The following is a 72089-nucleotide window of genomic DNA, read 5'->3' on the forward strand; positions in this document are numbered from 1 at the left end:
TAATTGTAATGTTCTTTGGCTAATGTACAATAGTTGATGAAATAGTAGTGGATTTGCATAACACCCAAGATACTAGCCAGAACAGCATGTGTGGATTTGGAGGAGTCTCTATCTAAACACTGTGAAAACACTATGTAGAATTGATTTACCTTGCGTTTAATGTTTTCAAACCCAATTCAATACTTAAATGATCCAGCGATAAACACAAAAATAAATGACTTGTACGAATAGAATAGCGACTTACATTTAAGTATTATCCTTGAATAAATAAAACACAATGATGATAATAATCCACCATAGCTGGGCCTGTCTTAGATAAGTAGAGTCCCTAGGCGATGTGATTTGGTGGCCCCAAATAAAATAGAGGCTAGTCTCAAACTAAACTTTCCAAAGACAGAGAGATATTACTTTCTTTAGTCTAGTCTTGTAATCGTTCTCATCTCTTAAATGATTTCCACTACCGGTAGCCTACTTCCACCACACCTTGGCCTTTGATGATAAGTTATCAGCGGCATGGTCATAATTATTCTAATCGTTCTCCTCTCTCAAAAGATTTCCACTACTTCCACCACACTTTTGCCTTTGATCATTACGTCATGTATATCCCTTACAACCACAAGAAGCCCTGTAGCTAAGTACACACCCAGATGTACAACTCATCAAGAATGTGAAGTGGAAGAGGAAACACTATAAACGCATTTATAACATGTCAAAAAAATATTTAAAAGCATTTAAAATAATCATATTTATATATTAGATGAAATGAGGGCTTAAAGCCAAAGCCTTAACTGCACAATTAAACATTGAATAACAAAAAAATATTTAATTAGGGATGAAATTATCGGTCACCATTTTTTGTACCGGTATGTTATTCATTATTTATTATTTCTTTATGTTGCAGATTCCTTAAATAAGCCAACATGTGAGATAAATGGTTGAAGCAATGAAAAGAGGGAAAGGATGGACCCCTGATGGGTATGACTTTGTGGACAGCACACATATTATTGATGCAAACTTTGATGATATAATGAAAAATCTGAAACCCTCAGCTATTCCTACAATATTTCAGGTGATACTTAATGTAGAAAATGTTAATTTTAGACTTCTATGTGAGTTTGAATTGGTTTTACATTTAACTATTTAAAAAAAATGACTGCTCATGTATCCCAGTATAGTATTTGAAGCAAAGTAGAAATAACAGCGAGTATTTTCAGTATTGTCTAAATAAATGTTTGACTAGTATAATGAAATAACAACTGATATGAACTGATCTAGACTGACTTTAACTTACAACTGAGTTACTTTTACCTATCCCTTAGTTTGTAAGACCGTTGTGGCACCATGCAAGATTTGTCAATCATCTTTCTCCATTCCTCTCTGTCTTTTGCCTTAGTTAGAACCTCTTTCAATGGAAGTACCGTCCATTCTTTTATGTTGTCCTCCCATCGCTTTCTCTGTCTGCCTCTTCTTCTTTTTCCTGGTACTGTTCCCTGGTCTTTGCAAACCCCTAAGAGGCATTCAATATGGTAAATCAAAATGCACTGTTAGATTTAATATATTATTGTACTTATGTATATTTTATACATTTAGTGATATTGATATTCATATCTTGGACTTCAACTAAACAACAAAATGAATTCCAATTGTATATGTGATATTTTATTTTTTGTCATATTTTCATTATTAATTAAATCACTATCTGTATTTTTTATGTCAATGCTATAGAATTAGAGATATACTTATGGTATCTGAATGAAAGCTTATCTAATTTTAATATATACTCCAGAATTTACTGTTATGCCTGAAAGGATTTTGTATTGCTAACAATTATTATTTTTCAGTGTCATAACGATGCAGCTTCCTGGCCAGTTAAAAAGAAGGAAAAATAAAGTCTTAAGGTGAAAGAAGAAATTGTACAATTCAAAGAGACTACTGATATATTATAAAAAGAAAGTTCAATGTTTATGAGAGGAGTTATAGAAAAGCCAACCTCACCTGAAACAGTTATGATGGTAAATGTATTTACTCTATAGTTTAGTGATAAGAATATATAATAATTCGCATAACAATCATTGATAAATTATTCATGTCCATGTGGCACTCTTTTTATTTGTTTGGCAATAGTTATAGATAACATTTAGATCAACTGGTCTAAGATGGATTCCAATTTAACATTTAATATATGATTTTTAAAAATATATTTATGCTTTTCAGATTTATCTTTACATCTGTTTGAGGAGCCTACAGGAAATGCAAATTATACAGATGAAAAAATATCCTTCACAATAACATTGCACTTTTACTGTCCTAATGCGTATGAGTTCCTTTCTACTGCGTTTAACCTGCCTTCAACCAGAACACTAAGAAGATGTATGTGTTGCTCATTAGTATTTTTCTTTTATAATTCTATGATATAATTGGATGATCACCAGGGATGAACAAATGCATGCTGTGATGAATCACCAGGGATGAACAAATGCATGCTGTGATGGATCACCAGGGATGAATGAACAAATGCATGCTGTGATGAATCACCAGGGATGAACAAATGCATGCTGTAATGGATCACCATTAATGGATGCTGACAGCTGCCATGGTATGATTATGAGCTCATTTTTTATAATAATATTTTTTTTATTATCCTGAAGGAAATTTGTTATAAAAAATAGTGCCTTACATATAAATTATTACAATGCCAAAAATGAAATATAAATTCATACAATGGTGTTCCTCTATTTTATAGTACATCTAAAAATGTCCGAGAAAAGTTGAGGACATCCTCATACTTGTCTAGAATCTCTTGAAACTTAAGGCTCTAGGAAATTATAATAATTATAAGAAGAATTACAATATTAGAGCAAAGGTTTATTTTAGCTCATATTATTAAATAAGTAAGTTCCCCTTTCAGACCATGATGTCTATAGTGCAAATGATGTAAAGGTCATCTGTTTCTGTGGCCTATGGTTAGCTAAAGTAATGTGACCAGCACAATAGCCGTCATTACTTTTCTCCAACTAATGTCAGGTACCCATTAGATCTGGGTTGACTAAGAGGGGCCTTAAAGATCCTGAAAATAAAAATTTCAGTCTTCTAGGATTCGAACCTGGGACCTGTGCTCATAAGCCAAGTGCTTTACCACTCCCCACTGTGCCTCTCATATTATTAGTTAGGCTTTAGACATTTCTTCATTGGAACTGAAAACTTGGTGATTCAAAGATATAACTATACTTGTTTACTTGTTTAATTAGTTAATTAAAGTGTTTCAATTTCACTTTGTTTATTATCTTCTGTAGATTATTCATTATTGAGTAGGTCTATTTAGGAAAAAAATCCACTAGATTCAACCAATTCAGTGAAGCATTTCATGACACTTTTAGCTATTATACAAATCAACTTACTTGCACCTGGTTAGAAACAGAAGTAGGCCACCAATTTCCTTCATATTGCATGAAGGGCTAAGGATTCTTGGCCAAGGCATAATATTTTAATCATGATGATATGAAGGATTTGAACACAGGTTATTATAATAACAACATTAGTGTAAGTCAAGTTCAGCCAACTTAATGAAATTATGCGAAAAGTATCTTAATCTAGTTATTATTCCATAGGATGTTGGCAAGTTTACCTTCATCTATTTCAGTCATGATTGCCTTTATATGTGGACAAATAAGCCTATACAGTATTTCCAAGAATGAGAACTTTGCAGGGTAGAGTCATTTGACTTACAAGGTGAAGGTTTTTTATATTTAATTTATGGATGTTTTTTTTGCAAAGCAAAATAACTTCAGGTTGTATAGACATACTCAAAAGAAAGAAATTTTTTCTGAAAGTGACCTTCAAACTTAAAATAAATAAATTATGGCTTTTATTAGTAGTGTTTAAAGTTAAATACTTTGAAAGCTGATCACTAGTTAAGATGTTTAAGTTTACAAGATAATATATTATATTAGCTAGATGATATTAAATTTACTAGATTTTACAGGAATTAATTTATTCCCAAATGTACTTAAAAATATTTTATTTACTGACCAAAGACTTTTTTTTCAGCCTCTTAGAGACCACTGGGACATTGTTCTGGGCTGCATTTGGTATGGGGAACTCTCAGGCACCAGCTATTAAAGAAGAAACAAATAGCAGTCAGGTTAATGGTGACTCAGAGATAAGAGACAGTGTGCTGCTGAAAGTCATTGAGGTGGTTGGCTACGTTTTGTATGGAGTTTACATTCTTGATGCTGTCGTGGTCCTGATCAACTTGTTCATTGCTATGATGAATTTGAAGACATTTAGGTTTGTTTCATGTTATGTTAATCATTAAGTTAAAACTATTTATATATCACATTTCATTCAAATACTCTTTACCTATCAATTCATCGGAGAGGACCTTTTTGTAGTTTGTTTTACATGTTAATTCAGGTTTGATGATTATTACATCCTAGTCCAAACCTCCTGCATGAGGCAGGGTTTGAACATATCAGTAGGACAGTATAGAGTGTATGCTTCATTAATAGAAAATCATCCAAAGTTGTGGGGTGAAAGTCTCTGATGATTAAATATAACATCATCTATCTATTTCCTTTAGAAGTGTTCAGTGCATTTATGAAAAAAAAAAAGATTCCTCTGAACCTTTGCACTGTTATCAGCAGTAGAAATCTTGGCTAGCTTGGACATGTTCATGGAATGCCACAAGGTTGACTTCCTCAAGACATTTTGTATGGTGATCTATTAGAAGCCAGGAGAGCCTTGGGTCACCCACTACTTCTAACTATCTCAACATTTCAGCACTACTTCTAACTATCTCAACATCTCAGCACTATTTCTAACTATCTCAACATGCCAACTTTGGCTGATTTGTTACAAAGCAATATATAAAAATCCAAACCAATCAAAGTGGTAATGAAAACTATGGCTTATGAAGCAAATAATAATAATGGCAATGTCATTGCTATATCAGCATAGAAATTCAACACAGGCTAAACAAAGAATGTGATTCCAGAATTGATATGTCGTTCTTAGCTTTGTTCTAAGGCTGTTAGCCACTTGATAAACAAAAATAATATTGTATACATGGACAGATTTTATAACAGTCCCACTGTTTGACACTTTAGCCAATGATTATGGAATATTTGCTGATGGAACTGCAATGGCTTTAAAAAACTGACAAAGTTGAAGAAAAAGCAGAGAAGTCAATATGAATTGATCTATCATGGCAATAGAGTAAGTCTTATTCTGGATGGAGAAATGACCCATTCATCTGTTCACACCACAATCCAGGCAATATTCTTATTCCATATGCTAGGCCAAATTCCTACAAGTGCTCTTTCTTCCCTAGTTTGAATATAGAATGGGCTGCCTGAATCAGCCAGGAAAACCAGTGACTTAGCAGAGTTTAATTCACTAATTAACATGCATGACTAGATTGACACATGAAATGCATAGAACATAATTATATTCTTTTTTGAAGCAACATCAGTAATCTATAAGATATGAGGCCTTGTTAGGATGGACCAAAGAGCCATTCATTTTAGTTTTTCATCCAACACAAATGGGGACCCTAAAAAAGAAGAACTAAAGATGGAATATCTGTGGATGTGCTAAAACCATTGCTCTGTATTGACTTCACCAAATACATGGTTTTGATGTCAACAACCAGGTTTGCAAAAATGGCTCTTTCATCCTTTTCAAAAGAAAAGATAAACTGGGTACTTTATATTTATAAACAACTCTTGACAAAAAATTGAAACATATTTGGAAAATTGGTAGGCCAATGATTCCACTTTCACATGGATAAGCAATTGTGAAAAAATGATTTTCTATTAAGAACTAGAGAATTGCAACTTGGCAGAGAAAACACTGGACTCGGAGAATCGTCATAGACAGCTTTTGAGGATTCTCAAAACATAGTGACTTTGTTATTAGACCAAAAAGTTTTATTCTGCTGGAAATGTTCATGGAAGATGTACTCTGATGAGCCGAGAAAGAAATGTGAACAAGACCAAAGGGGAGTAAAGAGAACCAACAGTAGAGATGATGCAGTGATGCAACTGAACAATAGATAATGAGTCCTCTATTTGGGAACCCTCAACTCAAAAAAACATTAAGAAACTAGAATACACAAGATAGAGCAGTGAGATTCCGAACTAACAAATATTCACATTTGATTATAGTTAGACCTCTAGTAAAATTATTAAATTTAGAGATCCTTCAGGACAGAAGACTTCAAAAGTAAAGTAGCAATTATATAAAAAACATTAAACAATAAACTTCAAATACAAAAACAAAACTTAAAAAAATACTTAGAAAGACACAAAGATAAAGGAACATTCCTCATCCCATATGCTAGAAGAAATTTATACTCCTTCTTCTCTAGTGCTATTAGAGCATGGAATGGGTTGCCTGAGTCAGCTAGAAAAAACGTGTGAATTGGCAGAGTTTAAGTCATTGATTAACTTGCATGACTAGATTGACCCTTGAGACACCTGTAGGATGTAATAATCTTGGATAAGAAGATGAGATACTGCAAAAAGATGGCAATAGACTGGGGGCTGTGAAAGCTCTTAGTTTATTTCATTTGCCAATGAACAGTCTAAGAAAGAGTGAAGAAAAGAGAGTCCAAATCAGTGGAAACACAGTCTGAATTAAAAAACATGGGTTTAATTGTTTAGATTGGTTTATATTTGTATCAAACTGGTTGTTATTATTTTGATTTTGTTGAAATTTCTGTTTTAACTTGATGATTTCTCACTTTGATTTTGTCTGTAATATTCTTCATCTATCTCTTAGTATGTTGGGGCATCTTACAAGATTTGTAGATCTTCTTTTGGGGTGTTATTCAGGAAGTCTAACTTGCATCTGGTCACAGCTAGGTCCAAGGTTTGAGTCCTCCTTAAGACTTATCTATGTATTACTACAGTTTCTTCCCCTTCTTCTCACTGGGTGCTGCTATTATATTTGATGTCATGTTTATTTCATCAATAGTCAAAGTAAGAAGTATTTGGGCCTGATATTGATTAGTTCTATACCTACTATTACTTAGTCATAGTAAAAAGTATTAGGACTTAATAGTGTTTAGTTTTGTTTCACTTTCAAATAGAATAGTTACTTATTCAAATTCATTTGTTAAGGTATGAAAGAGTTGAAAAAAACATGTAAATCTTTTTTTTAATGCTTTTGATATAGTGCATAGTTCATGCTTAGAGCATACTTATTTTGCTATGGCCCAATCTCCTTTTGTTGACTATTGGGGGAAGGGAACACATGGGAGGTTTACATGCTGTCTTTGGGCTTTCAGAAAACAACTCTGCTCGAGTCAGGATTCAAAATCGAGCCCCCATGGTAAGTGGCTAAGCTGTAGCCAAGCAGTGTAGGCCCGCCTCTCAGCCACACATGCCACAAATTTTGTGAATGAAAATGGGAAAATGGAACCTGCATCTGACAATGTTATTATAGAAACTCTTTTAGAAAATACTTTTTACTATGACTATGGGTGGCTGCCTGGATGTGCAGAATGCACGCTGGACTGTTGTTTGGACTTGTTGACGGTCCTGGATTCATACCTTGCCCTTCCCTATCGTCCTCTGAGATGTTTGGATGAGGAAATAAATTATCTTCAACTTTGAAGGAACATTTGAAACATGTAAAACATTTTACAAACTATCATCTCTATTTTAAAAATGGCCTCGTTCTTAAATAGGGCACTTGCTAACATTGGATACTGAAGAAGTTACAGCGCTACTACTGCAGCCTTGAGTTCAAATCACAGTATAGAATGCAATTTTTATTTAGGGCTTCAGGATGTTTCCAACCTTGAGTTATGGATGGCTGCCTGGTCGTGCGGTTTGCGCGCTGAACTGTTGTTCGGATTTGTTGAGGGTTCAAACCCTGCCCACTCCCATCCCCCGTCGTCCTGCGGGAGGTTTGGAATAGGAAGTAAACTATCTTCAACTCTGGAGGAACATCCGAAACAATGTAAAACATTTTACAAAAACATTAACATCATTTTGGGATATTATCTTTCCTGAACAAAAAATCCTTATTCTATTAATTTTTTACTGTTTGGCTTAAAAGTTTTTAGGATAAGAAGAGCTGAGTCTGAATCTGGGACTATCAAGTTGACCACCATTTCTGAAAGTTAATTTAATTTTTTATTTAACTTACATTGTGATACCATGCAGTGTTAACTTGATGTGAATAGAACTGATGTAGGTCAGTGAGTTCAGCAATACAAACTTAACCAGCAGAAATAACTGGAATATAATGGCAAAGTTCCCCTTTCAGACCTTGCGATCTACAGTGTCAAGGCTCTTTTTCTTCTCTAATATATGTATGTGTACTTCAATGCTGATTACTAAATGTACCCAATTCCTGGCAATACCTTAACGACACATATAATGACAGAATAAAGTGTTGAGGAGATGGAGTGTTGAGGAGATGGATCATTGAGGAGATGGAGTGTTGAGGAGATGGAGTGTTGAGATGGAGCGTTGAGGAGATGGAGCATTGAGGAGATGGAGTGTTGAGGAGATGGAGTATAGAGATGGAGCATTGAGGAGATGGAGTGTTGAGGAGATGGAGTGTTGAGGAGATGGAGTATTGAGATGGAGTATTGTGGAGATGGAGTATTGAGATGGAGTGTTGAAGAGATGGAGTATTGAAATGAAGTGTTGAGATGGGGTGTTTAGGAGATGGAGTGTTGAGGAGATGGAGTATTGAGATGGAGTGTTGAGGAGATGGAGTGTTGAGGAGATGGAGTGTTGAGTTGGAGTGTTGAGGAGATGGAATGTTGAGATGGAGTATTGAGATGGAATGTTGAGGAGATGGAGTGTTGAGATGGAGTGTTGAGGAGATGGAGTGTTGAGATTGAGTGTTGAGGAGATGGAGTATTGAGATGGAGCATTGAAGAGATGGAGTATTGAGGAGATGGAGTGTTGAGGAGATGGAGTGTTGAGGAGATGGAGTATTGAGGAGATAGAGTGTTGAGATGGAGTATTGAGATGGAGTGTTGAGGAGATGGAGTATTGAGATGGAGTGTTGAGGAGATGGAGTGTTGAGGAGATGGAGTGTTGAGATGGAGTATTGAGATGGAATGTTGAGGAGATGGAATGTTGAGGAGATGGAGTGTTGAGATGGAGTGTTGAGGAGATGGAGTATTGAGATGGAGTATTGAGATGGAATGTTGAGGAGATGGAGTGTTGAGGAGATGGAGTATTGAGATGGAGTGTTGAGGAGATGGAGTATTGAGATGGAGCATTGAAGAGATGGAGTATTGAGATGGAGTGTTGAGGAGATGGAGTGTTGAGGAGATGGAGTATTGAGGAGATAGAGTGTTGAGATGGAGTATTGAGATGGAGTGTTGAGGAGATGGAATATTGAGATGGAGTGTTGAGATGGAGTGTTGAGGAGATGGAGTGTTGAGTTGGAGTGTTGAGGAGATGGAGTGTTGAGATGGAGTGTTTAGGAGATGGAGTATTGAGATGGAGTGTTGAGGAGATGGAGTATTGAGATGGAGCATTGAGGAGATGGAGTGTTGAGATGGAGTGTTGAGGAGATGGAGCATTGAGGAGATGGAGTGTTGAGATGGAGTGTTGAGATCGAGTGTTGAGATGAAGTGTTTAGGAGATGGAGTGTTGAGATGGAGTGTTTAGGAGATGGAGCATTGAGGAGATGGAGTATTTAAGGAAACAGGAAACTTGTTCTATTCTAAAGTCACTAAAAGAAAGCCTTTACATTTATTTTGTTTAGTTTTGTATTTTTATTTTTTCTCTTTTGTTAAAAAAATTTGAACAGAATTTTTTAAATACTCATTTGGGAATCAACTGTGAAATTTGGTGAAATTTATTAACCGGGATATAGGCTAATTGATTCATACTATTTGATATCTATCTTTTAATTTTTGCTTTCCTCTGCTATGCTGTTTTTTTTATTTACACACATTTTATCTTATATTGTTTGAGATCTATCTGTGATCTATATTATCCTGTTTAAGATCTATCTGATCTAATTTGTGATCTATCTTGTTGGAGATATAAATGATCTAATTTGTGATCTATATTATCTTTTTATGAGATCATTATTTTCATATTTGAGATCTCTCTTAGCTTTTGCAAATAGAATTTCAAGAAATGATGATATTTATATTAAGCCCTTCTTGCATTTATTTCTTTCAGAATGTCCAAAAGATTAGTCAGCTAAGGAGCCTAAAATGTTAGCCTGTTTACAAATATGAGATCTTCCTTGACTACACAAGTACCTTACAAAAGAAGGCTACTCACTTGTGTTTGGATATGTCAGCTGTTTTGGTAATAAATCAAGTGTTGTTTTTTCTACTATCTCTAATGTTTGTAGGTTCTAAAGTTAGAAAGTGTTGTTGTTTTTTAATGCCACATTGCCTGTCAAGTCTGTTTAGTTTTTATTTATTCTTTTTTTTATACAGTCCCTGTGGCCCTTTTCAAGCATGACAGATACTATTCTAAGCAGCTTTTTTTCACTGGAAATTATTCAACCACAGAAGCTGTGAGGGATATCTGAAATCCATTGCTTACTTGTCTAGAAAGACTTCCATCGATTGAGTGATAAAAGATTAAGTGTACACAACTTTTAGTAGTCACCACATAACATTTTGATGCTCAAGACAATACTGTTCATGAATGGTTTATTTTTCTTTATGCTGAGAGTGTCCAAGAAAGATAAGGTCAAAGGTTAATTGGACAAACAATAAACTTTGTCTTTGAATCTGAAATTGTAGAACTTGTAGAGAAAAACAACTTTGTGTTGTTTTTTTTTAATTTACCAGGCACCAAGTACCTACTATTCATTTACTTTGACTGTTGACTTTAAGTTAGAAATTAAGGAAAGATTTCTTTGAGCTATATTTGTCAATGACCATAGGCATTAAGAGAGTTGACACCTCATTTTACTTTTCAACAAGATGATGTCTTAAAAAAATTAAGAGCTTTTGATGGAATTCTGTGGTTGAATAACATAAGGAATAATCACAGGATTCCATCAAAATCATTGCAATTTGAACATTGTTGGTAGTGTCAATGTTAAGTTTTTTAGTTCTTTGTGTTATTACATTATTCATTTTCTAGTGACCAGGCAGTGTTTTATACCATGAATGAATATGTTGTAAGAGGTTTAAGGTATACCACTCAATCAATAATATCTTTGACAATAAAATATTATTTTTTTTTATATTTTTGGAACAGAATATGCTAATGTGTTAAATGTACATTTTTCTTTTTTTTTTTTTTTTGAATAACAACTGATATTTAGTTTTATCCCTTTGTATCTTTCTACAGTAGATGCACTGTCATACTAAATAGAAATTTTAAAAAATTATAATAACTTCTAATCAAATTGTCTCCCTTTTAAAATCAAATATCTAAATGAATCATGCTACTTTCTACACAATCTACAGGACTACCATGTACATTAGTTTTTAACGAAAAGTTGCTAACTTTAAATAATTGATTAACTCATTTTGATATTTATGTATACCTTGTAATAAAAGTGGCATTCATTTTACAATTTCATTTGTTTTTATTGTAACTGGTCTGTGTTAATTTCTTTTTTTTTTTCAAATTACTTTGTATTGCCTATATGGGGAAATGGTATTTCTGGTGTTTCTTTGCTCAGCAAAAACAAATCAGGATTTGAACTCAAGCCCCCTTGACAGTGGTTTATGCCAGATATCCAGCATTTCATGCAGTTTGTAGGCCAAATTTGATACAGTGCCCCAGTGCAGGTAGAAAGAGGAAACCTTGCCTCATTAATGTTTGCTGCTCCAGACTTGCTTCTCTCTATCTCAACTGATCTAGGAAGCACTACAGCTGGGTTTCATTCCACTGCATTGGCTAGAGAGGATTTCAGTCTCAGGCTGCAACTTAAATGAAGTCTGATGTGATTTTATTTATAAAAAGTTGTATGGATGTCTTTAAGCTACATAACTTATCCTAGTCCAATGTGTTGATTGACATAGTTACCAGGTACTGGTACTAAAAAAATTGCCGCTTTTATCCTACCCTTCCAGCAACCTTAGATCTAGTTTTTCTAAATTTCTAGTAGTTTAATAGTGCTTTTCCATATGTCATTAAAAAGTTATGTTAAAAGTTAACAGGTTTCTTTAGCTAATTGGTTTGTAACAATATTTGTTTTTGAGCAAATTTTTAGCGAATCTCAAACTTTAATCTGATTCTATGGCCTTCAGTCACAAAGCTGCTATGGATCATCTCATTTTCCAAACATTAGCTATGAATCATTTTCCTGACATTAGTTGTGGTTGCAATGATGTCACCCACACATCTATATATTTGAAGGAATGGAATATGCCAATACAGTTTGGGATCAATGGCATCGTAGGCTCTGCCTGGGATTAGCACTGTATTCTGCTAACTGAAGGGTTGACTCCTGATTTTTCCTCAAAGGCTTTCCCATGTTGGTTTTAGCTGCAGACTTAGCAATCTGTAGGGCAGATGATATAAAGGTCATCTGTTTTTGCGTCCCATGATCGGCACTATGACCAACTGTCTTTCCCTTTCCCTAAGAAATGCCAGGAACCCATTAGAACCAGGTGTACTCAAAGGTGCCTAATAGTCCTAAAATTAAAAATCCCAGTCTTCAAACCCTGGACCCATGTTTGGAAGCCAAGTTTTTCACCGCGCAGTCACCTCACCTCCAAGTGAATTATATAGAAGCTTTTCACTGTTTGCTCAACTTTCATTCTACAACTAAAGCAAGGTAATTATGTATTGTTAGGGACAGGGGTGGTCTCAATGCTGTCTGGAATGATTCAAGAGAATATTAGTATTATGTTAGCATGGCAGGGCCCAAGGTCATGTCTAGCCTGCACTAACAAGAAGTTACAGTTGCCAGAAGGTCTACTGGGTGGGTTGTATCTGTGCACCTCAGTCTGTGACCAAGGGGCTTGATAAAAGAAATCAAGAAAGAGAAGAAATAAAATGATACTTTAATTCAAATGAGCAAAGCAGCAGTTACAAAACACTGCAGATAAAAAAAAATTAGGAAAAGATCTAGTACATAAACATTAGAAGTGGCCATCATTTTAAAACAAACTTTAAAAAAACAAACTGCCAATTATTTTGACTTGTTTCAATTAGAAAAATAATGTACCATAATATATAACTATATATATAAAGTAGCTTTACATATAGAAAAATAAAACAAATTCTGAAACTTAAAGGCAGTTCAAAGTACAGAATAATTAAAACTGACACACTCTTGTCAACAGTACAGGAAACAGCATCGCCCTAACCCATATAATAATAGGCGGAAGTATAAGCATACAGCTTAGCACTAGTCTACAAAAGTAGCAAAAAAAAAACAACATAAAAATAGCTCTAGAGCGTCAGTTCACAGTTATAAAAAAATGCTTGCATGACCTGTTAATAAAGTCTAGGTCTACTGTTTGTTTTCTTGGTTTTACATGTGTTCCATCAGAAATAGAGATTACATCCTAGCCCTAACCAGGACAGTGAGTGTTCATACCAGAGACTATGGATAGTGGATACCCCCATGATCACCATTAGATAAGACAAAGTGAATTAGTATTTGAAAGTTTTAAATAGACTATGGGGATGAACTCAATGCTATAGTGAAGTCTGACAATATTAAATATTAATATAATCTTTATTTATGAAACAATTTCTTATTTATGATTTCAGACTAAAATTTAAAATGCATTCATAGCAACACACAAAAAACATTCAAATTAATAATAGCATAGCAAACGTTAACAGTTTTATTTTAAATATAATATAACATATTATAATTGATCTAAATAATGTCAAGTCACTATTTACACTATAAAAAGCATAGAACAAATTGTGCATGGATGTGACACTAATGAACATTAATATGATAGCACACAAAAGCAGGGGAGATAATAAATTGAATTAAAAGCATAATGTAGCAAGGCTTTGGTGTTGTGACTCCAATAATAATAATGATAATATACCACAGCCCCTCCCTCCTCCAAAACAAAAAAGATAAAAACATTTCACTGAAACAACAAGAAGATTGAGGGAAAAAAAGGAATATGAAAAAGAACAATGACTGGACTGAATGACAAGATTTACCTAAATATAGAACAAGATACAAGTCAATTATAGTGATTCCACCCAAATAGTTATTACAAAGTACATCACTTGTACCTATATTAGAAATGATTGATCTATTCATTGTCATCTGTTAGGTTTTCTGACTTTGCGACCACTTCTTGTAATGTAACCTCTTTTTCTTCTTCTAGCCAGCTTTATTGCTGCTGAGCTGTGAGCTCTTTTGCAGACTGTGCCAAAAAAAAAATTTTGCTGTTTTCTTCAGTTGTTCAGCACTGCTGTACACGGTGTTGGTTATGTTGGGCTGTAGTGGAAGTAGGGTCTGCCTAAGGTGGATTAGGGAGGGGCATTCAAAGAGGATATGGTTTACGGCTTCAAAGGGGTGGGCGCAGTGTCTGCAAAAGAGGAGTTGTGTGGAGTTTATTTTGTTCAGGTGGTAATTTAATAGTGGAGTGTGTCCTGTTCTTAGTTGGAAGGATGTAGATTGTTCTTTGCAGGGGAGGAAGTTAATACTGTCCAGTTTGTTAGGCGTAGTCATTTCTTTGTACATGGCTCTGCCTGTGTTTCCTGATGCCCATTGGTTGAGCCACTCCTCTTTGTGATTGTTGACTAACATTGACCTTAGGGTGAGGTAGTTAACAGGTCTATCTGGTTGTTCCATAGATGAACCTGCCTTTGATAGCTTATCTGCCTTTTCATTTCCCATGATGACAATGTGTCCAGGGATCCACTGTAGTGTGATATTGATATTTAATTTTGATATCATCTGGTGGATTATCACAATGAGTGTTGTCAACTCTCTTGGGCTGTTTGATGTGCTGCTGTTAAGTTCTTGAAGAGTAGATTGGGAGTCTGTAAAGACAACAATATCTGATGGTGGTTGCATTCCTTCATATAATTTGTTTTCCACTGTCTGTTGTGCTATGGTAATGTAACATAAAGTAGGTGACCACGGGTACTCAGCCTGAGGTTGGGAGGAGATCTGAATTTGAAGTAGCATTAGGGAAATGTTCGTTTCTTTACAGACGCAGGTTCCCTCACAAAAAAGGCTCTAAATGATGGTAGAAAAGGAAACAATCTCTAATGTATCGAATGTGTCTGTGTCTTTGCCTCTAGGAATTGTTTTCCCTCTCAAGATGTTCACTGTAAAGAGAACAAAAATCAATCAAAACATTTTCATAGTCAGTGAAACATAAAACTTAGCAAAGCTTTACTTAGAGGTTTAGTATAAAAAAAAAATTAATTGATATACATAGCTTTTCTTACCTTTTTATTCCATACATCTCTTGATCAATATTTTGGTTTACATTTCATCTTCATGTTGGTCTACATCTTCATCATGCTGGTCTACATCTTCATGTTGGTCTACATCTTCATCATGTTGGTCTACATCTTCATGTTGGTCTACATCTTCATGTTGGTCTACATCTTCATGTTGGTCTACATCTTCATGTTGGTCTACATCTTCATGTTGGTCTTCATTCTTCATGTTAGTCTTCATGTTAGTCTTCATTCTTCATCATGTCAGCCTACATCTTTATGTTGGTCTTCATTCTTCATGTTGGTCTTCATTCTTCATGTTGGTCTACATCTTCATGTTGGTCTTCATTCTTCATGTTGGTCTTCATTCTTCATGTTGGTCTACATCTTCATGTTGGTCTACATCTTCATGATGGTCTACATCTTCATGTTGGTCTACATCTTCATGTTGGTCTACATCTTCATCATGCTGGTCTACATCTTCATGTTGGTCTACATCTTCATCATGTTGGTCTACATCTTCATGTTGGTCTACATCTTCATGTTGGTCAAAATCTTCATGTTGGTCTTCATTCTTCATGTTAGTCTTCATTCTTCATCATGTCAGCCTACATCTTTATGTTGGTCTTCATTCTTCATGTTGGTCTTCATTCTTCATGTTGGTCTACATCTTCATGTTGGTCTTCATTCTTCATGTTGGTCTTCATTCTTCATGTTGGTCTACATCTTCATGTTGGTCTACATCTTCATGATGGTCTACATCTTCATGTTGGTCTACATCTTCATGTTGGTCTACATCTTCAAGTTGGTCTACATCTTCATGTTGGTCTACATCTTCATGTTAGTCTACATCTTCATTATGCTGGTCTACATCTTCATGTTGGTCTACATCTTCATGTTGGTCTACATCTTCATGTTGGTCTACATCTTCATGTTGGTCTACATCTTCATCATGCTGGTCTACATCTTCATGTTGGTCTACATCTTCATCATGTTGGTCTACATCTTCATGTTGGTCTACATCTTCATGTTGGTCTACATCTTCATGTTGGTCTACATCTTCATGTTGGTCTTCATTCTTCATGTTAGTCTTCATTCTTCATCATGTCAGCCTACATCTTTATGTTGGTCTTCATTCTTCATGTTGGTCTTCATTCTTCATGTTGGTCTACATCTTCATGTTGGTCTTCATTCTTCATGTTGGTCTTCATTCTTCATGTTGGTCTACATCTTCATGTTGGTCTACATCTTCATGATGGTCTACATCTTCATGTTGGTCTACATCTTCATGTTGGTCTACATCTTCATGTTGCTCTACATCTTCATGTTAGTCTACATCTTCATTATGCTGGTCTACATCTTCATGTTGGTCTACATCTTCATCATGCTGGTCTACATGTACATGTCTACCTTTTCATCATGTTGGTCTACATCTTCATGTTGGTCTACATCTTCATGTTGGTCTACATGTACATGTCTACCTTTTCATCATGTTGGTCTACATCTTCATGTTGGTCTACATCTTCATCAGTAGAAAGGACAAGGAGAACAGTGCTAGCAGAAGAAAGGACAAGAGAACAGTGCTAGCAGAAGAAAGGACAAGAGAACAGTGCTAGCAGAAGAAAGGACAAGAGAACAGTGCTAGCAGAAGAAAGGAGAAGAAAACAGTGCTAGCAGAAGAAAGGAGAAGAAAACAGTGCTAGCAGAAGAAAGGACAAGAGAACAGTGCTAACAGAAGAAAGGAAAAGAGAACAGTGCTCGTAAAATTCTCACGATTTACTATATTGCGTAAACCCTTAAAAATTCATTTGTCGTTAAAATATGCATATTAAAATTAATTTGCACACACTCTCTTTCTTCAATAATACGGCATGCGTTTAGATATTAGTAATTTATTTATTTTTTATTAAAAAGTGAATTTTGGTTAAAACTTACAAAAAAAAGTGTAGGACAAGAGAACAGTGCTAGCAGAAGAAAGGACAAGAGAATAGCGCTAGCACAAGAAAGGACAAGAGAACAGTGCTAGCAGAAAAAAGGACAAGAGAACAGTGCTAACAGAAGAAAGGACAAGAGAAAATCGCTAGCACAAGAAAGGACAAGAGAACAGCATGATGAAGATGTAGACCAACATGAAGATGAAATGTAAACCAAAATATTGATCAAGAGATGTATGGAATAAAAAGGTAAGAAAAGCTATGTATATCAATTAATTTTTTTTTTATACTAAACCTCTAAGTAAAGCTTTGCTAAGTTTTATGTTTCACTGACTATGAAAATGTTTTGATTGATTTTTGTTCTCTTTACAGTGAACATCTTGAGAGGGAAAACAATTCCTAGAGGCAAAGACACAGACACATTCGATACATTAGAGATTGTTTCCTTTTCTACCATCATTTAGAGCCTTTTTTGTGAGGGAACCTGCGTCTGTAAAGAAACGAACATTTCCCTAATGCTACTTCAAATTCAGATCTCCTCCCAACCTCAGGCTGAGTACTACATCTTCATCATGCTGGTCTACATCTTCATGTTGGTCTACATCGTCATCTAGCTGGTCTACATCTTCATCTAGCTGGTCTACATCTTCATCATGTTGGTCTACATCTTTATGTTGGTCTACATCTTCATGTTGGTCAACATCTTCATCATGCTGGTCTACATGTACATGTCTACCTTTTCATCATGTTGGTATACATCTTCATGTTGGTCTATATCTTCATGTACATCTTCATGTTGGTCTACCTTTTCATCATGTTGGTCTACATCTTCATGTTGGTCTACATCTTCATGTTGGTCTACATCTTCAAGTTGGTCTACATCTTCATGTTGGTCTACATCTTCATGTTGGTCTACATCTTCATCATGCTGGTCTACATCTTCATGTTGGTCTACATCTTCATGTTGGTCTACATCTTCATGTTGGTCTATATCTTCATGTTGGTCTACATCTTCATCATGCTGGTATACATCTTTATGTTTGTATATATCTTCATGTTGATCTACATCTTCATGTTGGTCTACATCTTCATGCTGGTCTACATGTACATGTCTACCTTTTCATCATGTTGGTCTAAATCTTCATGTTGGTCTACATCTTCATGTTGGTCTACATCTTCATGTTGGTCTACATCTTCATGTTGGTCTACATCTTCATGTTGGTCTACATCTTCATCATGCTGGTCTACATCTTCATATTGGTCTACATCTTCATCATGCTGGTCTACATGTACATGTCTACCTTTTCATCATGTTCGTCTAAATCTTCATGTTGGTCTACATCTTCATGTTGGTCTACATCTTCATGTCGGTCTTTATCTTCATCATGCTGGTCTACATCTTCATGTTGGTCTACATCTTCATCATGTTGGTCTACATCTTCATGTTGGTCTACATCTTCATGTTGGTCTACATCTTCATGTTGGTCTACATCTTCATGTTGGTCTACATTTTCATCATGCTGGTCTACACCTTCATGTTAGTCTACATCTTCATGTTAGTCTACATCTTCATGTTAGTCTACATCTTCATCATGCTGGTCTACATCTTCATGTTGATCTACATCTTCATGTTAGTCTACATCTCCATGTTGGTCTACATCTTCATAATGGTCTACATCTTCATGTTGGTCTACATCTTCATCATGCTGGTCTACATCTTCATGTTGGTCTACATCTTCATGTTGGTCTACATCTTCATCATGCTGGTCTACATCTTCATGTTGATCTACATCTTCATGTTAGTCTACATCTCCATGTTGGTCTACATCTTCATGTAGGTCTACATCTTCATGTTGGTCTACATCTTCATGTTGGTCTACATCTTCATCATGCTGGTCTACATGTACATGTCTACCTTTTCATCATGTTGGTCTACATCTTCATGTTGGTCTACATCTTCATCATGCTGGTCTACATCTTCATGTTGGTCTACATCTTCATCATGCTGGTCTACATGTACATGTCTACCTTTTCATCATGTTGGTCTACATCTTCATGTTGGTCTACATCTTCAAGTTGGTCTACATCTTTATGTTGGTCTACATCTTCATGTTGGTCTACATCTTCATGTTGATCTACATCTTCATGTTGGTCTACATCTTCATGTTGGTCTACATCTTCATCATGCTGGTCTACATCTTCATGTTGGTCTACATCTTCATGTTGGTCTACATCTTCATGTTGGTCCTTATCTTCATGTTGGTCTATATCTTCATGTTGGTCTACATCTTCATCATACTGGTCTACATCTTTATGTTTGTATACATCTTCATGTTGGTCTACATCTTCATCATGCTGGTCTACATGTACATGTCTACTTTTTTATCATGTTGGTCTACATCTTCATGTTGGTCTACATCTTCATGTTGGTCTACATCTTCATGTTGGTCTACATCTTCATGTTGGTCTACATCTTCATTATGCTTGTCTACATGTACATGTCTACCTTTTCATCATGTTGGTCTACATCTACATGTTGGTCTACATCTTCATGTTGGTCTACATCTTCGTGTTGGTCTACATCTTCATGTTGGTCTACATTTTCATGTTGGTCTACATCTTCATTGTGGGCCATAATGTACATGTCTACCTTTTCATCATGTTGGTCTACATCTTTATGTTTGTATACATCTTCATGTTGATCTACATCTTCATGTTGTTCTACATCTACATCAAGCTGGTCTACATGTACATGTCTACCATTTTATCATGTTGGTCTAAATCTTCATGTTGGTCTACATCTTCATGTTGGTCTACATCTTCATCATGCTGGTCTACATCTTCATGTTGGTCTACATCTTCATCATGCTGATCTACATGTACATGTCAACCTTTTCATTATGTTGGTCTACATCTTCATGTTGGTGTACATCTTCATGTTCGTCTACATCTTCATGTTGGTCTACATCTTCATGTTGGTCTACATCTTCATGTTGGTCTTTATCTTCATCATGCTGGTCTACATCTTCATGTTGGTCTACATCTTCATCATGCTGGTCTACATCTTCATGTTGGTCTACATATTCATGTTGGTCTACATCTTCATGTTGGTCCACATCTTCATGTTTGTCTATATCTTCATGTTGGTCTACATCTTCTTCATGTTGGTCTACATCTTCATCATGCTGGTCTACATGTTCATGTTGGTCTACATCTTCATGTTGGTCTACATCTTGAAGTTGGTCTACATCTTCATGTTGGTCTACATCTTGAAGTTGGTCTACATCTTCATGTTGGTCTACATCTTCATGTTGGTCTACATCTTCATTATGCTGGTCTACATGTACATGTCTACCTTTTCATCATGTTGGTCTACATCTTCATGTTGGTCTACATCTTCATGTTGGTCTACATTTTCATGTTGGTCTACATCTTCATGTTGGTCTACATCTTCATTGTGGGCCATAATGTACATGTCTACCTTTTCATCATGTTGGTCTACATGCACATGTCTACCTTTTTATCATGTTGGTCTACATCTTCATGTTGGTCTACATCTTCATGCTGGTCTACATGTACATGTCTACCTTTTCATCATGTTGGTCTAAATCTTCATGTTGGTCTACATCTTCATGTTGGTCTAAATCTTCATGTTGGTCTACATCTTCATCATGCTGGTCTACATCTTCATATTGGTCTACATCTTCATCATGCTGGTCTACATGTACATGTCTACCTTTTCAACATGTTCGTCTACATCTTCATGTTGGTCTACATCTTCATGTTGGTCTACATATTCATGTTGGTCTACATCTTCATGTTGGTCTACATCTTCATGTTGGTCCACATCTTCATGTTTCTCTATATCTTCATGTTGGTCTACATCTTCATCATGCTGGTCTACATGTTCATGTTGGTCTACATGTTCATGTTGGTCTACATCTTCATGTTAGTCTACATCTTCATCATGCTGGTCTTCATGTACATGTCTACCTTTTCATCATGTTGGTCTACATCTTCATGTTGGTCTACATCTTTATGTTGGTCTACATCTTCATCATGCTGGTCTACATGTACATGTCTACCTTTTCATCATGTTCGTATACATCTTAATGTTGGTCTATATCTTCGAGTTGGTCTACATCTTCATGTTGGTCTACATCTTCATGTTGGTCTACATCTTCATCATGCTGGTCTACATCTTCATGTTGGTCTACATCTTCATGTTGGTCTACATCTTCATGTTGGTCTACATCTTCATGTTGGTATAAATCATGTTGGTCTTCATTCTTCATCATGCTGGTCTACATCTTCATGTTGGTCTACACCTTCATGTTGGTCTACACCTTCATGTTGGTCTACATCTCCATGTTGGTCTACATCTTCAAAATGGTCTACATCTTCATGTTGGTCTACATCTTCATCATGCTGGTCTACATCTTCATGTTGGTCTACATCGTCATCTAGCTGGTCTACATCTTCATCTAGCTGGTCTACATCTTCATCATGTTGGTCTACATCTTCATGTTGGTCTACATCTTCATGTTGGTCAACATCTTCATCATGCTGGTCTACATGTACATGTCTACCTCTTCATGTTGGTCTACATCTTCATGTTGGTCCACATCTTCATGTTTCTCTATATCTTCATGTTGGTCTACATCTTCTTCATGTTGGTCTACATCTTCATCATGCTGGTCTACATGTTCATGTTGGTCTACATCTTCATGTTGGTCTACATCTTCATGTTAATCTACATCTTCATCATGCTGGTCTTCATGTACATGTCTACCTTTTCATCATGTTGGTCTACATCTTCATGTTGGTCTACATCTTTATGTTGGTCTACATCTTCATCATGCTGGTCTACATGTACATGTCTACCTTTTCATCATGTTGGTATACATCTTAATGTTGGTCTATATCTTCGAGTTGGTCTACATCTTCATGTTGGTCTACATCTTCATGTTGGTCTACATCTTCATCATGCTGGTCTACATCTTCATGTTGGTCTACATCTTCATGTTGGTCTACATCTTCATGTTGGTCTACATCTTCATGTTGGTCTAAATCATGTTGGTCTTCATTCTTCATCATGCTGGTCTACATCTTCATGTTGGTCTACACCTTCATGTTGGTCTACACCTTCATGTTGGTCTACATCTCCATGTTGGTCTACATCTTCATAATGGTCTACATCTTCATGTTGGTCTACATCTTCATCATGCTGGTCTACATCTTCATGTTGGTCTACATCGTCATCTAGCTGGTCTACATCTTCATCTAGCTGGTCTACATCTTCATCATGTTGGTCTACATCTTCATGTTGGTCTACATCTTCATGTTGGTCAACATCTTCATCATGCTGGTCTACATGTACATGTCTACCTTTTCATCATGTTGGTATACATCTTCAAGTTGGTCTATATCTTCATGTTGGTCTACATCTTCATGTTGGTCTACATCTTCATGTTGGTCTACATCTTCATCATGCTGGTCTACATCTTCATGTTAGTCTACATCTTCATGTTAGTCTACATCTTCATGTTGGTCTACATCTTCATGTTGGTCTACATCTTCATGTTGGTCTTCATTCTTTATCATGCTGGTCTACATCTTCATGTTGGTCTACACCTTCATGTTGGTCTATATCTTCATGTTAGTCTACATCTTCATCATGCTGGTCTACATCTTCATGTTGGTCTACATCTTCATGTTGGTCTACATCTTCATGTTGATCTACATCTTCATCATGCTGGTCTACATCTTCATGTTGGTCTACATCTTCATGTTGGTCTTTATCTTCATCATGCTGGTCTACATCTTCATGTTGATCTACATCTTCATCATGCTGGTCTACATCTTCATAATGGTCTACATCTTCATGTTGGTCTACATCTTCATGTTTGTCTATATCTTCATGTTGGTCTACATCTTCTTCATGTTGGTTTACATCTTCATCATGCTGGTCTACATTTTCATGTTGGTCTACATCTTCATGTTAGTCTACATCTTCATGTTGGTCTACATCTTCGTCATGCTGGTCTTCATGTACATGTCTACCTTTTCATCATGTTGGTCTACATCTTCATGTTGGTCTACATCTTCATGTTGGTCTACATCTTTATCATGCTGGTCTACATGTACATGTCTACCTTTTCATCATGTTGGTATACATCTTCATGTTGGTCAATATCTTCATGTTGGTCTACATCTTCATGTTGGTCTACATCTTCATGTTGGTCTACATCTTCATGTTGGTCTACATCTTCATCATGCTGGTCTACATCTTCATGTTAGTCTACATCTTCATGTTAGTCTACATCTTCATGTTAGTCATGTTAGTCTACATCTTCATGTTAGTCTACATCTTCATCATGCTGGTCTACATCTTCATGTTGATCTACATCTTTATGTTAGTCTACATCTCCATGTTGGTCTACATCTTCATAATGGTCTACATCTTCATGTTGGTCTACATCTTCATGTTGGTCTACATCTTCATGTTGGTCTACATCTTCATCATGCTGGTCTACATCTTCATGTTGGTCTACATCTTCATGTTGGTCTACATCTTCATCTAGCTGGTCTACATCTTCATCTAGCTGGTCTACATCTTCATCATGTTGGTTTACATCTTCATGTAGGTCTACATCTTTATGTTGGTCTACACCTTCATGTTGGTCTACATCTTCATGTTAGTCTACATCTTCATCATGCTGGTCTACATCTTCATGTTGGTCTACATATTCATGTTGGTCTACATCTTCATGTTGATCTACATCTTCATCATGCTGGTCTACATCTTCATGTTGGTCTACATCTTCATGTTGGTCTTTATCTTCATCATGCTGGTCTACATCTTCATGTTGATCTACATCTTCATCATGCTGGTCTACATCTTCATAATGGTCTACATCTTCATGTTGGTCTACATCTTCATGTTGGTCCACATCTTCATGTTTGTCTATATCTTCATGTTGGTCTACATCTTCTTCATGTTGGTCTACATCTTCATCATGCTGGTCTACATCTTCATGTTGGTCTACATATTCATGTTAGTCTACATCTTCATGTTGGTCTACATTTTCGTCATGCTGGTCTTCATGTACATGTCTACCTTTTCATCATGTTGATCTACATCTTCATGTTGGTCTACATCTTCATCATGCTGGTCTACATGTACATGTCTACCTTTTCATCATGTTGGTCTACATCTTCATGTTGGTCTACATCTTCATCATGCTGGTCTACATCTTCATGTTGGTCTACATCTTCATCATGCTGGTCTACATGTACATGTCTACCTTTTCATGTTGGTCTACATCTTCATGTTGGTCTACATCTTCATGTTGGTCTACATCTTCATGTTGGTCTACATCTTCATGTTGGTCTACATCTTCATCATGCTGGTCTACATCTTCATGTTGGTCTACATCTTCATGTTGGTCTACATCTTCATGTTGGTCCTTATCTTCATGTTGGTCTATATCTTCATGTTGGTCTACATCTTCATCATGCTGGTCTACATCTTTATGTTTGTATACATCTTCATGTTGATCTACATCTTCATCATGCTGGTCTACATGTACATGTCTACTTTTTTATCATGTTGGTCTACATCTTCATGTTTGTCTACATCTTCATGTTGGTCTACATCTTCATGTTGGTCTACATCTTCATTATGCTGGTCTACATGTACATGTCTACCTTTTCATCATGTTGGTCTACATCTTCATGTTGGTCTACATCTTCATGTTGGTCTACATCTTCGTGTTGGTCTACATCTTCATGTTGGTCTACATTTTCATGTTGGTCTACATCTTCATTGTGGGCCATAATGTACATGTCTACCTTTTCATCATGTTGGTCTACATCTTTATGTTTGTATACATCTTCATGTTGATCTACATCTTCATGTTGGTCTACATTTACATCAAGCTGGTCTACATGTACATGTCTACCTTTTTATCATGTTGGTCTAAATCTTCATGTTGGTCTACATCTTCATGTTGGTCTACATCTTCATCATGCTGGTCTACATCTTTATGTTGGTCTACATCTTCATCATGCTGATCTACATGTACATGTCAACCTTTTCATTATGTTGGTCTACATCTTCATGTTGGTGTACATCTTCATGTTCGTCTACATCTTCATGTTGGTCTACATCTTCATGTTGGTCTACATCTTCATGTTGGTCTTTATCTTCATCATGCTGGTCTACATCTTCATGTTGGTCTACATCTTCATCATGCTGGTCTACATCTTCATGTTGGTCTACATCTTCATGTTGGTCTACATCTTCATGTTGGTCCACATCTTCATGTTTGTCTATATCTTCATGTTGGTCTACATCTTCTTCATGTTGGTCTACATCTTCATCATGCTGGTCTACATGTTCATGTTGGTCTACATCTTCATGTTGGTCTACATCTTGAAGTTGGTCTACATCTTCATGTTGGTCTACATCTTCATGTTGGTCTACATCTTCATTATGCTGGTCTACATGTACATGTCTACCTTTTCATCATGTTGGTCTACATCTTCATGTTGGTCTACATCTTCATGTTGGTCTACATCTTCATGTTGGTCTACATTTTCATGTTGGTCTACATCTTCATGTTGGTCTACATCTTCATTGTGGGCCATAATGTACATGTCTACCTTTTCATCATGTTGGTCTACATGCACATGTCTACCTTTTTATCATGTTGGTCTACATCTTCATGTTGGTCTATATCTTCATGCTGGTCTACATGTACATGTCTACCTTTTCATCATGTTGGTCTAAATCTTCATGTTGGTCTACATCTTCATGTTGGTCTAAATCTTCATGTTGGTCTACATCTTCATCATGCTGGTCTACATCTTCATATTGGTCTACATCTTCATCATGCTGGTCTACATGTACATGTCTACCTTTTCATCATGTTGGTCTACATCTTCATGTTGGTCTACATCTTCATGTTGGTCTACATCTTCATGTTGGTCTACATCTTCATGTCGGTCTTTATCTTCATCATGCTGGTCTACATCTTCATGTTGGTCTACATCTTCATCATGCTGGTCTACATCTTCATGTTGGTCTACATCTTCATGTTGGTCTACATCTTTATGTTGGTCCACATCTTCATGTTTCTCTATATCTTCATGTTGGTCTACATCTTCTTCATGTTGGTCTACATCTTCATCATGCTGGTCTACATGTTCATGTTGGTCTACATCTTCATGTTGGTCTACATCTTCATGTTAGTCTACATCTTCATCATGCTGGTCTTCATGTACATGTCTACCTTTTCATCATGTTGGTCTACATCTTCATGTTGGTCTACATCTTTATGTTGGTCTACATCTTCATCATGCTGGTCTACATGTACATGTCTACCTTTTCATCATGTTGGTATACATCTTAATGTTGGTCTATATCTTCGAGTTGGTCTACATCTTCATGTTGGTCTACATCTTCATGTTGGTCTACATCTTCATCATGCTGGTCTACATCTTCATGTTGGTCTACATCTTCATGTTGGTCTACATCTTCATGTTGGTCTACATCTTCATGTTGGTCTAAATCATGTTGGTCTTCATTCTTCATCATGCTGGTCTACATCTTCATGTTGGTCTACACCTTCATGTTGGTCTACATCTCCATGTTGGTCTACATCTTCATAATGGTCTACATCTTCATGTTGGTCTACATCTTCATCATGCTGGTCTACATCTTCATGTTGGTCTACATCGTCATCTAGCTGGTCTACATCTTCATCTAGCTGGTCTACATCTTCATCATGTTGGTCTACATCTTTATGTTGGTCTACATCTTCATGTTGGTCTTCATTCTTTATCATGCTGGTCTACATCTTCATGTTGGTCTACACCTTCATGTTGGTCTACATCTTCATGTTAGTCTACATCTTCATCATGCTGGTCTACATCTTCATGTTGGTCTACATCTTCATGTTGGTCTACATCTTCATGTTGATCTACATCTTCATCATGCTGGTCTACATCCTCATGTTGGTCTTTATCTTCATCTTGCTGGTCTTTATCTTCATCATGCTGGTCTACATCTTCATGTTGATCTACATCTTCATCATGCTGGTCTACATCTTCATGTTGGTCTTTATCTTCATCATGCTGGTCTACATCTTCATGTTGATCTACATCTTCATCATGCTGGTCTACATCTTCATAATGGTCTACATCTTCATGTTGGTCTACATCTTCATGTTTGTCTATATCTTCATGTTGGTCTACATCTTCTTCATGTTGGTCTACATCTTCATCATGCTGGTCTACATTTTCATGTTGGTCTACATCTTCATGTTAGTCTACATCTTCATGTTGGTCTACATCTTCGTCATGCTGGTCTTCATGTACATGTCTACCTTTTCATCATGTTGGTATACATCTTCATGTTGGTCAATATCTTCATGTTAGTCTACATCTTCATGTTGGTCTACATCTTCATGTTGGTCTACATCTTCATCATGCTGGTCTACATCTTCATGTTAGTCTACATCTTCATGTTAGTCTACATCTTCATGTTAGTCATGTAAGTCTACATCTTCATGTTAGTCTACATCTTCATCATGCTGGTCTACATCTTCATGTTGATCTACATCTTTATGTTAGTCTACATCTCCATGTTGGTCTACATCTTCATAATGGTCTACATCTTCATGTTGGTCTACATCTTCATCATGCTGGTCTACATCTTCATGTTGGACTACATCTTCATGTTGGTCTACATCTTCATCATGCTGGTCTACATCTTCATGTTGGTCTACATCTTCATGTTGGTCTACATCTTTATCTAGCTGGTCTACATCTTCATCTAGCTGGTCTACATCTTTATCATGTTGGTTTACATCTTCATGTAGGTCTACATCTTTATGTTGGTCTACACCTTCATGTTGGTCTACATCTTCATGTTAGTCTACATCTTCATCATGCTGGTCTACATCTTTATGTTGGTCTACATCTTCATGTTGGTCTACATCTTCATGTTGATCTACATCTTCATCATGCTGGTCTACATCTTCATGTTGGTCTACATCTTCATGTTGGTCTTTATCTTCATCATGCTGGTCTACATCTTCATGTTGATCTACATCTTTATCATGCTGGTCTACATCTTCATAATGGTCTATATCTTCATGTTGGTCTACATCTTCATGTTGGTCCACATCTTCATGTTTGTCTATATCTTCATGTTGGTCTACATCTTCTTCATGTTGGTCTACATCTTCATCATGCTGGTCTACATCTTCATGTTGGTCTACATCTTCATGTTAGTCTACATCTTCATGTTGGTCTACATTTTCGTCATGCTGGTCTTCATGTACATGTCTATCTTTTCATCATGTTGGTCTACATCTTCATGTTGGTCTACATCTTCATGTTGGTCTACATCTTCATGTTGGTCTACATCTTCATGTTGGTCTACATCTTCATCATGCTGGTCTACATGTACATGTCTACCTTTTCATCATGTTGGTCTACATCTTCATGTTGGTCTACATCTTCATCATGCTGGTCTACATCTTCATCATGCTGGTCTACATGTACATGTCTACCTTTTCATGTTGGTCTACATCTTCATGTTGGTCTACATCTTCATCATGCTGGTCTACATCTTCATGTTGGTCTACATCTTCATCATGCTGGTCTACATCTTCATGTTGGTCTACATCTTCATGTTGGTCTACATCTTCATGTTGGTCTATATCTTCATGTTGGTCTACATCTTCATCATGCTGGTCTACATCTTTATGTTTGTATACATCTTCATGTTGATCTACATCTTCATGTTGGTCTACATCTTCATCATGCTGGTCTACATGTACATGTCTACTTTTTTATCATGTTGGTCTACATCTTCATGTTTGTCTACATCTTCATGTTGGTCTACATCTTCATGTTGGTCTACATCTTCATTATGCTGGTCTACATGTACATGTCTACCTTTTCATCATGTTGGTCTACATCTTCATGTTGGTCTACATCTTCATGTTGGTCTACATCTTCGTGTTGGTCTACATCTTCATGTTGGTCTACATTTTCATGTTGGTCTACATCTTCATTGTGGGCCAGAATGTACATGTCTACCTTTTCATCATGTTGGTCTACATCTTTATGTTTGTATACATCTTCATGTTGATCTACATCTTCATGTTGGTCTACATTTACATCAAGCTGGTCTACATGTACATGTCTACCTTTTTATCATGTTGGTCTAAATCTTCATGTTGGTCTACATCTTCATGTTGGTCTACATCTTCATCATGCTGGTCTACATCTTTATGTTGGTCTACATCTTCATCATGCTGATCTACATGTACATGTCAACCTTTTCATTATGTTGGTCTACATCTTCATGTTGGTGTACATCTTCATGTTCGTCTACATCTTCATGTTGGTCTACATCTTCATGTTGGTCTACATCTTCATGTTGGTCTTTATCTTCATCATGCTGGTCTACATCTTCATGTTGGTCTACATCTTCATCATGCTGGTCTACATCTTCATGTTGGTCTACATCTTCATGTTGGTCTACATCTTCATGTTGGTCCACATCTTCATGTTTGTCTATATCTTCATGTTGGTCTACATCTTCTTCATGTTGGTCTACATCTTCATCATGCTGGTCTACATGTTCATGTTGGTCTACATCTTTATGTTGGTCTACATCTTGAAGTTGGTCTACATCTTCATGTTGGTCTACATCTTCATGTTGGTCTACATCTTCATTATGCTGGTCTACATGTACATGTCTACCTTTTCATCATGTTGGTCTACATCTTCATGTTGGTCTACATCTTCATGTTGGTCTACATCTTCATGTTGGTCTACATTTTCATGTTGGTCTACATCTTCATGTTGGTCTACATCTTCATTGTGGGCCATAATGTACATGTCTACCTTTTCATCATGTTGGTCTACATGCACATGTCTACCTTTTTATCATGTTGGTCTACATCTTCATGTTGGTCTACATCTTCATGCTGGTCTACATGTACATGTCTACCTTTTCATCATGTTGGTCTAAATCTTCATGTTGGTCTACATCTTCATGTTGGTCTAAATCTTCATGTTGGTCTACATCTTCATCATGCTGGTCTACATCTTCATATTGGTCTACATCTTCATCATGCTGGTCTACATGTACATGTCTACCTTTTCATCATGTTGGTCTACATCTTCATGTTGGTCTACATCTTCATGTTGGTCTACATCTTCATGTTGGTCTACATCTTCATGTCGGTCTTTATCTTCATCATGCTGGTCTACATCTTCATGTTGGTCTACATCTTCATCATGCTGGTCTACATCTTCATGTTGTTCTACATCTTCATGTTGGTCTACATCTTTATGTTGGTCCACATCTTCATGTTTCTCTATATCTTCATGTTGGTCTACATCTTCTTCATGTTGGTCTACATCTTCATCATGCTGGTCTACATGTTCATGTTGGTCTACATCTTCATGTTGGTCTACATCTTCATGTTAGTCTACATCTTCATCATGCTGGTCTTCATGTACATGTCTACCTTTTCATCATGTTGGTCTACATCTTCATGTTGGTCTACATCTTTATGTTGGTCTACATCTTCATCATGCTGGTCTACATGTACATGTCTACCTTTTCATCATGTTGGTATACATCTTAATGTTGGTCTATATCTTCGAGTTGGTCTACATCTTCATGTTGGTCTACATCTTCATGTTGGTCTACATCTTCATCATGCTGGTCTACATCTTCATGTTGGTCTACATCTTCATGTTGGTCTACATCTTCATGTTGGTCTACATCTTCATGTTGGTCTAAATCATGTTGGTCTTCATTCTTCATCATGCTGGTCTACATCTTCATGTTGGTCTACACCTTCATGTTGGTCTACATCTCCATGTTGGTCTACATCTTCATAATGGTCTACATCTTCATGTTGGTCTACATCTTCATCATGCTGGTCTACATCTTCATGTTGGTCTACATCGTCATCTAGCTGGTCTACATCTTCATCTAGCTGGTCTACATCTTCATCATGTTGGTCTACATCTTCATGTTGGTCTACATCTTCATGTTGGTCTTCATTCTTTATCATGCTGGTCTACATCTTCATGTTGGTCTACACCTTCATGTTGGTCTACATCTTCATGTTAGTCTACATCTTCATCATGCTGGTCTACATCTTCATGTTGGTCTACATCTTCATGTTGGTCTACATCTTCATGTTGATCTACATCTTCATCATGCTGGTCTACATCCTCATGTTGGTCTTTATCTTCATCTTGCTGGTCTTTATCTTCATCATGCTGGTCTACATCTTCATGTTGATCTACATCTTCATCATGCTGGTCTACATCTTCATGTTGGTCTTTATCTTCATCATGCTGGTCTACATCTTCATGTTGATCTACATCTTCATCATGCTGGTCTACATCTTCATAATGGTCTACATCTTCATGTTGGTCTACATCTTCATGTTTGTCTATATCTTCATGTTGGTCTACATCTTCTTCATGTTGGTCTACATCTTCATCATGCTGGTCTACATTTTCATGTTGGTCTACATCTTCATGTTAGTCTACATCTTCATGTTGGTCTACATCTTCGTCATGCTGGTCTTCATGTACATGTCTACCTTTTCATCATGTTGGTATACATCTTCATGTTGGTCAATATCTTCATGTTAGTCTACATCTTCATGTTGGTCTACATCTTCATGTTGGTCTACATCTTCATCATGCTGGTCTACATCTTCATGTTAGTCTACATCTTCATGTTAGTCTACATCTTCATGTTAGTCATGTAAGTCTACATCTTCATGTTAGTCTACATCTTCATCATGCTGGTCTACATCTTCATGTTGATCTACATCTTTATGTTAGTCTACATCTCCATGTTGGTCTACATCTTCATAATGGTCTACATCTTCATGTTGGTCTACATCTTCATCATGCTGGTCTACATCTTCATGTTGGACTACATCTTCATGTTGGTCTACATCTTCATCATGCTGGTCTACATCTTCATGTTGGTCTACATCTTCATGTTGGTCTACATCTTTATCTAGCTGGTCTACATCTTCATCTAGCTGGTCTACATCTTTATCATGTTGGTTTACATCTTCATGTAGGTCTACATCTTTATGTTGGTCTACACCTTCATGTTGGTCTACATCTTCATGTTAGTCTACATCTTCATCATGCTGGTCTACATCTTTATGTTGGTCTACATCTTCATGTTGGTCTACATCTTCATGTTGATCTACATCTTCATCATGCTGGTCTACATCTTCATGTTGGTCTACATCTTCATGTTGGTCTTTATCTTCATCATGCTGGTCTACATCTTCATGTTGATCTACATCTTTATCATGCTGATCTACATCTTCATAATGGTCTATATCTTCATGTTGGTCTACATCTTCATGTTGGTCCACATCTTCATGTTTGTCTATATCTTCATGTTGGTCTACATCTTCTTCATGTTGGTCTACATCTTCATCATGCTGGTCTACATCTTCATGTTGGTCTACATCTTCATGTTAGTCTACATCTTCATGTTGGTCTACATTTTCGTCATGCTGGTCTTCATGTACATGTCTATCTTTTCATCATGTTGGTCTACATCTTCATGTTGGTCTACATCTTCATGTTGGTCTACATCTTCATGTTGGTCTACATCTTCATGTTGGTCTACATCTTCATCATGCTGGTCTACATGTACATGTCTACCTTTTCATCATGTTGGTCTACATCTTCATGTTGGTCTACATCTTCATCATGCTGGTCTACATCTTCATGTTGGTCTACATCTTCATCATGCTGGTCTACATGTACATGTCTACCTTTTCATGTTGGTCTACATCTTCATGTTGGTCTACATCTTCATCATGCTGGTCTACATCTTCATGTTGGTCTACATCTTCATCATGCTGGTCTACATCTTCATGTTGGTCTACATCTTCATGTTGGTCTACATCTTCATGTTGGTCTATATCTTCATGTTGGTCTACATCTTCATCATGCTGGTCTACATCTTTATGTTTGTATACATCTTCATGTTGATCTACATCTTCATGTTGGTCTACATCTTCATCATGCTGGTCTACATGTACATGTCTACTTTTTTATCATGTTGGTCTACATCTTCATGTTTGTCTACATCTTCATGTTGGTCTACATCTTCATGTTGGTCTACATCTTCATTATGCTGGTCTACATGTACATGTCTACCTTTTCATCATGTTGGTCTACATCTTCATGTTGGTCTACATCTTCATGTTGGTCTACATCTTCGTGTTGGTCTACATCTTCATGTTGGTCTACATTTTCATGTTGGTCTACATCTTCATTGTGGGCCAGAATGTACATGTCTACCTTTTCATCATGTTGGTCTACATCTTTATGTTTGTATACATCTTCATGTTGATCTACATCTTCATGTTGGTCTACATTTACATCAAGCTGGTCTACATGTACATGTATACCTTTTTTATCATGTTGGTCTAAATCTTCATGTTGGTCTACATCTTCATGTTGGTCTACATCTTCATCATGCTGGTCTACATCTTTATGTTGGTCTACATCTTCATCATGCTGATCTACATGTACATGTCAACCTTTTCATTATGTTGGTCTACATCTTCATGTTGGTGTACATCTTCATGTTCGTCTACATCTTCATGTTGGTCTACATCTTCATGTTGGTCTACATCTTCATGTTGGTCTTTATCTTCATCATGCTGGTCTACATCTTCATGTTGGTCTACATCTTCATCATGCTGGTCTACATCTTCATGTTGGTCTACATCTTCATGTTGGTCTACATCTTCATGTTGGTCCACATCTTCATGTTTGTCTATATCTTCATGTTGGTCTACATCTTCTTCATGTTGGTCTACATCTTCATCATGCTGGTCTACATGTTCATGTTGGTCTACATCTTCATGTTGGTCTACATCTTGAAGTTGGTCTACATCTTCATGTTGGTCTACATCTTCATGTTGGTCTACATCTTCATTATGCTGGTCTACATGTACATGTCTACCTTTTCATCATGTTGGTCTACATCTTCATGTTGGTCTACATCTTCATGTTGGTCTACATCTTCATGTTGGTCTACATTTTCATGTTGGTCTACATCTTCATGTTGGTCTACATCTTCATTGTGGGCCATAATGTACATGTCTACCTTTTCATCATGTTGGTCTACATGCACATGTCTACCTTTTTATCATGTTGGTCTACATCTTCATGTTGGTCTACATCTTCATGCTGGTCTACATGTACATGTCTACCTTTTCATCATGTTGGTCTAAATCTTCATGTTGGTCTACATCTTCATGTTGGTCTAAATCTTCATGTTGGTCTACATCTTCATCATGCTGGTCTACATCTTCATATTGGTCTACATCTTCATCATGCTGGTCTACATGTACATGTCTACCTTTTCATCATGTTGGTCTACATCTTCATGTTGGTCTACATCTTCATGTTGGTCTACATCTTCATGTTGGTCTACATCTTCATGTCGGTCTTTATCTTCATCATGCTGGTCTACATCTTCATGTTGGTCTACATCTTCATCATGCTGGTCTACATCTTCATGTTGTTCTACATCTTCATGTTGGTCTACATCTTTATGTTGGTCCACATCTTCATGTTTCTCTATATCTTCATGTTGGTCTACATCTTCTTCATGTTGGTCTACATCTTCATCATGCTGGTCTACATGTTCATGTTGGTCTACATCTTCATGTTGGTCTACATCTTCATGTTAGTCTACATCTTCATCATGCTGGTCTTCATGTACATGTCTACCTTTTCATCATGTTGGTCTACATCTTCATGTTGGTCTACATCTTTATGTTGGTCTACATCTTCATCATGCTGGTCTACATGTACATGTCTACCTTTTCATCATGTTGGTATACATCTTAATGTTGGTCTATATCTTCGAGTTGGTCTACATCTTCATGTTGGTCTACATCTTCATGTTGGTCTACATCTTCATCATGCTGGTCTACATCTTCATGTTGGTCTACATCTTCATGTTGGTCTACATCTTCATGTTGGTCTACATCTTCATGTTGGTCTAAATCATGTTGGTCTTCATTCTTCATCATGCTGGTCTACATCTTCATGTTGGTCTACACCTTCATGTTGGTCTACATCTCCATGTTGGTCTACATCTTCATAATGGTCTACATCTTCATGTTGGTCTACATCTTCATCATGCTGGTCTACATCTTCATGTTGGTCTACATCGTCATCTAGCTGGTCTACATCTTCATCTAGCTGGTCTACATCTTCATCATGTTGGTCTACATCTTCATGTTGGTCTACATCTTCATGTTGGTCTTCATTCTTTATCATGCTGGTCTACATCTTCATGTTGGTCTACACCTTCATGTTGGTCTACATCTTCATGTTAGTCTACATCTTCATCATGCTGGTCTACATCTTCATGTTGGTCTACATCTTCATGTTGGTCTACATCTTCATGTTGATCTACATCTTCATCATGCTGGTCTACATCCTCATGTTGGTCTTTATCTTCATCTTGCTGGTCTTTATCTTCATCATGCTGGTCTACATCTTCATGTTGATCTACATCTTCATCATGCTGGTCTACATCTTCATGTTGGTCTTTATCTTCATCATGCTGGTCTACATCTTCATGTTGATCTACATCTTCATCATGCTGGTCTACATCTTCATAATGGTCTACATCTTCATGTTGGTCTACATCTTCATGTTTGTCTATATCTTCATGTTGGTCTACATCTTCTTCATGTTGGTCTACATCTTCATCATGCTGGTCTACATTTTCATGTTGGTCTACATCTTCATGTTAGTCTACATCTTCATGTTGGTCTACATCTTCGTCATGCTGGTCTTCATGTACATGTCTACCTTTTCATCATGTTGGTATACATCTTCATGTTGGTCAATATCTTCATGTTAGTCTACATCTTCATGTTGGTCTACATCTTCATGTTGGTCTACATCTTCATCATGCTGGTCTACATCTTCATGTTAGTCTACATCTTCATGTTAGTCTACATCTTCATGTTAGTCATGTAAGTCTACATCTTCATGTTAGTCTACATCTTCATCATGCTGGTCTACATCTTCATGTTGATCTACATCTTTATGTTAGTCTACATCTCCATGTTGGTCTACATCTTCATAATGGTCTACATCTTCATGTTGGTCTACATCTTCATCATGCTGGTCTACATCTTCATGTTGGACTACATCTTCATGTTGGTCTACATCTTCATCATGCTGGTCTACATCTTCATGTTGGTCTACATCTTCATGTTGGTCTACATCTTTATCTAGCTGGTCTACATCTTCATCTAGCTGGTCTACATCTTTATCATGTTGGTTTACATCTTCATGTAGGTCTACATCTTTATGTTGGTCTACACCTTCATGTTGGTCTACATCTTCATGTTAGTCTACATCTTCATCATGCTGGTCTACATCTTTATGTTGGTCTACATCTTCATGTTGGTCTACATCTTCATGTTGATCTACATCTTCATCATGCTGGTCTACATCTTCATGTTGGTCTACATCTTCATGTTGGTCTTTATCTTCATCATGCTGGTCTACATCTTCATGTTGATCTACATCTTTATCATGCTGGTCTACATCTTCATAATGGTCTACATCTTCATGTTGGTCTACATCTTCATGTTGGTCCACATCTTCATGTTTGTCTATATCTTCATGTTGGTCTACATCTTCTTCATGTTGGTCTACATCTTCATCATGCTGGTCTACATCTTCATGTTGGTCTACATCTTCATGTTAGTCTACATCTTCATGTTGGTCTACATTTTCGTCATGCTGGTCTTCATGTACATGTCTATCTTTTCATCATGTTGGTCTACATCTTCATGTTGGTCTACATCTTCATGTTGGTCTACATCTTCATGTTGGTCTACATCTTCATGTTGGTCTACATCTTCATCATGCTGGTCTACATGTACATGTCTACCTTTTCATCATGTTGGTCTACATCTTCATGTTGGTCTACATCTTCATCATGCTGGTCTACATCTTCATGTTGGTCTACATCTTCATCATGCTGGTCTACATGTACATGTCTACCTTTTCATGTTGGTCTACATCTTCATGTTGGTCTACATCTTCATCATGCTGGTCTACATCTTCATGTTGGTCTACATCTTCATCATGCTGGTCTACATCTTCATGTTGGTCTACATCTTCATGTTGGTCTACATCTTCATGTTGGTCTATATCTTCATGTTGGTCTACATCTTCATCATGCTGGTCTACATCTTTATGTTTGTATACATCTTCATGTTGATCTACATCTTCATGTTGGTCTACATCTTTATCATGCTGGTCTACATGTACATGTCTACTTTTTTATCATGTTGGTCTACATCTTCATGTTTGTCTACATCTTCATGTTGGTCTACATCTTCATGTTGGTCTACATCTTCATTATGCTGGTCTACATGTACATGTCTACCTTTTCATCATGTTGGTCTACAGCTTCATGTTGGTCTACATCTTCATGTTGGTCTACATCTTCGTGTTGGTCTACATCTTCATGTTGGTCTACATTTTCATGTTGGTCTACATCTTCATTGTGGGCCATAATGTACATGTCTACCTTTTCATCATGTTGGTCTACATCTTTATGTTTGTATACATCTTCATGTTGATCTACATCTTCATGTTGGTCTACATTTACATCAAGCTGGTCTACATGTACATGTCTACCTTTTTATCATGTTGGTCTAAATCTTCATGTTGGTCTACATCTTCATGTTGGTCTACATCTTCATCATGCTGGTCTACATCTTTATGTTGGTCTACATCTTCATCATGCTGATCTACATGTACATGTCAACCTTTTCATTATGTTGGTCTACATCTTCATGTTGGTGTACATCTTCATGTTCGTCTACATCTTCATGTTGGTCTACATCTTCATGTTGGTCTACATCTTCATGTTGGTCTTTATCTTCATCATGCTGGTCTACATCTTCATGTTGGTCTACATCTTCATCATGCTGGTCTACATCTTCATGTTGGTCTACATCTTCATGTTGGTCTACATCTTCATGTTGGTCCACATCTTCATGTTTGTCTATATCTTCATGTTGGTCTACATCTTCTTCATGTTGGTCTACATCTTCATCATGCTGGTCTACATGTTCATGTTGGTCTACATCTTCATGTTGGTCTACATCTTGAAGTTGGTCTACATCTTCATGTTGGTCTACATCTTCATGTTGGTCTACATCTTCATGTTGGTCTACATCTTCATTATGCTGGTCTACATGTACATGTCTACCTTTTCATCATGTTGGTCTACATCTTCATGTTGGTCTACATCTTCATGTTGGTCTACATCTTCATGTTGGTCTACATTTTCATGTTGGTCTACATCTTCATGTTGGTCTACATCTTCATTGTGGGCCATAATGTACATGTCTACCTTTTCATCATGTTGGTCTACATGCACATGTCTACCTTTTTATCATGTTGGTCTACATCTTCATGTTGGTCTACATCTTCATGCTGGTCTACATGTACATGTCTACCTTTTCATCATGTTGGTCTAAATCTTCATGTTGGTCTACATCTTCATGTTGGTCTAAATCTTCATGTTGGTCTACATCTTCATCATGCTGGTCTACATCTTCATATTGGTCTACATCTTCATCATGCTGGTCTACATGTACATGTCTACCTTTTCATCATGTTGGTCTACATCTTCATGTTGGTCTACATCTTCATGTTGGTCTACATCTTCATGTCGGTCTTTATCTTCATCATGCTGGTCTACATCTTCATGTTGGTCTACATCTTCATCATGCTGGTCTACATCTTCATGTTGGTCTACATCTTCATGTTGGTCTACATCTTTATGTTGGTCCACATCTTCATGTTTCTCTATATCTTCATGTTGGTCTACATCTTCTTCATGTTGGTCTACATCTTCATCATGCTGGTCTACATGTTCATGTTGGTCTACATCTTCATGTTGGTCTACATCTTCATGTTAGTCTACATCTTCATCATGCTGGTCTTCATGTACATGTCTACCTTTTCATCATGTTGGTCTACATCTTCATGTTGGTCTACATCTTTATGTTGGTCTACATCTTCATCATGCTGGTCTACATGTACATGTCTACCTTTTCATCATGTTGGTATACATCTTAATGTTGGTCTATATCTTCGAGTTGGTCTACATCTTCATGTTGGTCTACATCTTCATGTTGGTCTACATCTTCATCATGCTGGTCTACATCTTCATGTTGGTCTACATCTTCATGTTGGTCTACATCTTCATGTTGGTCTACATCTTCATGTTGGTCTAAATCATGTTGGTCTTCATTCTTCATCATGCTGGTCTACATCTTCATGTTGGTCTACACCTTCATGTTGGTCTACATCTTCATGTTGGTCTACATCTCCATGTTGGTCTACATCTTCATAATGGTCTACATCTTCATGTTGGTCTACATCTTCATCATGCTGGTCTACATCTTCATGTTGGTCTACATCGTCATCTAGCTGGTCTACATCTTCATCTAGCTGGTCTACATCTTCATCATGTTGGTCTACATCTTCATGTTGGTCTACATCTTCATGTTGGTCTTCATTCTTTATCATGCTGGTCTACATCTTCATGTTGGTCTACACCTTCATGTTGGTCTACATCTTCATGTTAGTCTACATCTTCATCATGCTGGTCTACATCTTCATGTTGGTCTACATCTTCATGTTGGTCTACATCTTCATGTTGATCTACATCTTCATCATGCTGGTCTACATCCTCATGTTGGTCTTTATCTTCATCTTGCTGGTCTTTATCTTCATCATGCTGGTCTACATCTTCATGTTGATCTACATCTTCATCATGCTGGTCTACATCTTCATGTTGGTCTTTATCTTCATCATGCTGGTCTACATCTTCATGTTGATCTACATCTTCATCATGCTGGTCTACATCTTCATAATGGTCTACATCTTCATGTTGGTCTACATCTTCATGTTTGTCTATATCTTCATGTTGGTCTACATCTTCTTCATGTTGGTCTACATCTTCATCATGCTGGTCTAAATTTTCATGTTGGTCTACATCTTCATGTTAGTCTACATCTTCATGTTGGTCTACATCTTCGTCATGCTGGTCTTCATGTACATGTCTACCTTTTCATCATGTTGGTATACATCTTCATGTTGGTCAATATCTTCATGTTAGTCTACATCTTCATGTTGGTCTACATCTTCATGTTGGTCTACATCTTCATCATGCTGGTCTACATCTTCATGTTAGTCTACATCTTCATGTTAGTCTACATCTTCATCATGCTGGTCTACATCTTCATGTTGATCTACATCTTTATGTTAGTCTACATCTCCATGTTGGTCTACATCTTCATAATGGACTACATCTTCATGTTGGTCTACATCTTCATCATGCTGGTCTACATCTTCATGTTGGACTACATCTTCATGTTGGTCTACATCTTCATCATGCTGGTCTACATCTTCATGTTGGTCTACATCTTCATGTTGGTCTACATCTTCATCTAGCTGGTCTACATCTTCATCTAGCTGGTCTACATCTTTATCATGTTGGTTTACATCTTCATGTAGGTCTACATCTTTATGTTGGTCTACACCTTCATGTTGGTCTACATCTTCATGTTAGTCTACATCTTCATCATGCTGGTCTACATCTTTATGTTGGTCTACATCTTCATGTTGGTCTACATCTTCATGTTGATCTACATCTTCATCATGCTGGTCTACATCTTCATGTTGGTCTACATCTTCATGTTGGTCTTTATCTTCATCATGCTGGTCTACATCTTCATGTTGATCTACATCTTTATCATGCTGGTCTACACCTTCATGTTGGTCTACATCTTCATGTTGGTCCACATCTTCATGTTTGTCTATATCTTCATGTTGGTCTACATCTTCTTCATGTTGGTCTACATCTTCATCATGCTGGTCTACATCTTCATGTTGGTCTACATCTTCATGTTAGTCTACATCTTCATGTTGGTCTACATTTTCGTCATGCTGGTCTTCATGTACATGTCTATCTTTTCATCATGTTGGTCTACATCTTCATGTTGGTCTACATCTTCATGTTGGTCTACATCTTCATCATGCTGGTCTACATGTACATGTCTACCTTTTCATCATGTTGGTCTACATCTTCATGTTGGTCTACATCTTCATCATGCTGGTCTACATCTTCATGTTGGTCTACATCTTCATCATGCTGGTCTACATGTACATGTCTACCTTTTCATGTTGGTCTACATCTTCATGTTGGTCTACATCTTCATCATGCTGGTCTACATCTTCATGTTGGTCTACATCTTCATCATGCTGGTCTACATCTTCATGTTGGTCTACATCTTCATGTTGGTCTATATCTTCATGTTGGTCTACATCTTCATCATGCTGGTCTACATCTTTATGTTTGTATACATCTTCATGTTGATCTACATCTTCATGTTGGTCTACATCTTCATCATGCTGGTCTACATGTACATGTCTACTTTTTTATCATGTTGGTCTACATCTTCATGTTTGTCTACATCTTCATGTTGGTCTACATCTTCATGTTGGTCTACATCTTCATTATGCTGGTCTACATGTACATGTCTACCTTTTCATCATGTTGGTCTACATCTTCATGTTGGTCTACATCTTCATGTTGGTCTACATCTTCGTGTTGGTCTACATCTTCATGTTGGTCTACATTTTCATGTTGGTCTACATCTTCATTGTGGGCCATAATGTACATGTCTACCTTTTCATCATGTTGGTCTACATCTTTATGTTTGTATACATCTTCATGTTGATCTACATCTTCATGTTGGTCTACATCTACATCAAGCTGGTCTACATGTACATGTCTACCTTTTTATCATGTTGGTCTAAATCTTCATGTTGGTCTACATCTTCATGTTGGTCTACATCTTCATCATGCTGGTCTACATCTTCATGTTGGTCTACATCTTCATCATGCTGATCTACATGTACATGTCAACCTTTTCATTATGTTGGTCTACATCTTCATGTTGGTGTACATCTTCATGTTCGTCTACATCTTCATGTTGGTCTACATCTTCATGTTGGTCTTTATCTTCATCATGCTGGTCTACATCTTCATGTTGGTCTACATCTTCATCATGCTGGTCTACATCTTCATGTTGGTCTACATCTTCATGTTGGTCTACATCTTCATGTTGGTCCACATCTTCATGTTTGTCTATATCTTCATGTTGGTCTACATCTTCTTCATGTTGGTCTACATCTTCATCATGCTGGTCTACATGTTCATGTTGGTCTACATCTTCATGTTGGTCTACATCTTGAAGTTGGTCTACATCTTCATGTTGGTCTACATCTTCATGTTGGTCTACATCTTCATGTTGGTCTACATCTTCATTATGCTGGTCTACATGTACATGTCTACCTTTTCATCATGTTGGTCTACATCTTCATGTTGGTCTACATCTTCATGTTGGTCTACATCTTCATGTTGGTCTACATTTTCATGTTGGTCTACATCTTCATGTTGGTCTACATCTTCATTGTGGGCCATAATGTACATGTCTACCTTTTCATCATGTTGGTCTACATGCACATGTCTACCTTTTTATCATGTTGGTCTACATCTTCATGTTGGTCTACATCTTGAAGTTGGTCTACATCTTCATGTTGGTCTACATCTTCATGTTGGTCTACATCTTCATGTTGGTCTACATCTTCATTATGCTGGTCTACATGTACATGTCTACCTTTTCATCATGTTGGTCTACATCTTCATGTTGGTCTACATCTTCATGTTGGTCTACATTTTCATGTTGGTCTACATCTTCATGTTGGTCTACATCTTCATTGTGGGCCATAATGTACATGTCTACCTTTTCATCATGTTGGTCTACATGCACATGTCTACCTTTTCATCATGTTGGTCTAAATCTTCATGTTGGTCTACATCTTTATGTTGGTCTAAATCTTCATGTTGGTCTACATCTTCATCATGCTGGTCTACATCTTCATATTGGTCTACATCTTCATCATGCTGGTCTACATGTACATGTCTACCTTTTCATCATGTTCGTCTACATCTTCATGTTGGTCTACATCTTCATGTTGGTCTACATCTTCATGTCGGTCTTTATCTTCATCATGCTGGTCTACATCTTCATGTTGGTCTACATCTTCATCATGCTGGTCTACATCTTCATGTTGGTCTACATCTTCATGTTGGTCCACATCTTCATGTTTCTCTATATCTTCATGTTGGTCTACATCTTCTTCATGTTGGTCTACATCTTCATCATGCTGGTCTACATGTTCATGTTGGTCTACATCTTCATGTTGGTCTACATCTTCATGTTAGTCTACATCTTCATCATGCTGGTCTTCATGTACATGTCTACCTTTTCATCATGTTGGTCTACATCTTCATGTTGGTCTACATCTTTATGTTGGTCTACATCTTCATCATGCTGGTCTACATGTACATGTCTACCTTTTCATCATGTTGGTATACATCTTAATGTTGGTCTATATCTTCATGTTGGTCTACATCTTCGAGTTGGTCTACATCTTCATGTTGGTCTACATCTTCATGTTGGTCTACATCTTCATCATGCTGGTCTACATCTTCATGTTGGTCTACATCTTCATGTTGGTCTACATCTTCATGTTGGTCTACATCTTCATGTTGGTCTAAATCATGTTGGTCTTCATTCTTCATCATGCTGGTCTACATCTTCATGTTGGTCTACACCTTCATGTTGGTCTACACCTTCATGTTGGTCTACATCTCCATGTTGGTCTACATCTTCATAATGGTCTACATCTTCATGTTGGTCTACATCTTCATTATGCTGGTCTACATCTTCATGTTGGTCTACATCGTCATCTAGCTGGTCTACATCTTCATCTAGCTGGTCTACATCTTCATCATGTTAGTCTACATCTTCATGTTGGTCTACATCTTCATGTTGGTCTACATCTTCATGTTGGTCAACATCTTCATCATGCTGGTCTACATGTACATGTCTACCTTTTCATCATGTTGGTATACATCTTCAAGTTGGTCTATATCTTCATGTTGGTCTACATCTTCATGTTGGTCTACATCTTCATCATGCTGGTCTACATCTTTATCATGTTGGTTTACATCTTCATGTAGGTCTACATCTTTATGTTGGTCTACACCTTCATGTTGGTCTACATCTTCATGTTAGTCTACATCTTCATCATGCTGGTCTACATCTTTATGTTGGTCTACATCTTCATGTTGGTCTACATCTTCATGTTGATCTACATCTTCATCATGCTGGTCTACATCTTCATGTTGGTCTACATCTTCATGTTGGTCTTTATCTTCATCATGCTGGTCTACATCTTCATGTTGATCTACATCTTTATCATGCTGGTCTACACCTTCATGTTGGTCTACATCTTCATGTTGGTCCACATCTTCATGTTTGTCTATATCTTCATGTTGGTCTACATCTTCTTCATGTTGGTCTACATCTTCATCATGCTGGTCTACATCTTCATGTTGGTCTACATCTTCATGTTAGTCTACATCTTCATGTTGGTCTACATTTTCGTCATGCTGGTCTTCATGTACATGTCTATCTTTTCATCATGTTGGTCTACATCTTCATGTTGGTCTACATCTTCATGTTGGTCTACATCTTCATGTTGGTCTACATCTTCATCATGCTGGTCTACATGTACATGTCTACCTTTTCATCATGTTGGTCTACATCTTCATGTTGGTCTACATCTTCATCATGCTGGTCTACATCTTCATGTTGGTCTACATCTTCATCATGCTGGTCTACATGTACATGTCTACCTTTTCATGTTGGTCTACATCTTCATGTTGGTCTACATCTTCATCATGCTGGTCTACATCTTCATGTTGGTCTACATCTTCATCATGCTGGTCTACATCTTCATGTTGGTCTACATCTTCATGTTGGTCTATATCTTCATGTTGGTCTACATCTTCATCATGCTGGTCTACATCTTTATGTTTGTATACATCTTCATGTTGATCTACATCTTCATGTTGGTCTACATCTTCATCATGCTGGTCTACATGTACATGTCTACTTTTTTATCATGTTGGTCTACATCTTCATGTTTGTCTACATCTTCATGTTGGTCTACATCTTCATGTTGGTCTACATCTTCATTATGCTGGTCTACATGTACATGTCTACCTTTTCATCATGTTGGTCTACATCTTCATGTTGGTCTACATCTTCATGTTGGTCTACATCTTCGTGTTGGTCTACATCTTCATGTTGGTCTACATTTTCATGTTGGTCTACATCTTCATTGTGGGCCATAATGTACATGTCTACCTTTTCATCATGTTGGTCTACATCTTTATGTTTGTATACATCTTCATGTTGATCTACATCTTCATGTTGGTCTACATCTACATCAAGCTGGTCTACATGTACATGTCTACCTTTTTATCATGTTGGTCTAAATCTTCATGTTGGTCTACATCTTCATGTTGGTCTACATCTTCATCATGCTGGTCTACATCTTCATGTTGGTCTACATCTTCATCATGCTGATCTACATGTACATGTCAACCTTTTCATTATGTTGGTCTACATCTTCATGTTGGTGTACATCTTCATGTTCGTCTACATCTTCATGTTGGTCTACATCTTCATGTTGGTCTTTATCTTCATCATGCTGGTCTACATCTTCATGTTGGTCTACATCTTCATCATGCTGGTCTACATCTTCATGTTGGTCTACATCTTCATGTTGGTCTACATCTTCATGTTGGTCCACATCTTCATGTTTGTCTATATCTTCATGTTGGTCTACATCTTCTTCATGTTGGTCTACATCTTCATCATGCTGGTCTACATGTTCATGTTGGTCTACATCTTCATGTTGGTCTACATCTTGAAGTTGGTCTACATCTTCATGTTGGTCTACATCTTCATGTTGGTCTACATCTTCATGTTGGTCTACATCTTCATTATGCTGGTCTACATGTACATGTCTACCTTTTCATCATGTTGGTCTACATCTTCATGTTGGTCTACATCTTCATGTTGGTCTACATCTTCATGTTGGTCTACATTTTCATGTTGGTCTACATCTTCATGTTGGTCTACATCTTCATTGTGGGCCATAATGTACATGTCTACCTTTTCATCATGTTGGTCTACATGCACATGTCTACCTTTTTATCATGTTGGTCTACATCTTCATGTTGGTCTACATCTTGAAGTTGGTCTACATCTTCATGTTGGTCTACATCTTCATGTTGGTCTACATCTTCATGTTGGTCTACATCTTCATTATGCTGGTCTACATGTACATGTCTACCTTTTCATCATGTTGGTCTACATCTTCATGTTGGTCTACATCTTCATGTTGGTCTACATTTTCATGTTGGTCTACATCTTCATGTTGGTCTACATCTTCATTGTGGGCCATAATGTACATGTCTACCTTTTCATCATGTTGGTCTACATGCACATGTCTACCTTTTCATCATGTTGGTCTAAATCTTCATGTTGGTCTACATCTTTATGTTGGTCTAAATCTTCATGTTGGTCTACATCTTCATCATGCTGGTCTACATCTTCATATTGGTCTACATCTTCATCATGCTGGTCTACATGTACATGTCTACCTTTTCATCATGTTCGTCTACATCTTCATGTTGGTCTACATCTTCATGTTGGTCTACATCTTCATGTCGGTCTTTATCTTCATCATGCTGGTCTACATCTTCATGTTGGTCTACATCTTCATCATGCTGGTCTACATCTTCATGTTGGTCTACATCTTCATGTTGGTCCACATCTTCATGTTTCTCTATATCTTCATGTTGGTCTACATCTTCTTCATGTTGGTCTACATCTTCATCATGCTGGTCTACATGTTCATGTTGGTCTACATCTTCATGTTGGTCTACATCTTCATGTTAGTCTACATCTTCATCATGCTGGTCTTCATGTACATGTCTACCTTTTCATCATGTTGGTCTACATCTTCATGTTGGTCTACATCTTTATGTTGGTCTACATCTTCATCATGCTGGTCTACATGTACATGTCTACCTTTTCATCATGTTGGTATACATCTTAATGTTGGTCTATATCTTCATGTTGGTCTACATCTTCGAGTTGGTCTACATCTTCATGTTGGTCTACATCTTCATGTTGGTCTACATCTTCATCATGCTGGTCTACATCTTCATGTTGGTCTACATCTTCATGTTGGTCTACATCTTCATGTTGGTCTACATCTTCATGTTGGTCTAAATCATGTTGGTCTTCATTCTTCATCATGCTGGTCTACATCTTCATGTTGGTCTACACCTTCATGTTGGTCTACACCTTCATGTTGGTCTACATCTCCATGTTGGTCTACATCTTCATAATGGTCTACATCTTCATGTTGGTCTACATCTTCATTATGCTGGTCTACATCTTCATGTTGGTCTACATCGTCATCTAGCTGGTCTACATCTTCATCTAGCTGGTCTACATCTTCATCATGTTAGTCTACATCTTCATGTTGGTCTACATCTTCATGTTGGTCTACATCTTCATGTTGGTCAACATCTTCATCATGCTGGTCTACATGTACATGTCTACCTTTTCATCATGTTGGTATACATCTTCAAGTTGGTCTATATCTTCATGTTGGTCTACATCTTCATGTTGGTCTACATCTTCATCATGCTGGTCTACATCTTCATGTTAGTCTACATCTTCATGTTAGTCTACATCTTCATGTTGGTCTACATCTTCATGTTGGTCTACATCTTCATGTTGGTCTTCATTCTTCATCATGCTGGTCTACATCTTTATGTTGGTCTACATCTTCATGTTGGTCTACATCTTCATGTTGATCTACATCTTCATCATGCTGGTCTACATCTTCATGTTTGTCTACATCTTCATGTTGGTCTACATCTTCATGTTGGTCTACATCTTCATTATGCTGGTCTACATGTACATGTCTACCTTTTCATCATGTTGGTCTACATCTTCATGTTGGTCTACATCTTCATGTTGGTCTACATCTTCGTGTTGGTCTACATCTTCATGTTGGTCTACATTTTCATGTTGGTCTACATCTTCATTGTGGGCCATAATGTACATGTCTACCTTTTCATCATGTTGGTCTACATCTTTATGTTTGTATACATCTTCATGTTGATCTACATCTTCATGTTGGTCTACATCTACATCAAGCTGGTCTACATGTACATGTCTACCTTTTTATCATGTTGGTCTAAATCTTCATGTTGGTCTACATCTTCATGTTGGTCTACATCTTCATCATGCTGGTCTACATCTTCATGTTGGTCTACATCTTCATCATGCTGATCTACATGTACATGTCAACCTTTTCATTATGTTGGTCTACATCTTGATGTTGGTCTACATCTTCATGTTGGTCTTTATCTTCATCATGCTGGTCTACATCTTCATGTTGGTCTACATCTTCATCATGCTGGTCTACATCTTCATGTTGGTCTACATCTTCATGTTGGTCTACATCTTCATGTTGGTCCACATCTTCATGTTTGTCTATATCTTCATGTTGGTCTACATCTTCTTCATGTTGGTCTACATCTTCATCATGCTGGTCTACATGTTCATGTTGCTCTACATGTTCATGTTGGTCTACATCTTGAAGTTGGTCTACATCTTCATGTTGGTCTACATCTTCATGTTGGTCTACATCTTCATGTTGGTCTACATCTGCATTATGCTGGTCTACATGTACATGTCTACCTTTTCATCATGTTGGTCTACATCTTCATGTTGGTCTACATCTTCATGTTGGTCTACATCTTCATGTTGGTCTACATTTTCATGTTGGTCTACATCTTCATGTTGGTCTACATCTTCATTGTGGGCCATAATGTACATGTCTACCTTTTCATCATGTTGGTCTACATGCACATGTCTACCTTTTTATCATGTTGGTCTACATCTTCATGTTGGTCTACATCTTGAAGTTGGTCTACATCTTCATGTTGGTCTACATCTTCATGTTGGTCTACATCTTCATTATGCTGGTCTACATGTACATGTCTACCTTTTCATCATGTTGGTCTACATCTTCATGTTGGTCTACATCTTCATGTTGGTCTACATCTTCATGTTGGTCTACATTTTCATGTTGGTCTACATCTTCATGTTGGTCTACATCTTCATTGTGGGCCATAATGTACATGTCTACCTTTTCATCATGTTGGTCTACATGCACATGTCTACCTTTTCATCATGTTGGTCTAAATCTTCATGTTGGTCTACATCTTTATGTTAGTCTAAATCTTCATGTTGGTCTACATCTTCATCATGCTGGTCTACATCTTCATATTGGTCTACATCTTCATCATGCTGGTCTACATGTACATGTCTACCTTTTCATCATGTTCGTCTACATCTTCATGTTGGTCTACATCTTCATGTTGGTCTACATCTTCATGTCGGTCTTTATCTTCATCATGCTGGTCTACATCTTCATGTTGGTCTACATCTTCATCATGCTGGTCTACATCTTCATGTTGGTCTACATCTTCATGTTGGTCTACATCTTCATGTTGGTCCACATCTTCATGTTTCTCTATATCTTCATGTTGGTCTACATCTTCTTCATGTTGGTCTACATCTTCATCATGCTGGTCTACATGTTCATGTTGGTCTACATCTTCATGTTGGTCTACATCTTCATGTTAGTCTACATCTTCATCATGCTGGTCTTCATGTACATGTCTGCCTTTTCATCATGTTGGTCTACATCTTCATGTTGGTCTACATCTTTATGTTGGTCTACATCTTCATCATGCTGGTCTACATGTACATGTCTACCTTTTCATCATGTTGGTATACATCTTAATGTTGGTCTATATCTTCATGTTGGTCTACATCTTCGAGTTGGTCTACATCTTCATGTTGGTCTACATCTTCATGTTGGTCTACATCTTCATCATGCTGGTCTACATCTTCATGTTGGTCTACATCTTCATGTTGGTCTACATCTTCATGTTGGTCTACATCTTCATGTTGGTCTAAATCATGTTGGTCTTCATTCTTCATCATGCTGGTCTACATCTTCATGTTGGTCTACACCTTCATGTTGGTCTACACCTTCATGTTGGTCTACATCTCCATGTTGGTCTACATCTTCATAATGGTCTACATCTTCATGTTGGTCTACATCTTCATTATGCTGGTCTACATCTTCATGTTGGTCTACATCGTCATCTAGCTGGTCTACATCTTCATCTAGCTGGTCTACATCTTCATCATGTTAGTCTACATCTTCATGTTGGTCTACATCTTCATGTTGGTCTACATCTTCATGTTGGTCAACATCTTCATCATGCTGGTCTACATGTACATGTCTACCTTTTCATCATGTTGGTATACATCTTCAAGTTGGTCTATATCTTCATGTTGGTCTACATCTTCATGTTGGTCTACATCTTCATCATGCTGGTCTACATCTTCATGTTAGTCTACATCTTCATGTTAGTCTACATCTTCATGTTGGTCTACATCTTCATGTTGGTCTACATCTTCATGTTGGTCTTCATTCTTCATCATGCTGGTCTACATCTTCATGTTGGTCTACATCTTCATGTTGGTCTACATCTTCATGTTGATCTACATCTTCATCATGCTGGTCTACATCTTCATGTTTGTCTACATCTTCATGTTGGTCTACATCTTCATGTTGGTCTACATCTTCATTATGCTGGTCTACATGTACATGTCTACCTTTTCATCATGTTGGTCTACATCTTCATGTTGGTCTACATCTTCATGTTGGTCTACATCTTCGTGTTGGTCTACATCTTCATGTTGGTCTACATTTTCATGTTGGTCTACATCTTCATTGTGGGCCATAATGTACATGTCTACCTTTTCATCATGTTGGTCTACATCTTTATGTTTGTATACATCTTCATGTTGATCTACATCTTCATGTTGGTCTACATCTACATCAAGCTGGTCTACATGTACATGTCTACCTTTTTATCATGTTGGTCTAAATCTTCATGTTGGTCTACATCTTCATGTTGGTCTACATCTTCATCATGCTGGTCTACATCTTCATGTTGGTCTACATCTTCATCATGCTGATCTACATGTACATGTCAACCTTTTCATTATGTTGGTCTACATCTTGATGTTGGTCTACATCTTCATGTTGGTCTTTATCTTCATCATGCTGGTCTACATCTTCATGTTGGTCTACATCTTCATCATGCTGGTCTACATCTTCATGTTGGTCTACATCTTCATGTTGGTCTACATCTTCATGTTGGTCCACATCTTCATGTTTGTCTATATCTTCATGTTGGTCTACATCTTCTTCATGTTGGTCTACATCTTCATCATGCTGGTCTACATGTTCATGTTGGTCTACATGTTCATGTTGGTCTACATCTTGAAGTTGGTCTACATCTTCATGTTGGTCTACATCTTCATGTTGGTCTACATCTTCATGTTGGTCTACATCTTCATTATGCTGGTCTACATGTACATGTCTACCTTTTCATCATGTTGGTCTACATCTTCATGTTGGTCTACATCTTCATGTTGGTCTACATCTTCATGTTGGTCTACATTTTCATGTTGGTCTACATCTTCATGTTGGTCTACATCTTCATTGTGGGCCATAATGTACATGTCTACCTTTTCATCATGTTGGTCTACATGCACATGTCTACCTTTTTATCATGTTGGTCTACATCTTCATGTTGGTCTACATCTTGAAGTTGGTCTACATCTTCATGTTGGTCTACATCTTCATGTTGGTCTACATCTTCATTATGCTGGTCTACATGTACATGTCTACCTTTTCATCATGTTGGTCTACATCTTCATGTTGGTCTACATCTTCATGTTGGTCTACATCTTCATGTTGGTCTACATTTTCATGTTGGTCTACATCTTCATGTTGGTCTACATCTTCATTGTGGGCCATAATGTACATGTCTACCTTTTCATCATGTTGGTCTACATGCACATGTCTACCTTTTCATCATGTTGGTCTAAATCTTCATGTTGGTCTACATCTTTATGTTAGTCTAAATCTTCATGTTGGTCTACATCTTCATCATGCTGGTCTACATCTTCATATTGGTCTACATCTTCATCATGCTGGTCTACATGTACATGTCTACCTTTTCATCATGTTCGTCTACATCTTCATGTTGGTCTACATCTTCATGTTGGTCTACATCTTCATGTCGGTCTTTATCTTCATCATGCTGGTCTACATCTTCATGTTGGTCTACATCTTCATCATGCTGGTCTACATCTTCATGTTGGTCTACATCTTCATGTTGGTCTACATCTTCATGTTGGTCCACATCTTCATGTTTCTCTATATCTTCATGTTGGTCTACATCTTCTTCATGTTGGTCTACATCTTCATCATGCTGGTCTACATGTTCATGTTGGTCTACATCTTCATGTTGGTCTACATCTTCATGTTAGTCTACATCTTCATCATGCTGGTCTTCATGTACATGTCTACCTTTTCATCATGTTGGTCTACATCTTCATGTTGGTCTACATCTTTATGTTGGTCTACATCTTCATCATGCTGGTCTACATGTACATGTCTACCTTTTCATCATGTTGGTATACATCTTAATGTTGGTCTATATCTTCATGTTGGTCTACATCTTCGAGTTGGTCTACATCTTCATGTTGGTCTACATCTTCATGTTGGTCTACATCTTCATCATGCTGGTCTACATCTTCATGTTGGTCTACATCTTCATGTTGGTCTAAATCATGTTGGTCTTCATTCTTCATCATGCTGGTCTACATCTTCATGTTGGTCTACACCTTCATGTTGGTCTACACCTTCATGTTGGTCTACATCTCCATGTTGGTCTTCATTCTTCATCATGCTGGTCTACATCTTCATGTTGGTCTACACCTTCATGTTGGTCTACATCTTCATGTTAGTCTACATCTTCATCATGCTGGTCTACATCTTCATGTTGGTCTACATCTTCATGTTGGTCTACATCTTCATCATGCTGGTCTACATCTTCATGTTGGTCTACATCTTCATGTTGGTCTTTATCTTCATCATGCTGGTCTACATCTTCATGTTGATCTACATCTTCATCATGCTGGTCTACATCTTCATAATGGTCTACATCTTCATGTTGGTCTACATCTTCATGTTTGTCTATATCTTCATGTTGGTCTACATCTTCTTCATGTTGGTCTACATCTTCATCATGCTGGTCTACATCTTCATGTTGGTCTACATCTTCATGTTAGTCTACATCTTCATGTTGGTCTACATCTTCGTCATGCTGGTCTTCATGTACATGTCTACCTTTTCATCATGTTGGTCTACATCTTCATGTTGGTCTACATCTTCATCATGCTGGTCTACATGTACATGTCTACGTTTTCATCATGTTGGTATACATCTTCATGTTGGTCAATATCTTCATGTTGGTCTACATCTTCATGTTGGTCTACATCTTCATGTTGGTCTACATCTTCATGTTGGTCTACATCTTCATCATGCTGGTCTACATCTTCATGTTAGTCTACATCTTCATGTTAGTCTACATCTTCATGTTAGTCTACATCTTCATGTTAGTCTACATCTTCATCATGCTGGTCTACATCTTCATGTTGATCTACATCTTCATGTTAGTCTACATCTTCATCATGCTGGTCTACATCTTCATGTTAGTCTACATCTCCATGTTGGTCTACATCTTCATAATGGTCTACATCTTCATGTTGGTCTACATCTTCATCATGCTGGTCTACATCTTCATGTTGGTCTACATCTTCATGTTGGTCTACATCTTCATCATGCTGGTCTACATCTTCATGTTGGTCTACATCTTCATGTTGGTCTACATCTTCATCTAGCTGGTCTACATCTTCATCTAGCTGGTCTACATCTTCATCATGTTGGTTTACATCTTCATGTAGGTCTACATCTTTATGTTGGTCTACACCTTCATGTTGGTCTACATCTTCATGTTAGTCTACATCTTTATCATGCTGGTCTACATCTTCATGTTGGTCTACATCTTCATGTTGGTCTTTATCTTCATCATGCTGGTCTACATCTTCATGTTGATCTACATCTTCATCATGCTGGTCTACATCTTCATGTTGGTCTACATCTTCATGTTGGTCCACATCTTCATGTTTGTCTATATCTTCATGTTGGTCTACATCTTCTTCATGTTGGTCTACATCTTCATCATGCTGGTCTACATCTTCATGTTAGTCTACATCTTCATGTTGGTCTACATTTTCGTCATGCTGGTCTTCATGTACATGTCTACCTTTTCATCATGTTGGTCTACATCTTCATGTTGGTCTACATCTTCATGTTGGTCTACATCTTCATCATGCTGGTCTACATGTACATGTCTACCTTTTCATCATGTTGGTCTACATCTTCATGTTGGTCTACATCTTCATCATGCTGGTCTACATCTTCATGTTGGTCTACATCTTCATCATGCTGGTCTACATGTACATGTCTACCTTTTCATGTTGGTCTACATCTTCATGTTGGTCTACATCTTCATGTTGGTCTACATCTTCATGTTGGTCTACATCTTCATGTTGGTCTACATCTTCATCATGCTGGTCTACATCTTCATGTTGGTCTACATCTTCATGTTGGTCTACATCTTCATGTTGTTCCTTATCTTCATGTTGGTCTATATCTTCATGTTGGTCTACATCTTCATCATGCTGGTCTACATCTTTATGTTTGTATACATCTTCATGTTGATCTACATCTTTATGTTGGTCTACATCTTCATCATGCTGGTCTACATGTACATGTCTACTTTTTTATCATGTTGGTCTACATCTTCATGTTTGTCTACATCTTCATGTTGGTCTACATCTTCATGTTGGTCTACATCTTCATTATGCTGGTCTACATGTACATGTCTACCTTTTCATCATGTTGTCTACATCTTCATGTTGGTCTACATCTTCATGTTGGTCTACATCTTCGTGTTGGTCTACATCTTCATGTTGGTCTACATTTTCATGTTGGTCTACATCTTCATTGTGGGCCATAATGTACATGTCTACCTTTTCATCATGTTGGTCTACATCTTTATGTTTGTATACATCTTCATGTTGGTCTACACCTTCATGTTGGTCTACACCTTCATGTTGGTCTACATCTCCATGTTGGTCTACATCTTCATAATGGTCTACATCTTCATGTTGGTCTACATCTTCATCATGCTGGTCTACATCTTCATGTTGGTCTACATCGTCATCTAGCTGGTCTACATCTTCATCTAGCTGGTCTACATCTTCATCATGTTGGTCTACATCTTCATGTTGGTCTACATCTTCATGTTGGTCTACATCTTCATGTTGGTCAACATCTTCATCATGCTGGTCTACATGTACATGTCTACCTTTTCATCATGTTGGTATACATCTTCAAGTTGGTCTATATCTTCATGTTGGTCTACATCTTCATGTTGGTCTACATCTTCATCATGCTGGTCTACATCTTCATGTTAGTCTACATCTTCATGTTAGTCTACATTTTCATGTTGGTCTACATCTTCATGTTGGTCTACATCTTCATGTTGGTCTTCATTCTTCATCATGCTGGTCTACATCTTCATGTTGGTCTACATCTTCATGTTGGTCTACATCTTCATGTTGGTCTAAATCATGTTGGTCTTCATTCTTCATCATGCTGGTCTACATCTTCATGTTGGTCTACACCTTCATGTTGGTCTACACCTTCATGTTGGTCTACATCTCCATGTTGGTCTACATCTTCATAATGGTCTACATCTTCATGTTGGTCTACATCTTCATCATGCTGGTCTACATCTTCATGTTGGTCTACATCGTCATCTAGCTGGTCTACATCTTCATCATGTTGGTCTACATCTTCATGTTGGTCTACATCTTCATGTTGGTCTACATCTTCATGTTGGTCAACATCTTCATCATGCTGGTCTACATGTACATGTCTACCTTTTCATCATGTTGGTATACATCTTCAAGTTGGTCTATATCTTCATGTTGGTCTACATCTTCATCATGCTGGTCTACATCTTCATGTTAGTCTACATCTTCATGTTAGTCTACATCTTCATGTTGGTCTACATCTTCATGTTGGTCTACATCTTCATGTTGGTCTTCATTCTTCATCATGCTGGTCTACATCTTCATGTTGGTCTACACCTTCATGTTGGTCTACATCTTCATGTTAGTCTACATCTTCATCATGCTGGTCTACATCTTCATGTTGGTCTACATCTTCATGTTGGTCTACATCTTCATGTTGATCTACATCTTCATCATGCTGGTCTACATCTTCATGTTGGTCTACATCTTCATGTTGGTCTTTATCTTCATCATGCTGGTCTACATCTTCATGTTGATCTACATCTTCATCATGCTGGTCTACATCTTCATAATGGTCTACATCTTCATGTTGGTCTACATCTTCATGTTTGTCTATATCTTCATGTTGGTCTACATCTTCTTCATGCTGGTCTACATCTTCATGTTGGTCTACATCTTCATGTTGGTCTACATCTTCATGTTGATCTACATCTTCATCATGCTGGTCTACATCTTCATGTTGGTCTACATCTTCATGTTGGTCTTTATCTTCATCATGCTGGTCTACATCTTCATGTTGATCTACATCTTCATCATGCTGGTCTACATCTTCATAATGGTCTACATCTTCATGTTGGTCTACATCTTCATGTTGGTCCACATCTTCATGTTTGTCTATATCTTCATGTTGGTCTACATCTTCTTCATGTTGGTCTACATCTTCATCATGCTGGTCTACATCTTCATGTTGGTCTACATCTTCATGTTAGTCTACATCTTCATGTTGGTCTACATTTTCGTCATGCTGGCCTTCATGTACATGTCTACCTTTTCATCATGTTGGTCTACATCTTCATGTTGGTCTACATCTTCATGTTGGTCTACATCTTCATCATGCTGGTCTACATGTACATGTCTACCTTTTCATGTTGGTCTACATCTTCATGTTGGTCTACATCTTCATGTTGGTCTATATCTTCAAGTTGGTCTACATCTTCATGTTGGTCTACATCTTCATGTTGGTCTACATCTTCATGTTGGTCTACATCTTCATCATGCTGGTCTACATGTACATGTCTACCTTTTCATGTTGGTCTACATCTTCATGTTGGTCTACATCTTCATGTTGGTCTATATCTTCAAGTTGGTCTACATCTTCATGTTGGTCTACATCTTCATGTTGGTCTACATCTTCATGTTGGTCTACATCTTCATGTTGGTCTACATCTTCAAGTTGGTCTACATCTTCATGTTGGTCTACATCTTCATGTTGGTCTACATCTTCATGTTGGTCTACATCTTCATCATGCTGGTCTACATCTTCATGTTGGTCTACATCTTCATCATGCTGGTCTACATGTACATGTCTACCTTTTCATGTTGGTCTACATCTTCATGTTGGTCTACATCTTCATGTTGGTCTATATCTTCAAGTTGGTCTACATCTTCATGTTGGTCTACATCTTCATGTTGGTCTACATCTTCATGTTGGTCTACATCTTCATGTTGGTCTACATCTTCAAGTTGGTCTACATCTTCATGTTGGTCTACATCTTCATGTTGGTCTACATCTTCATGTTGGTCTACATCTTCATCATGCTGGTCTACATCTTCATGTTGGTCTACATCTTCATGTTGGTCTACATCTTCATCATGCTGGTCTACATCTTCATGTTGGTCTACATCGTCATCTAGCTGGTCTACATCTTCATCATGTTGGTCTACATCTTCATGTTGGTCTACATCTTCATGTTGGTCTACATCTTCATGTTGGTCAACATCTTCATCATGCTGGTCTACATGTACATGTCTACCTTTTCATCATGTTGTCATACATCTTCAAGTTGGTCTATATCTTCATGTTGGTCTACATCTTCATCATGCTGGTCTACATCTTCATGTTAGTCTACATCTTCATGTTAGTCTACATCTTCATGTTGGTCTACATCTTCATGTTGGTCTACATCTTCATGTTGGTCTTCATTCTTCATCATGCTGGTCTACATCTTCATGTTGGTCTACACCTTCATGTTGGTCTACATCTTCATGTTAGTCTACATCTTCATCATGCTGGTCTACATCTTCATGTTGGTCTACATCTTCATGTTGGTCTACATCTTCATGTTGATCTACATCTTCATCATGCTGGTCTACATCTTCATGTTGGTCTACATCTTCATGTTGGTCTTTATCTTCATCATGCTGGTCTACATCTTCATGTTGATCTACATCTTCATCATGCTGGTCTACATCTTCATAATGGTCTACATCTTCATGTTGGTCTACATCTTCATGTTTGTCTATATCTTCATGTTGGTCTACATCTTCTTCATGTTGGTCTACATCTTCATCATGCTGGTCTACATCTTCATGTTGGTCTACATCTTCATGTTAGTCTACATCTTCATGTTGGTCTACATCTTCGTCATGCTGGTCTTCATGTACATGTCTACCTTTTCATCATGTTGGTCTACATCTTCATGTTGGTCTACATCTTCATGTTGGTCTACATCTTCATCATGCTGGTCTACATGTACATGTCTACCTTTTCATCATGTTGGTATACATCTTCATGTTGGTCAATATCTTCATGTTGGTTTACATCTTCATGTTGGTCTACATCTTCATGTTGGTCTACATCTTCATGTTGGTCTACATCTTCATCATGCTGGTCTACATCTTCATGTTAGTCTACATCTTCATGTTAGTCTACATCTTCATGTTAGTCTACATCTTCATGTTAGTCTACATCTTCATCATGCTGGTCTACATCTTCATGTTGATCTACATCTTCATGTTAGTCTACATCTCCATGTTGGTCTACATCTTCATAATGGTCTACATCTTCATGTTGGTCTACATCTTCATGTTGGTCTACATCTTCATGTTGGTCTACATCTTCATCATGCTGGTCTACATCTTCATGTTGGTCTACATCTTCATGTTGGTCTACATCTTCATCTAGCTGGTCTACATCTTCATCTAGCTGGTCTACATCTTCATCATGTTGGTTTACATCTTCATGAAGGTCTACATCTTTATGTTGGTCTACACCTTCATGTTGGTCTACATCTTCATGTTAGTCTACATCTTTATCATGCTGGTCTACATCTTCATGTTGGTCTACATCTTCATGTTGGTCTACATCTTCATGTTGATCTACATCTTCATCATGCTGGTCTACATCTTCATGTTGGTCTACATCTTCATGTTGGTCTTTATCTTCATCATGCTGGTCTACATCTTCATGTTGATCTACATCTTCATCATGCTGGTCTACATCTTCATAATGGTCTACATCTTCATGTTGGTCTACATCTTCATGTTGGTCCACATCTTCATGTTTGTCTATATCTTCATGTTGGTCTACATCTTCTTCATGTTGGTCTACATCTTCATCATGCTGGTCTACATCTTCATGTTGGTCTACATCTTCATGTTAGTCTACATCTTCATGTTGGTCTACATTTTCGTCATGCTGGTCTTCATTTACATGTCTACCTTTTCATCATGTTGGTCTACATCTTCATGTTGGTCTACATCTTCATGTTGGTCTACATCTTCATCATGCTGGTCTACATGTACATGTCTACTTTTTCATCATGTTGGTCTACATCTTCATGTTGGTCTACATCTTCATCATGCTGGTCTACATCTTCATGTTGGTCTACATCTTCATCATGCTGGTCTACATGTACATGTCTACCTTTTCATGTTGGTCTACATCTTCATGTTGGTCTACATCTTCATGTTGGTCTACATCTTCAAGTTGGTCTACATCTTCATGTTGGTCTACATCTTCATGTTGGTCTACATCTTCATGTTGGTCTACATCTTCAAGTTGGTCTACATCTTCATGTTGGTCTACATCTTCATGTTGGTCTACATCTTCATGTTGGTCTACATCTTCATCATGCTGGTCTACATCTTCATGTTGGTCTACATCTTCATGTTGGTCTACATCTTCATTATGCTGGTCTACATGTACATGTCTACCTTTTCATCATGTTGGTCTACATCTTCATGTTGGTCTACATCTTCATGTTGGTCTACATCTTCGTGTTGGTCTACATCTTCATGTTGGTCTACATTTTCATGTTGGTCTACATCTTCATTGTGGGCCATAATGTACATGTCTACCTTTTCATCATGTTGGTCTACATCTTTATGTTTGTATACATCTTCATGTTGATCTACATCTTCATGTTGGTCTACATCTTCATCATGCTGATCTACATGTACATGTCAACCTTTTTATCATGTTGGTCTAAATCTTCATGTTGGTCTACATCTTCATGTTGGTCTACATCTTCATCATGCTGGTCTACATCTTCATGTTGGTCTACATCTTCATCATGCTGATCTACATGTACATGTCAACCTTTTCATTATGTTGGTCTACATCTTCATGTTGGTGTACATCTTCATGTTCGTCTACATCTTCATGTTGGTCTACATCTTCATGTTGGTCTACATCTTCATGTTGGTCTTTATCTTCATCATGCTGGTCTACATCTTCATGTTGGTCTACATCTTCATCATGCTGGTCTACATCTTCATGTTGGTCTACATCTTCATGTTGGTCTACATCTTCATGTTGGTCCACATCTTCATGTTTGTCTATATCTTCATGTTGGTCTACATCTTCTTCATGTTGGTCTACATCTTCATCATGCTGGTCTACATGTTCATGTTGGTCTACATCTTCATGTTGGTCTACATCTTCATGTTGGTCTACATCTTCATGTTGGTCTACATCTTCATTATGCTGGTCTACATGTACATGTCTACCTTTTCATCATGTTGGTCTACATCTTCATGTTGGTCTACATCTTCATGTTGGTCTACATCTTCATGTTGGTCTACATTTTCATGTTGGTCTACATCTTCATGTTGGTCTACATCTTCATTGTGGGCCATAATGTACATGTCTACCTTTTCATCATGTTGGTCTACATGCACATGTCTACCTTTTTATCATGTTGGTCTACATCTTCATGTTGGTCTACATCTTGAAGTTGGTCTACATCTTCATGTTGGTCTACATCTTCATGTTGGTCTACATCTTCATTATGCTGGTCTACATGTACATGTCTACCTTTTCATCATGTTGGTCTACATCTTCATGTTGGTCTACATCTTCATGTTGGTCTACATCTTCATGTTGGTCTACATTTTCATGTTGGTCTACATCTTCATGTTGGTCTACATCTTCATTGTGGGCCATAATGTACATGTCTACCTTTTCATCATGTTGGTCTACATGCACATGTCTACCTTTTCATCATGTTGGTCTAAATCTTCATGTTGGTCTACATCTTTATGTTAGTCTAAATATTCATGTTGGTCTACATCTTCATCATGCTGGTCTACATCTTCATATTGGTCTACATCTTCATCATGCTGGTCTACATGTACATGTCTACCTTTTCATCATGTTCGTCTACATCTTCATGTTGGTCTACATCTTCATGTCGGTCTTTATCTTCATCATGCTGGTCTACATCTTCATGTTGGTCTACATCTTCATCATGCTGGTCTACATCTTCATGTTGGTCTACATCTTCATGTTGGTCTACATCTTCATGTTGGTCCACATCTTCATGTTTCTCTATATCTTCATGTTGGTCTACATCTTCTTCATGTTGGTCTACATCTTCATCATGCTGGTCTACATGTTCATGTTGGTCTACATCTTCATGTTGGTCTACATCTTCATGTTAGTCTACATCTTCATCATGCTGGTCTTCATGTACATGTCTACCTTTTCATCATGTTGGTCTACATCTTCATGTTGGTCTACATCTTTATGTTGGTCTACATCTTCATCATGCTGGTCTACATGTACATGTCTACCTTTTCATCATGTTGGTATACATCTTAATGTTGGTCTATATCTTCATGTTGGTCTACATCTTCGAGTTGGTCTACATCTTCATGTTGGTCTACATCTTCATGTTGGTCTACATCTTCATCATGCTGGTCTACATCTTCATGTTGGTCTACATCTTCATGTTGGTCTAAATCATGTTGGTCTTCATTCTTCATCATGCTGGTCTACATCTTCATGTTGGTCTACACCTTCATGTTGGTCTACACCTTCATGTTGGTCTACATCTCCATGTTGGTCTACATCTTCATAATGGTCTACATCTTCATGTTGGTCTACATCTTCATCATGCTGGTCTACATCTTCATGTTGGTCTACATCTTCATCTAGCTGGTCTACATCTTCATCTAGCTGGTCTACATCTTCATCATGTTGGTCTACATCTTCATGTTGGTCTACATCTTCATGTTGGTCTACATCTTCATGTTGGTCAACATCTTCATCATGCTGGTGTACATGTACATGTCTACCTTTTCATCATGTTGGTATACATCTTCAAGTTGGTCTATATCTTCATGTTGGTCTACATCTTCATGTTGGTCTACATCTTCATCATGCTGGTCTACATCTTCATGTTAGTCTACATCTTCATGTTAGTCTACATCTTCATGTTGGTCTACATCTTCATGTTGGTCTACATCTTCATGTTGGTCTTCATTCTTCATCATGCTGGTCTACATCTTCATGTTGGTCTACACCTTCATGTTGGTCTACATCTTCATGTTAGTCTACATCTTCATCATGCTGGTCTACATCTTCATGTTGGTCTTCATCTTCATGTTGGTCTACATCTTCATGTTGATCTACATCTTCATCATGCTGGTCTACATCTTCATGTTGGTCTACATCTTCATGTTGGTCTTTATCTTCATCATGCTGGTCTACATCTTCATGTTGATCTACATCTTCATCATGCTGGTCTACATCTTCATAATGGTCTACATCTTCATGTTGGTCTACATCTTCATGTTTGTCTATATCTTCATGTTGGTCTACATCTTCTTCATGTTGGTCTACATCTTCATCATGCTGGTCTACATCTTCATGTTGGTCTACATCTTCATGTTAGTCTACATCTTCATGTTGGTCTACATCTTCGTCATGCTGGTCTTCATGTACATGTCTACCTTTTCATCATGTTGGTCTACATCTTCATGTTGGTCTACATCTTCATCATGCTGGTCTACATGTACATGTCTACCTTTTCATCATGTTGGTATACATCTTCATGTTGGTCAATATCTTCATGTTGGTCTACATCTTCATGTTGGTCTACATCTTCATGTTGGTCTACATCTTCATGTTGGTCTACATCTTCATGTTGGTCTACATCTTCATGTTGGTCTTCATTCTTCATCATGCTGGTCTACATCTTCATGTTGGTCTACACCTTCATGTTGGTCTACATCTTCATGTTAGTCTACATCTTCATCATGCTGGTCTACATCTTCATGTTGGTCTACATCTTCATGTTGGTCTACATCTTCATGTTGATCTACATCTTCATCATGCTGGTCTACATCTTCATGTTGGTCTACATCTTCATGTTGGTCTTTATCTTCATCATGCTGGTCTACATCTTCATGTTGATCTACATCTTCATCATGCTGGTCTACATCTTCATAATGGTCTACATCTTCATGTTGGTCTACATCTTCATGTTTGTCTATATCTTCATGTTGGTCTACATCTTCTTCATGTTGGTCTACATCTTCATCATGCTGGTCTACATCTTCATGTTGGTCTACATCTTCATGTTAGTCTACATCTTCATGTTGGTCTACATCTTCGTCATGCTGGTCTTCATGTACATGTCTACCTTTTCATCATGTTGGTCTACATCTTCATGTTGGTCTACATCTTCATGTTGGTCTACATCTTCATCATGCTGGTCTACATGTACATGTCTACCTTTTCATCATGTTGGTATACATCTTCATGTTGGTCAATATCTTCATGTTGGTTTACATCTTCATGTTGGTCTACATCTTCATGTTGGTCTACATCTTCATCATGCTGGTCTACATCTTCATGTTAGTCTACATCTTCATGTTAGTCTACATCTTCATGTTGATCTACATCTTCATCATGCTGGTCTACATCTTCATGTTGGTCTACATCTTCATGTTGGTCTTTATCTTCATCATGCTGGTCTACATCTTCATGTTGATCTACATCTTCATCATGCTGGTCTACATCTTCATAATGGTCTACATCTTCATGTTGGTCTACATCTTCATGTTGGTCCACATCTTCATGTTTGTCTATATCTTCATGTTGGTCTACATCTTCTTCATGTTGGTCTACATCTTCATCATGCTGGTCTACATCTTCATGTTGGTCTACATCTTCATGTTAGTCTACATCTTCATGTTGGTCTACATTTTCGTCATGCTGGTCTTCATGTACATGTCTACCTTTTCATCATGTTGGTCTACATCTTCATGTTGGTCTACATCTTCATGTTGGTCTACATCTTCATCATGCTGGTCTACATGTACATGTCTACCTTTTCATGTTGGTCTACATCTTCATGTTGGTCTACATCTTCATGTTGGTCTACATCTTCAAGTTGGTCTACATCTTCATGTTGGTCTACATCTTCATGTTGGTCTACATCTTCATGTTGGTCTACATCTTCATGTTGGTCTACATCTTCAAGTTGGTCTACATCTTCATGTTGGTCTACATCTTCATGTTGGTCTACATCTTCATGTTGGTCTACATCTTCATCATGCTGGTCTACATCTTCATGTTGGTCTACATCTTCATGTTGGTCTACATCTTCATTATGCTGGTCTACATGTACATGTCTACCTTTTCATCATGTTGGTCTACATTTTCATGTTGGTCTACATCTTCATGTTGGTCTACATCTTCGTGTTGGTCTACATCTTCATGTTGGTCTACATTTTCATGTTGGTCTACATCTTCATTGTGGGCCATAATGTACATGTCTACCTTTTCATCATGTTGGTCTACATCTTTATGTTTGTATACATCTTCATGTTGATCTACATCTTCATGTTGGTCTACATCTACATCAAGCTGGTCTACATGTACATGTCTACCTTTTTATCATGTTGGTCTAAATCTTCATGTTGGTCTACATCTTCATGTTGGTCTACATCTTCATCATGCTGGTCTACATCTTCATGTTGGTCTACATCTTCATCATGCTGATCTACATGTACATGTCAACCTTTTCATTATGTTGGTCTAAATCTTCATGTTGGTGTACATCTTCATGTTCGTCTACATCTTCATGTTGGTCTACATCTTCATGTTGGTCTACATCTTCATGTTGGTCTTTATCTTCATCATGCTGGTCTACATCTTCATGTTGGTCTACATCTTCATCATGCTGGTCTACATCTTCATGTTGGTCTACATCTTCATGTTGGTCTACATCTTCATGTTGGTCCACATCTTCATGTTTGTCTATATCTTCATGTTGGTCTACATCTTCTTCATGTTGGTCTACATCTTCATCATGCTGGTCTACATGTTCATGTTGGTCTACATCTTCATGTTGGTCTACATCTTGAAGTTGGTCTACATCTTCATGTTGGTCTACATCTTCATGTTGGTCTACATCTTCATGTTGGTCTACATCTTCATTATGCTGGTCTACATGTACATGTATACCTTTTCATCATGTTGATCTACATCTTTATGTTGGTCTACATCTTCATGTTGGTCTACATCTTCATGTTGGTCTACATTTTCATGTTGGTCTACATCTTCATGTTGGTCTACATCTTCATTGTGGGCCATAATGTACATGTCTACCTTTTCATCATGTTGGTCTACATGCACATGTCTACCTTTTTATCATGTTGGTCTACATCTTCATGTTGGTCTACATCTTGAAGTTGGTCTACATCTTCATGTTGGTCTACATCTTCATGTTGGTCTACATCTTCATTATGCTGGTCTACATGTACATGTCTACCTTTTCATCATGTTGGTCTACATCTTCATGTTGGTCTACATCTTCATGTTGGTCTACATCTTCATGTTGGTCTACATTTTCATGTTGGTCTACATCTTCATGTTGGTCTACATCTTCATTGTGGGCCATAATGTACATGTCTACCTTTTCATCATGTTGGTCTACATGCACATGTCTACCTTTTCATCATGTTGGTCTAAATCTTCATGTTGGTCTACATCTTTATGTTAGTCTAAATCTTCATGTTGGTCTACATCTTCATCATGCTGGTCTACATCTTCATATTGGTCTACATCTTCATCATGCTGGTCTACATGTACATGTCTACCTTTTCATCATGTTCGTCTACATCTTCATGTTGGTCTACATCTTCATGTTGGTCTACATCTTCATGTCGGTCTTTATCTTCATCATGCTGGTCTACATCTTCATGTTGGTCTACATCTTCATCATGCTGGTCTACATCTTCATGTTGGTCTACATCTTCATGTTGGTCTACATCTTCATGTTGGTCCACATCTTCATGTTTCTCTATATCTTCATGTTGGTCTACATCTTCTTCATGTTGGTCTACATCTTCATCATGCTGGTCTACATGTTCATGTTGGTCTACATCTTCATGTTGGTCTACATCTTCATGTTAGTCTACATCTTCATCATGCTGGTCTTCATGTACATGTCTACCTTTTCATCATGTTGGTCTACATCTTCATGTTGGTCTACATCTTTATGTTGGTCTACATCTTCATCATGCTGGTCTACATGTACATGTCTACCTTTTCATCATGTTGGTATACATCTTAATGTTGGTCTATATCTTCATGTTGGTCTACATCTTCGAGTTGGTCTACATCTTCATGTTGGTCTACATCTTCATGTTGGTCTACATCTTCATCATGCTGGTCTACATCTTCATGTTGGTCTACATCTTCATGTTGGTCTAAATCATGTTGGTCTTCATTCTTCATCATGCTGGTCTACATCTTCATGTTGGTCTACACCTTCATGTTGGTCTACACCTTCATGTTGGTCTACATCTCCATGTTGGTCTACATCTTCATAATGGTCTACATCTTCATGTTGGTCTACATCTTCATCATGCTGGTCTACATCTTCATGTTGGTCTACATCGTCATCTAGCTGGTCTACATCTTCATCTAGCTGGTCTACATCTTCATCATGTTGGTCTACATCTTCATGTTGGTCTACATCTTCATGTTGGTCAACATCTTCATCATGCTGGTCTACATGTACATGTCTACCTTTTCATCATGTTGGTATACATCTTCAAGTTGGTCTATATCTTCATGTTGGTCTACATCTTCATGTTGGTCTACATCTTCATCATGCTGGTCTACATCTTCATGTTAGTCTACATCTTCATGTTAGTCTACATCTTCATGTTGGTCTACATCTTCATGTTGGTCTACATCTTCATGTTGGTCTTCATTCTTCATCATGCTGGTCTACATCTTCATGTTGGTCTACACCTTCATGTTGGTCTACATCTTCATGTTAGTCTACATCTTCATCATGCTGGTCTACATCTTCATGTTGGTCTACATCTTCATGTTGGTCTACATCTTCATGTTGATCTACATCTTCATCATGCTGGTCTACATCTTCATGTTGGTCTACATCTTCATGTTGGTCTTTATCTTCATCATGCTGGTCTACATCTTCATGTTGATCTACATCTTCATCATGCTGGTCTACATCTTCATAATGGTCTACATCTTCATGTTGGTCTACATCTTCATGTTTGTCTATATCTTCATGTTGGTCTACATCTTCTTCATGTTGGTCTACATCTTCATCATGCTGGTCTACATCTTCATGTTGGTCTACATCTTCATGTTAGTCTACATCTTCATGTTGGTCTACATCTTCGTCATGCTGGTCTTCATGTACATGTCTACCTTTTCATCATGTTGGTCTACATCTTCATGTTGGTCTACATCTTCATGTTGGTCTACATCTTCATCATGCTGGTCTACATGTACATGTCTACCTTTTCATTATGTTGGTATACATCTTCATGTTGGTCAATATCTTCATGTTGGTTTACATCTTCATGCTGGTCTACATCTTCATGTTGGTCTACATCTTCATGTTGGTCTACATCTTCATCATGCTGGTCTACATCTTCATGTTAGTCTACATCTTCATGTTAGTCTACATCTTCATGTTAGTCTACATCTTCATGTTAGTCTACATCTTCATCATGCTGGTCTACATCTTCATGTTGATCTACATCTTCATGTTAGTCTACATCTCCATGTTGGTCTACATCTTCATAATGGTCTACATCTTCATGTTGGTCTACATCTTCATGTTGGTCTACATCTTCATGTTGGTCTACATCTTCATCATGCTGGTCTACATCTTCATGTTGGTCTACATCTTCATGTTGGTCTACATCTTCATCTAGCTGGTCTACATCTTCATCTAGCTGGTCTACATCTTCATCTAGCTGGTCTACATCTTCATCATGTTGGTTTACATCTTCATGAAGGTCTACATCTTTATGTTGGTCTACACCTTCATGTTGGTCTACATCTTCATGTTGGTCTACATCTTCATGTTAGTCTACATCTTCATGTTGGTCTACATCTTCGTCATGCTGGTCTTCATGTACATGTCTACCTTTTCATCATGTTGGTCTACATCTTCATGTTGGTCTACATCTTCATGTTGGTCTACATCTTCATCATGCTGGTCTACATGTACATGTCTACCTTTTCATCATGTTGGTATACATCTTCATGTTGGTCAATATCTTCATGTTGGTCTACATCTTCATGTTGGTCTACATCTTCATGTTGGTCTACATCTTCATGTTGGTCTACATCTTCATGTTGGTCTACATCTTCATCATGCTGGTCTACATCTTCATGTTAGTCTACATCTTCATGTTAGTCTACATCTTCATGTTAGTCTACATCTTCATGTTAGTCTACATCTTCATCATGCTGGTCTACATCTTCATGTTGATCTACATCTTCATGTTAGTCTACATCTCCATGTTGGTCTACATCTTCATAATGGTCTACATCTTCATGTTGGTCTACATCTTCATGTTGGTCTACATCTTCATGTTGGTCTACATCTTCATCATGCTGGTCTACATCTTCATGTTGGTCTACATCTTCATGTTGGTCTACATCTTCATCTAGCTGGTCTACATCTTCATCTAGCTGGTCTACATCTTCATCATGTTGGTTTACATCTTCATGAAGGTCTACATCTTTATGTTGGTCTACACCTTCATGTTGGTCTACATCTTCATGTTAGTCTACATCTTTATCATGCTGGTCTACATCTTCATGTTGGTCTACATCTTCATGTTGGTCTACATCTTCATGTTGATCTACATCTTCATCATGCTGGTCTACATCTTCATGTTGGTCTACATCTTCATGTTGGTCTTTATCTTCATCATGCTGGTCTACATCTTCATGTTGATCTACATCTTCATCATGCTGGTCTACATCTTCATAATGGTCTACATCTTCATGTTGGTCTACATCTTCATGTTGGTCCACATCTTCATGTTTGTCTATATCTTCATGTTGGTCTACATCTTCTTCATGTTGGTCTACATCTTCATCATGCTGGTCTACATCTTCATGTTGGTCTACATCTTCATGTTAGTCTACATCTTCATGTTTGTCTACATTTTCGTCATGCTGGTCTTCATGTACATGTCTACCTTTTCATCATGTTGGTCTACATCTTCATGTTGGTCTACATCTTCATGTTGGTCTACATCTTCATCATGCTGGTCTACATGTACATGTCTACTTTTTCATCATGTTGGTCTACATCTTCATGTTGGTCTACATCTTCATCATGCTGGTCTACATCTTCATGTTGGTCTACATCTTCATCATGCTGGTCTACATGTACATGTCTACCTTTTCATGTTGGTCTACATCTTCATGTTGGTCTACATCTTCATGTTGGTCTACATCTTCAAGTTGGTCTACATCTTCATGTTGGTCTACATCTTCATGTTGGTCTACATCTTCATGTTGGTCTACATCTTCAAGTTGGTCTACATCTTCATGTTGGTCTACATCTTCATGTTGGTCTACATCTTCATGTTGGTCTACATCTTCATCATGCTGGTCTACATCTTCATGTTGGTCTACATCTTCATGTTGGTCTACATCTTCATGTTGTTCCTTATCTTCATGTTGGTCTATATCTTCATGTTGGTCTACATCTTCATCATGCTGGTCTACATCTTTATGTTTGTATACATCTTCATGTTGATCTACATCTTCATGTTGGTCTACATCTTCATCATGCTGGTCTACATGTACATGTCTACTTTTTTATCATGTTGGTCTACATCTTCATGTTTGTCTACATCTTCATGTTGGTCTACATCTTCATGTTGGTCTACATCTTCATTATGCTGGTCTACATGTACATGTCTACCTTTTCATCATGTTGGTCTACATCTTCATGTTGGTCTACATCTTCATGTTGGTCTACATCTTCATGTTGGTCTACATTTTCATGTTGGTCTACATCTTCATTGTGGGCCATAATGTACATGTCTACCTTTTCATCATGTTGGTCTACATCTTTATGTTTGTATACATCTTCATGTTGGTCTACACCTTCATGTTGGTCTACACCTTCATGTTGGTCTACATCTTCATGTTGGTCTACATCTTCATGTTGGTCTACATCTTCATCATGCTGGTCTACATCTTCATGTTGGTCTACATCGTCATCTAGCTGGTCTACATCTTCATCTAGCTGGTCTACATCTTCATCATGTTGGTCTACATCTTCTTGTTGGTCTACATCTTCATGTTGGTCTACATCTTCATGTTGGTCAACATCTTCATCATGCTGGTCTACATGTACATGTCTACCTTTTCATCATGTTGGTATACATCTTCAAGTTGGTCTATATCTTCATGTTGGTCTACATCTTCATGTTGGTCTACATCTTCATCATGCTGGTCTACATCTTCATGTTAGTCTACATCTTCATGTTAGTCTACATCTTCATGTTGGTGTACATCTTCATCATGCTGGTCTACATCTTCATGTTGGTCTACATCTTCATCATGCTGGTCTACATCTTCATGTTGGTCTACATCTTCATGTTGGTCTACATCTTCATGTTGGTCCACATCTTCATGTTTGTCTATATCTTCATGTTGGTCTACATCTTCTTCATGTTGGTCTACATCTTCATCATGCTGGTCTACATGTTCATGTTGGTCTACATCTTCATGTTGGTCTACATCTTGAAGTTGGTCTACATCTTCATGTTGGTCTACATCTTCATGTTGGTCTACATCTTCATCATGCTGGTCTACATCTTCATAATGGTCTACATCTTCATGTTGGTCTACATCTTCATGTTGGTCCACATCTTCATGTTTGTCTATATCTTCATGTTGGTCTACATCTTCTTCATGTTGGTCTACATCTTCATCATGCTGGTCTACATCTTCATGTTGGTCTACATCTTCATGTTAGTCTACATCTTCATGTTTGTCTACATTTTCGTCATGCTGGTCTTCATGTACATGTCTACCTTTTCATCATGTTGGTCTACATCTTCATGTTGGTCTACATCTTCATGTTGGTCTACATCTTCATCATGCTGGTCTACATGTACATGTCTACTTTTTCATCATGTTGGTCTACATCTTCATGTTGGTCTACATCTTCATCATGCTGGTCTACATCTTCATGTTGGTCTACATCTTCATCATGCTGGTCTACATGTACATGTCT

The 72089-nt window shown here is 37.4% G+C and overlaps 1 protein-coding gene and 1 long non-coding RNA gene across 2 annotated transcripts; one reads left to right on the top strand and one right to left on the bottom strand.

The window, feature by feature from the left end:
• Nucleotides 1-12947: 12947 nt before the first annotated feature.
• On the bottom strand, nt 12948-16537 carry LOC129924179 (uncharacterized). Its single transcript, XR_008776154.1, has 2 exons — nt 15339-16537; nt 12948-15215 (listed from the first exon to the last, which is right to left on the bottom strand). It is a non-coding gene; the product is annotated as an uncharacterized LOC129924179 (long non-coding RNA).
• Nucleotides 16538-17313: 776 nt separating this feature from the next.
• LOC129924165 (uncharacterized) lies at nt 17314-19694 on the top strand. The gene is made up of 2 exons (XM_056017991.1): nt 17314-17515; nt 17639-19694. The coding sequence occupies exon 2, from the start codon at nt 18595-18597 to the stop codon at nt 19102-19104; it is 510 nt and encodes a 169-aa protein (XP_055873966.1). The 5' UTR covers nt 17314-17515; nt 17639-18594; the 3' UTR covers nt 19105-19694.
• The last annotated feature ends 52395 nt before the right edge of the window (nt 19695-72089 follow it).

The sequence above is a fragment of the Biomphalaria glabrata genome, unplaced genomic scaffold (genome assembly GCF_947242115.1).
Source record: "Biomphalaria glabrata unplaced genomic scaffold, xgBioGlab47.1 scaffold_19, whole genome shotgun sequence".
Lineage (NCBI taxonomy): Eukaryota > Metazoa > Mollusca > Gastropoda > Planorbidae > Biomphalaria > Biomphalaria glabrata.

Bases quoted from the DNA above. Each gene is read 5' to 3' on its own strand.
- LOC129924165 (XM_056017991.1), top strand. From the start codon at position 18,595: ATGTTGGTCTACATCTTCATGTTGGTCTACATCTTCATGTCGGTCTTT.